Genomic DNA, 72,089 nt, shown 5'->3' on the forward strand with positions numbered 1-72,089 from the left:
AAAGCTTGCTTTCCTCAGAAACTAGTGCCATAGTATCGGTTTCTACACGCAGTGGGCAGTGAGCCCTTGCTCAGCATCACTTCCTCCCATTGTACTATGTTCCCAATAAACCACCTGCACTTCAGTCTCCACTTGGGTCCCCCTGAAAACAGAATCTGAAACAAAGACATGGGATCAGCTCCATCACCAACTTCAGCATCCACGGGTCTCCTCCACCAGGTTTCTGTCCAGCCTAACTGCCAGTGCCCGTGTCTACCTGAGTGACCCACCGCAATCTCAAGGCCCAAGAGAAACACTCAGTTCTTATCTTCCCTTTATTTTAGTAAGGGGCACCATCATTTGAGTTGATCACTCCTAGGGACCTCAACTTATTCTTGAGATCTCTGTTCTCACTCCTTTAACAAGTCACAATTCTAAATTCTGTATCTGTATTCCCTCAGAATACCTTATTTAGGATTAGTCAGGATTCTAACTAAAAACCCAATTGTTGTCTCATCTGATTTTGTTCACCCCCATTTTTTACCTGCTTTAGTCATTTAATTTTATGAATATTTATAGCATAGTTTAAAGATTAATTCAGTAAACATCTACATGTATAAACCATTCACCAAGAAACAGTTTTAGCACTACATTTGAAGCCTCCATTTTCTATTAGGATCCAAATTCAAGCCCATCCCATTTCTTTAACAGTCCCTTGAAATTGGAACCATTTACAAGGCAGATGATCTAGAACCTAGATTTGCAGATTTTATTCCCATGGTATCCTTTGTCATGTTCTTCTGTCCCTATCTTCTATAAATTGAAAGTTAGATCTAGACACTTGGGATTCAAGCCTGTATTTTGGCAAGAACAGTTAATAGGGGACTGTTTCAGGCCAGCTGTTCTGGGGTGCCGCAAATATTTTCTCCCACAGGTTCTGACTCTGTATTGTAATAAAGTAAAATACCAAGAAAATGGGGAAAGGGATGGAGGGATGGCAAACACAAGAGTGCACCTGAGCTGGCCATAGATCTCTGACCAGCTGATTTCTCTGGAGGTCTTTCAAGAGGACAAGGAAGGTATTTCCCCTCAAATCCCTCCGAGAAAGAATGGTTTGTCCACCAGCTCCTTCCCCCCACTGCCAGAGCTGCCCCAGGGACTACAGACTCCATCCCCGTACCCGAATCATCTGAGGTACATTCAGAGGGTCCTCAGTGCCCCCATGTTCCCAGAGGGAGTCACCATTAGGCAAGGCTGTGAGCAACCTGATGCCCCCCTACAGCCCTTGCAGATCCCTTGCTCTCAGGCAGTGGCTGAGGCAGCAGCAATTTATCTCCCCAGACTGCAGAAAAGTGCTACCCAGCGTTAGAAGCACTGGACTCCGGCCAAGTGAACGTTAGAATGGCACACATCAGAACCCAGAACGCCATGCCATAAACTTCGATCAGAAGGCACAAAATGTCTCACTTTTTGACAAGAGAATACATTGATCATTTTCTAAAATCATTATTTTCTGTGCTACAAGACTCAGGCAAATCCTTCACTGTAAGATTTATTCATGTTGTTGACTGTGCTTGTAATTCATTTTCAGGGCTTACTTCAGCCTCCCCCGACATCAGGGTGCCTGAGTTGATAGCTGCTCAACTTTTTGTATTCCTTGGATGAGGATGGGTACCCTTATTCCTACTATTAAAAGTCATCCAGGCTACCTACCAGCTCAATTTCCCCCAGTGAGCAGGATGGGCTAATGTAGTCAGCCTTTAAAATTCTACTAACACTGGGCTTGGGTGTATACCCATCCTGGAACAGGAATAGGATTAGCGGGGGAGGAGAAATCAGTAATCTTGACACAATCCAAGGTCATGCCAAAGAACAGGATGAGTTAGAGAAGATCAGAAATGATCAGACTGACTTTGTGGAGAGACAGATGGCAGCCTCATGCGTCCCAGGCCACAGAAAGACAACAATAAGGGGACTGCCTTGGTAGCCTCAGATCAGGCCATCTCTTCAGCAGAAAGGTAGGCAACGGGGCAAGAACACACACACGTCCAAGGCTGCTGATGTAGTCAGCATCCATCTCAGGCCTTTCACACGACGTCATCTCCCCTCTGCCTGAACGATGACCCAGCCTGGCTAACAGAACCATTTCCATGTATTACCCAGCCTGGAAGTGGAATCTGCAGTTCACCAGCTCCTTCAGGGTCTGCAGTTGTAGAGCCTCCCTGCTCAAAGTGAGCTCTACCTGAGGCAGCACTGGGCGATGGGAAACAAGGCCACAGCCATTAAAGGCACAAATCTGGAAACTGATGGATGACTCAGAGTCCCTCATTGGGTTGGTTGAGGCCTTCTCTAGCATGTCTCACAGCTTGACTATTCAATCTGCTTCTTCCTGTTCCTTTCACAGCTGCTCATTGCTGACCAACATCTTATACCCCAAACTTTCAGCATCTGTCTTAGGCAACCTGCAACAGCTCCCTGTCCATGTGCTTCTCCGCTACCACTCATTCTAGATTTCTCACCTTCAGATCTTGCCTGTATGGTCTAGGTTACTTGCAGAAAGGTTAACAGTTTTCATTCCTGAAAGTTTTAACCCCAGCCACCAACCAACCTCTTGGATACTGAAATTCATGGCTATTGACAGTCACAGAGGGACCAAAAGATGCCACCCCATGATTCCCAGACATGTTCCTGCCCACCCCACCGTCATCTAAGGGCAGACTTACCTCCATATCACAGCCAAAGTTATTTAGTAATTGCTTTCTTGTGTCTCCTTGGCAGGAAACTTCCCTCTGTCCTTCCAACCCATAAATCAAAAACTTGCAACAAAGCATAAACTTGTGGCAGAGGGAAGCACCCTCCCTGGGTGGGTCCTGGATAGGAAATGTAGGAGTGGCCATTCCTATCCTTGATGCTAAGTAGAAGATGAGGATATTCTATTGGCAGCATCATGGATGTAGTTAAGGGCTGGTGCCAGCCTCTGCTTTTTGGAATCCTACCATCCCCATGTACACCAGGGAGCCCAGCTGCCATCTACCTTGGCCTATGGAGTTTCTTCCCCACAAGTTTCTCAGGGATTGGTGGCTTCACTACTGTTTCCCCTCTGGATCCAGAGAAAGGAGTAACCTCCAGGGTGTCCAGGGAGACAGATAGCACATGACTTCTTTGGACAAATATTCAAGCCATCCAGACCACTTGTAAGAACTCCCGACTAGCGCTGATCAGGATTGCCTGATATAGTTGAGCCTAGATATTCTGCCAACACTGGGCACTGCAGTGGACCTGTGCTGGAATGGGAAGAGGGATGCTCCTCTGAGAGGATCAGTCATTGGAGATCACAGGTCATACCAAAGAATGGGATGAACTGGAGAGGTGAGTGAGATCACCCAGACTTCAAGTAGAGATAGTAGGTGAAATAGTTTATATTCAACAGGAAACAATTCTGGCAAGGGTCTGGTTTGAGACCAGAGCAAGGGAAATAGAGGTGGCCATCACTGGATAGCTAGGCAGTCTAGGAGAGAGGGGACCTCACCAGTCAAGCAGGAAAGGGGCCGTGGGAGCACGCTGCATGGTCTGTGTTGTCCTTCTTCCCCACACCTTACCCCATCTCTGCTCAGCCATCTGGCACAGCCAGCCCAGCAGACAGATTTGTTTCCACTAAGTCAGCAGTTAGAATATACCAGTTCACCAGCTTCTTCACCAGTTAGTCAGAGCCTTCCTGGTCAAGGTGAAGTTCTCTCTGGGGAAGAACTGTGATGGAGTGAAGTGCTGGCTCATGGCTGTTTCTGACCCAAGTTGGGGCACTGATGAGGAACTCTGGTGTGAGCATGCCCATTGAGTTGGCTGAAGCATTCTCTGGCCTGCTTTCCCAGTCTGACTTCATTTGCCCAGTGTTTCCTCCTAGATGTTGATCCCTGATAATTACCTTATACCCCCAATTATATATCAGCCCTTCTTTGGGAGGATCCAGCCTGCAAAGGGTCACTGCGGCTACTGTGTTCCTCTACTGCCCACTGTAGACTTCACTTGTGTGATCGAGATTTGCCCAGAGTGAGTAACTCAGACATTCACCTCTGAGCAGTCCTTAGTCTTCACCTGGCTTACCAATCTCATACCAGATCATTGAATCTGAAATTCCTGCTATCACCAGGCAGGAAGTAGCAAACAGGGCCTACTGAGGCCCACACATGCTTCCATTATGTAGCAGCAGCCCTCATTCTTCATAGTGGCTAGCGTCAATCATATCATTAAATGTTTTCACCTGTTAGTCGGTCCTATAGAGTCTGGTAGTATCCTATGTTTGGTGAAACTCTTGTGTCCTTTTATGGGAACATTATCCACTCTACCTTGCTCTGTTTAAAAACTAGACCATCTAACATTGTAGCAAGAGGGAGCACAAGTTCCAAAACAGATCCTGAGTTGGAGAGGAAGAAGTGGCCACGCCCACCTCCACTCTCACACTAAATATCCTCAGATGCTACCTGTCAGTGGCATTAAGCAGTGGCTATGCATGCATTTTAAGACAGTAAGATGTCAGGCATCAAAAACTGATACACCAGCTCTGGACAAGAGGCCATACGTCGGGTTTGTCAGGCCAGGACTGTGCAGCATACCACAGTAGACTGTGTTCCTGTGGGGCCTGTTGTCAGACTAGTGGCGGATGATCACTGAACTCATCTGATTACAGCAGGTCATACACACACACTGAATGGGGAGATGATTGACAGAAACCATGATTCCCCCATCCTTTAAGACTTTGGGGCAACAGTAGTATCTTCTATTCTGCATAGTATTAATTCTGAAAGTGAAAGTGAAGTCGCTCAGTCGTGTTCGACTCTTTGCGACCCCATGGACTGAGGAGCCTGGTAGGCTACAGTCCATGGGATTTTCCAGGCAAGAATACTGGAGTGGGGTGCCACGCTCTTCTCCAGGGGATCTTCCCGACCCAGGGATCAAACCTGGGTCTCCCGCGTTACAGGCAGACACTTTACCCTCTGAGCCACCACTTTTCCACTGATTTCACAGTCAGTCGCCTGAAAGACTTCTCCACCCTTATCACTTAGTCCACAAAGCAAGAAGTGTCAGGAGGGCACTACCAATTGCCAAGTAGGTCAGTCCTCTCAAGCCTTTAGTGTGATGGAAAATGACAGCAGAGTGGATCCAGAGACCCACTGGACCAATAATAAGGCCGACTTCGGGTGGGCTTAACCTTCCACATACCTTTACTCTAATAGCAAAGTTGTGAAGAGTGTTTTGGGTTATTCACCAGTAACATATCTGACCCTGTGCCCAATGACTCCTGATTGATCTGAGTAGTTTCCTTTCCATAGAGTGGAGTTACCCACTTTACATAACTGTCCATAGACGCTTTTGGAGAGGGACTTGGGGAATCACTCCGTGTACTGGTCATCATATTGTGGGGTCCTTCCTCAGAGGCTCTTGGCCTGTACTGACTCAGGTTTAATAAGTGAGCAAAGGACGCTGGCTTTTCACTGGGCAGCAAATGTCAACATCCCGCTCATCCACTCTTGATCCCCTTTGGTTGGGCAAGTCAGGTGACACTTTTGGTCGTCATCCTTTTCACCGCTCCATGGATCATGGTCTAGCAGCCCTGTGGTTTGGAGTTTCTGCTCGCCACTCTGGCTTTGGGGCTCTTTATGGGAACCCTCAGAGGCAATGGGGATGTAGTTAAGGACTGTAGCCAGCCTCTTGTTTTCTGAATCGTACCAACCCCATGGATACCAGGGAGCCCAGCTCTATACATCTACAGCTGTCCACTTTGGCCTGTGGAGGATCCCTCCCAAAGGGCTCACAGTGTCTGGTGTCCTCATAAACACTCTCCTTTGTGTCTAGAGAAAAAGATGATCTCTGTGGCATCCTGGAGAACAAACAGCACACGGCTCAATATCCGAACCATCCAGACCACTTGCTTACTACACCTTTCAGCTTCTTCCAAGGATAGAAAAACACCACAAGGGCCTTCCCAAGCATATGTTTATACTGAAGCACCAAGGACTAGGGAATAACCACTGAACAGTACCAGAGACTCATGTCAATCCTGGCCTATAGACGGCAGCCACCCCCATTTTCCAGTGACACTGGTCCCCTTCCATCATTAGTACCCTCCTTGTCTTAAGGAGCATCCTGGGGACCATCCTGGTTTCTCTGGTGATATAATAAAGGTCTTTTAAAAAGCCCACTTCTGATCCTTAAGACTTTCCCGAAGTCATTGCCATCTCGTCTCTTTGTTTGCAGTGTGTCAATGGCCCTCAAACTTGGCTGAAGTTAAAGTCGCTTGAGGAGTTCTAAACATCCTGATGTTTGGGCCTTGTCTCCTGAAGTTTACAGAAGATTATGGGAAGTTTAAAGGTCAAGATTTTTTAAAAAATACCTTTCAGTGATGTGAATACACAGCCGGTTTGAGGACTGATACTATATGCCACCTTTTCATAACCCCTCCCTTGCCAAAGCTTCTGATAACCATACCAACAGCATATTAAGACTGGTTCCTTACGTCTTTGTCAAGATATTAGTCCACCAAGAACACCCCAGAAACTCTCTATCATCCAGCCTCGTGTTCTGCACCCCTGCTCCAGCACCTTCAAGTCATTTCTAAGTCTTAAAGCTCCTACTGACAGAGTCACCAGGTCCTATGTATCCTTCAGGGATTAATCCTGTTCCTGTCACAAGAACAGACTGCCCTTCTTGGGCCATGCTGAACTTGACACCCATAATTGTCCTAGAAGCTGTGAGGGATGCTTTACACCTCTTACAAGAGCAAATATCAGCTTGAGATATGTCTCAGGTGAGAAAATGGAGGGGCTGAGAGGGTTCTTCGGGACTGGGTGGTTCGAGGACCTGAAATGCCTCTGTCCAGAGGTCCCTGGACCAGGATCCTGCTCTATCAGGGTCCACTGTTGGTATAAGAGGCTTGCCAGGGTGAGAACGCAACATCCCTCTAGCTGTTGTCCTGATATCCTACTGGGCCCAGGTCTCAGCTCCATGTGCACTTTGGCATCATTTAAAGGAGTTCTCATCCTCTACAACCAAAGTCTCTGTTTTGCTGAACTGAGCGCCCATTTCTCTTCAGTGCTACTCTGGCCATAAGCCAGTTTCTCAGTCCTGTTGGTCACTACTGCTTCTCTCTCTCAAATGTTGGAGAAACTGTCTGAGCAAGTACATCCCCTCTGACCTCTGTCATCCCCATTCATATCAGACAAGTCTTAGTAATCACGATGCTACAGTACAGAGGTCCCCAAATTCAGTGTTGGAATCCCCTGGAATGCCAGTTAAGCACAGAGGCCCCAGGCTCACTGAAGCAGGAAGGAGTCTGGATTTTGTATTTTCAAATTCCCCAGGTGATTCTGATCCCCCAAATGTGAGAATTATTGGTATATACCAATCCAGGCTATATAACTCGCAGCTCAGTCAGTAAAGAATCTGCCTGCAATGCAGGAGAATCAGAGTTCAATTCCTGGGTCAGGAAGATCCCCTGAAGGAGGAAATGGCAACCCACTCCAATATTCTTGCCTGGGAAATCCCATGAACAGAGGAGCCTGGTGGGATCAGTCCATGGGGTCACAAGAGTTGGACATGACTTAGCAATTAGACCACTACAGCACACCAGGAATTATTAAAATAGAGGTGGATAAAGAAAATCAGGGAAAACATTAGGGACTTCAAGGCCAAGCATGGGCTCAAGTTTGGAATATCTGGGGCCCCAAGACACAGAAGTTCACTTGCTCAGGCTCTTTACCTAGGATCCCCACCGGCTATTCACGAGAAAGACTGGGGCAGAGACCAGAGCCCTGCTTGGTGGGACAGGCTTGCGAGGTAATGCTGTTGGATGCAAGTACAAACACTTCTTTCCTGGACCTCCTCTCAGAAGGCACTAAAGCCTTACACCACGGGAAAAGGAGTGGGAAATACTCCCCGGCCGAGCCTGGCCAAGACCAAAGCTTCTGAAGGAAGAGAAGTCAAACCCATATGCTTTTGTAGGAGGGAAGGCATTTCTTCTCCCATTTCTAGGATGAAAAGTAAGGGTCACAGCTCCTAGAAGAGGGATACCTGGAGCCCCACCACAGCTCCTACACCTGTAGACGTATGCTGCTGCTGGAACAAGGCAAAAGGTACTTTCCTGCTAAGACCAGAGGGCACGTAGCTGCCATGGGGATGGGGCAGAGCTGCTCAGAAACCCCTATTCCAGAGGCTCAGGAACCCAGTGAGACTGAGACAAACACTGGACAAGAACTGAGGACACCTCTGCCCACACTGCAAGCCTAGCAAGGGCAATAAGCACAAAGGTCACTGCTGGGGCAGGACAAGGTCATGGAGAGAGATCCTTTCTGTGGCCCAGAACAGTTGAAAGCTGAGGATGAGTGAGAATACGGGAAAAGTCTCTGACACTGTAAGCCTCTGGCTTCCCGGGTTGGGCAGTGGGTAAACAACCTGCCTGCAATGCAGGAGAACTCCAGAGATATGAGTTTGATTCCTGGGCTGGGAAGATCCCCTGGAGGAGGGCACAAGAGCCCACTCCAGTATTCCTCCCTGGAGAATCCCCATGGTCAGAGGAGCCTGGTGGGCTATAGTCCATAGGGTCGCAAAGAGTCAGACGTAACTGTAGCTACTTTGGACTAGCACTGTAAACATAAGGCAGAAACAGACTCTACAGGAGATACTGGAAGCAGTGAAAGCTACAACAGCCCCAAGAAAACCCCACATCCGATGAGACTCGCTATCCTAGCTCTCCACACATACAGTCAACAGTCCAACAGCCCATTTCCAGGTGCAAGATTTATCTGTACTGTTCATAAAACTGGTACTCAGACATGTTGTGAATGGAAAGAAGGTAACTAATTGCAAAGGGATGATACAGTCAGAAAAGCCAGTTCAAGGATGCCTCAGATGCTAGAGCATCACACAGGCGCTTTAACTAGGGCCCTATGAGAGGACTTGGTGGAAGGGTTTAGACAACATGCGAGGACCCAGAACAGACTCAAGTACACAGGAGTTTAAAATGACAGTTGCCTTATAGCAGGTGTGGATGGGACAGAATGAATGCTTCAGTACACAAGTCTACAACAAGGTTATTCATATGGGAAAAATTGAGTATAGACTGTATAACAGGCAAAATATCTACCAACTGCTGATATAAAGATGTAGATATAAGAGCCAGCTTATTCTATGTTGTCTTTCTAAAGTTGTTTTGACTTGTGGATAAGATAGAAGGAATTCTGTGCCATGTAAAAAGCACACAAGAATGTTGAATAATTTACTATAAAGAATTAAGACCTAGAATTAAGACCTAGATGGGATGGTGGGTATAGGGAAATTCAAAGGGGAGGGGATATATGTATATAGTTGATCCACTTTGTTGTATGGCAGAAACTAACACAACATTGTGAACCAATTATACTCCAGTTAAAAATTAAGAGTGGGTAAGTATCCAAGAAAAAGACTATACACTCGAAGAAAATATTCACATCATACAAACTAAAAAAGACTCGTGTTTTGATTATATAATGAACACCCATAAGTCAGTAAGAAAGAAAATCCTCGATAGTAAGTCATAAACAGAGTTCACATAGAGTTAACCAGTAAAGGTGGTCAGTAACACTGAAAATCATGGACAGAAGTTATCAAGATTACAGAAGCACCAGGTGGGCAGCTGTTAAGGTAAAAACTACCTATCAGTGAGTCCCAACAGAAGACAAATGGCTCCCTCAGTTTAGACCACGAGGAGGGTTTCTTTGCCAAAGGGATTCCTTACAGGGTGTTGGCGGCGTGTAGGGGAAGCACAGTGGTTAGTGCAGGACCAATGGGAGAGGCTGTTACTCTCCCCAGGGGGCCGGGGGAGGAGTAGTCATGGTCTCTCAGCTCTCTCACCAGTGCTCCCTACTGGTGGGCCCTACCCGGAGACCAGAGGGCCTGCAAGATGAAGTCCATTCGGGTCAGCCTCCAGGAACAGAGGAGGTGGACGAAGGAGGTTAGAAGAGCCAATGAAGGATCCTCAAACTATGCATTGTTAGGAACCCTGAACAATGACTCACTGTAGCTCAATGGGCACATACAAAGGCTTTAGTCGTTTCCAGTAAAATCTAAGGTCTGCACACCCAGTGACTCCTGAACATACACCACAGAGAACCTTAAACCTGTGCCCTGGGAGACAGTCAGGAATGCTTACAGCAGCACTGCTTAGACAGCAAAGCCCTAGAATGAAGCCCGTGCCTGATGTTGGCTCCCAGTTTTGGTCTTTGCCCTTTTGTTCCACTCAGGGTACTACAGGGAGCTCACTCTTGAACTCACAGGCTATGTTTCCCTAGCTCCTCATTTTAGCTAGCTCTTAGCTGCTTTTTGGCCAGTGAAAGGTCTGGTGAGGGGCCGAAGGGTGGGAGAACCCAGGGTATTCTTTCTGCTTCCTCTTTGTTTCAGGAAGCTCCCCTGACTCAGGTAGGCCAGCCTCATTTCTGCCTCTCCAGGGGCCTCACCCTGGGCTTCCTAAGACGCTGTTCGCTACTCTGTCTCCTCAACCTAGCGGCAGTAATGTACCCCCGAAACTGTTCATTTCTTGGTTTCCCCACCATCTCAGTCCATTTCCTAGCAACTTGATCTTCAGAAATAACTCATAACTTGGCTTGAATTCTCTTTGTAGTAAATATTTGGAATGCTTCATTTCCAACTTTGTTGTTCCAGTCACTAAGTCATACCCAACTTTTTGCAACCCCATGGACTGCAGCATGCCAGGCTTCCCTGTCCTTCCCTGTCTCCTGGAGTTTGCCCAGTTTCATGTCCACTGAATCATTGATGCCATCCAACCATCTCATCCTCTGCTGCTCCATTATCTCGCCTTCTATCTTTCCCAGCATCAGGGTCTTTTACCATGAGTTGCCTCTTCATATCAGGTAGCCAGGGTATTGGAGCTTCAGCATCAGTCCTTCCAGTGAATACTCAGACTTGATTTCCTTTAGGATTGACTTTGTCGTGGTATGCAGGATCTTCAGTTGCTGCATGTGGGGTCTAGTGCTTTGTCCAGGCATCAAACCTGAGTTCCCTGCATTGTGAGCATGCTGTCTTAGCCACTGGACCACCAGGAAGTCTTTTCTAGATTTAGACCCTGATTAAGAGTTAGAAGATACAGTATACTGACACATATATGGAATTTAGAATGATGGTAATGATGACCCTATATGTGAGACAGCAAAAGAGACACAGAAGTATAGAACGGACTTTTGGACTGTGAGGGAGAGGGAGATAGTGGGATGATTTTGGAGAAAGGCATTGAAACATGTATACTATCATGTAAGAAATGAAGTGCCAGTCTATGTTCGATGCAGGATGCTTGGGGCTGGTGCACAGGGATGATTCAGAGAGATGGTATGGGGTGGGAGGTGGGAGGGGGATTCAGGATTGGGAGCTCGTATACACCCGTGGTGGATTCATTTTAGTGTATGGCAAAACCAATACAGTATTGTAAAGTAAAATAAAGTAAAAATAAAATAAAAAAATAAAAATTTAAAAAAAGAGAGAAGATACACTGCACTGAAAAAAAAAAAAGTCAAAGATGAAGATTGCCTAATTCATTGTATAAAGCTAGCATAGTTCTAATACCACAGAGAAAAAGTGAGGAATATGTCAACATCATTAACAGATGCAAGAAGTCTAAAAATACTGGAAAATCAAATACAGAAGTGTATTAAAATAGGGACCAAGGAGAGTGTCTCAGAAATGCAAGAATAGATCACTATTGGAGGATATTAATAATTTCATTACTATGTTAGAGAAAAAAACCACATTATCTCAAGTTTAAAAAAATCATTTGCAACCTTTATGAATGAGTGAATTTTGTCAACCTAGGAATGGAAAGAAACATCTCTAGCTTGATAGAGTATCTTCCACAGGCTTAGAGCAAACATCACATTTAATGAACCATTAGAAGCATTCAATTTACTGAGATGGTATTATTACTATTGTTATTAACGTTGTCCTGGGAAATTAAATACTGCTAACATTAAGTAGGGAGAAATATTTGTAGCTATGATCATACTTCAAGTTCGAGAAGGAAATTCAAGCTCAAACTGAGTACATGCTAGAATTATACTTATTATTCCTCCTCTCATATGTCAATGTTTCATAAAGCTCATGAAGGACTATATAGCCATATTAAAATGACCAAGGGGCTTCCCAGGTGACTCAGTGGTAAAGAAGCTACCTGCCAATGCAGGAGACATGGGTTCTATCCTGGGTCAGGAAGATCCCCTGGAGGAGGAAATGGCAACCCACTCTAGTATCCTTGCCCAGAAAACCCCATGGACAGAGGAGCCTGACAGGCTATAGTCCATGGTGTCACAGAGAATCAGACACGACTAAGCACATGTGTACACACAAAAAGGTCAGGTGACGTATTAGACCCAGGACAGGGCTCCATGCAGGAACCCAGGACGTCAACTCTAGTTGTGATGAGTGACTTTCTTCTGCTTAAGACAATATTTCCCAAGGACACTTACCCCCATCCCCTTGGGGAAGGTACAAAGATAACTTTCCATGGCCCATGCTCAAAAGTGGGGAGTGGAGAGGAACCCATACCAACTAAAATAAACCCAGTTACTCAGGCCTCTTGCCATCCATGGGCTCAGATACACTAGCTCATTCCTTTCAAAAGTCAAAATTGCTGCTAGTGGGGCCTCCCTGCTGGTCCGGTGGTTAACAATCCACCTATCGATGCAGGGGACACAGGTTCAGTCTGGTCCAGGAAGATCTCACGGGCCTCGGGGCAACGAAGCCCGTGCACCACAACGCCGAGGCTGTGCCCTCGGGCCTGTGCTCCACAACAAGAGAGGCCGCAGTGCTGAAAGACCTGATCACAGCTAGAGTGGCCCCAGCTGGAAAAAACCCTCATGCGGCAACAAAGACCCAGCACAGTCACAAAACTAAAAGGATGCACATTACAAAAACACATTATTATTCCCAGTGTTTACTGACGCTGTTGAGGTCTGATAGGGGCCATGACTAAAATAGGCTGGAGCAAGCATCCCAGAAACAGCTGGGACACTGCCCAGGTGGGATCAAAATTAATTACCCCTGACGGGAGGACTCAGCCTGTCAGCATGCTCCCCGTAGCCTGGTCTGTGCCAATCAGGACAGGGATAGAAATCTCCCAGGAAAGCCTGCGCGCGTGAAAATTTAGCCAATTAGTAGATGCAAAGAAACCCTTGTAACCAATCCAACCTTGCCAATTCCCTGTCTTTGTCCTAAACCTATAAATACTACTGTAATCCAGGGCTCGGGTCTCTGGCTCTATTCCACTGTGTTGGATGTGGCCAGGGCCCTGGCTCGAGCTAGCAATAAATTCCCTTTTTGCGTTTGCATTGCTGTGGATGTCTTGATTTCTCAGCTGTGGGGACTTGGACTGAGGGCATAACATTTGGGGGCTCGTCCGGGATCCCCTGACTGAGAAGAACACCACCTTCCAGGCATAAGGGAAGCCTCACCAAGGGGAAGTAGATCTGGACACTGCCATCAGTTCAGGGGGCGAAAGAGTCACCCGGCCAGCATAAGTCCGAGGCCCAGCATTCAAGCTGGAAGGCAGCTGGTTCTGTGAGCCGTTCTGTAAAAGACGGGGGAAAACCTTTCTCTCGATCCTGAGTCTGGTGGGCAGTGGACGCCCTTCAGTAAGGTAACTTTGGGAAATCGGACAACAGCAACCCGGGATAAACCTAGTTCAGTGTTTTCGGCCGATAGCTGTTCGTCTACTGTCTGTCGCTTGTCTTTGTGTGCCGGCACCGTGCTTGCTTTTTGTGTGCTTATTGTGGGTGTTGCCATCATCGGTCAGAGTTATTCTATACCACTATCCGTAATGACTGACCATTTTTCCGATTTTAAGTCCAAGGCTCAGAATCTATCGGTGCTAGTAAAGAAGAGCAAGCTAAGAACCCTATGCTCATCTGAGTGGCCGATATTTCAGGTCGGTTGGCCGCCGGAGGGAACTGTCGGCCTGCCGGTCACCCATGCTGTTAAAAAAAGAATAATGGCTCCTGACCCTCGGGGCCATCAGGACCAAGCTCCTTACATCCTGGTCTGGGAAAATCTAGTAGAAGACCCGCCCATCTGCCTGAAACCCTTTATTCACAACCCCCCCAGTGCTTCTGTTGCACAGGCCCTGGTCCTGGAGGCCTCTAAGGAAGAAGACCGAGAGGCACGGGAGAGCCGGAAGAAACCGATACTCTAGGAGTCTTCTCTATACCCTAGTCTGATTGATTTAGACACTGAAATCTCGCCTCGCCCATATAGCCCGCCACCCTTGCTCCCGCAGGTACCTCAGGTGTCATCTGGAGAACAAAGGGGAACTCAGAACCCTCGCTCTGCAGCAGGAGGGGTGACCAGCCCAGGGAACTTGGGGAAGGACCCGAGGGGGCTGAGACTCGTCTGACTACGGGAGCCGAGAGGCCCCTTCGTCCACCGTTTGGGCACTTCCTGTCCGGGTCGGGCCAGCAATTCCTGACAGGGAACGGAACTATCAATACTGGCCTTTCTCTACTAGCGACTTATATAACTGGAAAGCTCAAAACCCCTCTTTTTCTGAAAAACCCCAAGGCCTTATTATCTTTCAGACACTATCCTGTTTACTCACAATCCTACTGGGGATGATTGTCAGCAGCTGTTACAGGTGCTTTTCACCACGGAGGAACGGGAGCGAATTCTGTCGGAAGCACGGAAACATGTTCCTGGAGCGAATGGGAGACCGACCATGCAGCCCCACCTAGTGGAGGAAGGGTTCCCTTCCATGCAGCTGAACTGGGACTTTGAACGTGCTAAAGGTAGGGAGCATCTCCGAGTGTACCGTCAGACTCTCATGGCTGGCCTCTGGGCAGCCACCAGAAAACCCACGAATTTATCGAAAGTAAATCTGATAAGACAGGAGCCAAACGAGAGCCCGGCAGCCTTCTTCGAAAGGTTAATGGAAGCCTTTAGGCAGCATACACCCATGGACCCCCAGGTTGATGAGTCACACGCAGCAGTTCTGTTAGCTTTCGTGAACCAGGCAGCTCCAAATATCAGGAGAAAGATACAGAAGATAGAAGGGCTGGGAAAACTGTCAATACAGGATTTGGTGAGGGCAGCTGAGAAAATGTTTAATAACAGAGAGACCCCTGAGGAGAGGGAGGAACGGATTAGACGGGAGGAAAGGGAATATAGGGCTGAAAAAAACCGGAAAAATCGAAAAGAGCTGGCTCTGATCCTTCCTGTGGGGGCGAGACAGGGGCCCGAAGCCCTGAGAACTAAAGACAGACAGTTGGGAGAAAAGGAAAAACCAGCTAGACCAGCCCTAAAGAGAGACCAATGCGCTTACTGCAAAGAGCAGAGACACTGAAAAAATGAGTGCCCCAAAAGAGATCTGAAGAAAAAGACTGTAAGAAAGGAAGACTCTTCCTCGGGGACCCACGTCTTATGTGCAGGGGAAGATAGCGACTAGGGGGGTCAGGGCCCGGCACCTCTCCCCAAGTCCTGGGTAACTATTACTGTGGAGGGAAAACCGGTCGGCTTCATGGTGGATACGGGAGCCCAATACTCAGTTCTCAATCAAAAACTTGGGCCTATGTCCAAAAAGACTAGCTTGGTCCAGGGAGCCACCGGGACAGAGAGATATTACTGGGCTACTAAACGAAAAGTGGACTTGGGAGCCCAACGGGTGTCCCACTCATTTCTGGTGATCCCGGAATGTCCGGCCCCTTTATTAGGAAGAGACCTATTAGCCAAAGTCAATGCGCAAACTCACTTTGACTCTGGGGGGATATCAGTCACAGACGGGCTTGGACAACCAATTCATGTTTTATCCCTGGCACTGAGAGATGAATACAGACTATATTCACCAAAGCCCCCTGCAGCTGTGGATCCTGCTATGCAACAGTGGATTCAGAAATACCCTCTGGCCTGGGTAGAGAAAGCGGGAGTAGGGCTGGCTAAACAAAGACCTCCCATTGTTGTTGAATTAAAAGCAAGTGCTACTCCTGTGAGGGTGAAACAGTATCCCATAAGCCAGGAGGCCCGGCAAGGAATTATGCCACACATCCAGCGCCTCCTAAAGGCAGGAATTCTCAAAAAGTGCGGGTGCCCATGGAATACTCCCCTATAACCTGTGAAAAAGCCCAGAGGAACAGACTTTAGACCAGTCCAAGATCTTCGTGAAGTCAACAAACGGGTGAGTGACATTCATCCCACTGTCCCTAACCCATATACCCTCCTGAGCAGCTTATCACCAGACTATGTTTGGTATACAACTTAGACTTGAAAGATGCCTTTTTCAGTTAGCCTCTGGCTCCCCAGAGTCAGGATATCTTTGCATTCAAATGGACTGATGAGGACAGCCAAGTGTGGGGCAGCTGACCTGGATTCACCTTCCACAGGGATTCAAAAACTCACTGACGTTGTTCAGTGAGGCTCTGGGCGAAGATCTCTGTGAGTACCGAACCAGCCACCCCGATGTTGTTCTGTTACAGTATGTAGATGACCTCATGCTGGCCGCTCCTACTAAAGAGGTATGCCTAAAAGCTACAGGCGCTCTCCTCCAGACTTTGGGGACATTGGGGTACCGACAAGTGCAAAGAAGGCCCAAATTGCTAGACAGGAAGTCATTTATTTGGGATATAAAATAAAACAGAGGCAGACATGGTTGACTCAGGCTATGAAAGAGACTATTCTATGGATCCCCAGGCCAACGACTCCCCGGCAGGTGAGGGAGGTTTTAGGGATGGTTGGGTACTGCAGGTATGGATTATGGGGTTTGCTGAAAAGGCCCGACCTCTTTATGAAGGAAGCAGAGAAAATAGAGACTGGACTTGGACTGAGCCAATGAGGCGGGCATTTCAGGAACTTCGACAGGCGTTACTGGAAGCCCCAGCCCTTGCTCTTCCAGACCCGGCTAAGCCGTTTCAACTGTTTGTAGATAAAAAGCAGGGAGAAGGGAGTCCTGATGCAACGATGGGGACCTTGGAGGCAGCCTGTGGCATCTCTCTCTAAACGACTGGACCCAGTGGCTGCGGGATGGCTGCCCTGTCTCCATATCATTGCGGCTGCTGCTCTCCTTGTCCGTGATGTTGACAAGCTGACTTATGGACAGAGCCTCCTGGTCTACACTCCTCATGCGATAGAGGGGATCCTCAAACAGCCACCGGGTAAGTAGATTTCTAACATTCACTTAACCCACTACCAGGCCCTGCTGCTGGATGCTCCCTGAATATCCTTTCAGACACCTTGTTTTCTAAACCCTGCCACTCTGCTGCCCATCCCGGAGGAGGACGGGCCCCTCCATGACTGTTAAAGTGTTAGCTGAGATAACCGCCATACGAAAAGACCTCAGCGACTTGCCATTAAAAGACAGTGAGCTGATATGTTTCACGGATGGGAGCAGTTATATAAAGGATGGACAGAAAAAAGCGAGGGCAGCCATAGTAGATGACACTGGGAGGGTCATCTGGGCTGAGGCTTTACCCCCTGCAACATCCACCCAAAAAGCAGAACTGATAGCTGTGATACAAGCACTAGAGAGGGCAAGAGGAAGAAGAGTCACTATTTACACTGACAGCCAATATGCATTTGGCACTGTGTACATTCAAGGCCCCATATATAAAGAGTGGGGGCTCTTGACGGCAGAGGGAAAAGAGATTAAAAATTTGCCTGAGATTCGCAGACTCCTGGCAGCGGTCCACTTGCCCCAGGCGGTATCCATAGTACATGTCCCAGGCCACCAGAAAGGAGAGGATGCCAGGGCCCAAGGGAACCGTGCTGCCGATGCAGCAGCCCATGAGGCAGCTGCTGGAGACCACGAAGCCCATGTACTAACTGTGGGATTGCCACCGCCGGGGATGGGAACACTTCCCCCAAGCCCCATATACTCCCCCTGATTTATGCTGGGTGCTAGATAATACCACCGGTCCTGTTGGCAAAAACGGATGGTATTGGGACCAAGATGACAACCTGTTGCTCCCTGCCTACCTGGGCAAACATCTCTGTACCCATTTACATCAAAACACCCATTTGGGAGAGAAAAAGACTTTGACACTCCTACAAACGGCGCAGCTGTGGTTTTCCCAACAGAAGAAAACCATCCAGGATATAGTCCTCACCTGCAAGCCCTGTCATATGACAAGACCGGGAAAAGGACAGCATGCAGGTGTAAGATATCGGGGGGGGGGGGGGGGGGGAAGGCCAGGACATCACTGGGAGATAATTTCACTGAGGTAAGACCAGGCAAGTATGGGTATTGTCACCTGCTAGTTTTGGTTGATACGTTTTCCGGGTGGGTAGAAGCTTACCCCACTAAAAAGGAGACAGTGGTAGAGGTGGCTAAGAAACTCCTAGAAGAGATTATACCTATGTTTGGGCTGCCGGTATCTATCGGCTCTGACAATAGACCTGCATTTGTGATTAAAATTGAGCAGGGACTGGCCTTAGCCCTGGGGACCAAATGCAAGTTACGTTGCGAGTACAGTCCCCAGAGCTCAGGACAGGTAGAAAGAATGAATCGGACCCTAAAAGAAACTTTAACAAAACTGGCAGTTGAGACTGGCGGGGACTGGGTGACCCTCCTTCCCTTTGCGCTTTTTCGGGCGCGCAATACCCCCTATAAACTAGGTCTGACTCCCTTTGAAATTGTTTATAGAAGTCCACCCACTATTTGTCCAGTGTCTGAAGGAAAGACTAAACCACCTCTTTCGTTACATGCCTTCCAACAGGAGATGCTAGCTTTGAGTAAGTTGTATAAACATATCTGGTCACTGATACGGAAAATTTATGAGAGCCAAAATGAAGGGATGATCTCGTCCCATGATATAGGACCGGGGGATTGGGTTTGGGTCAAGAGACATCAGTCAAAGACCTTGAAACCAAGATGAAAGGGCCCTTATGTTGTTCTCCTTCCCACCCCTACTGCCCTCAAGGTGGAGGGAATTGGACCCTGGATACACTGCAGCCATGCACGGGGGGCCACCCCCGAAGAATAAGAGAGGGCCCAAAGAGAATGGAAGCCGATACTGCATTCCTCCAATCCCTTAAAATTGAAACTCGCCCGGCAGCAGGTCTCGGACGGATCAACCTGACTCTGATAATAGCCACCTTTGTGGACCACAGGACCGTCAGCACTAACCCTCATCAACCAATGAACCTGACCTGGATGATTCTGAGCACAACTACGGGAGAAGTAATTAACTCCACCTCGGCCATTCATCCCCAAAACACCTGGTGGCCGGACTTGGAGTTCTACCTCTGTCTTTTGGCCGTGGGATCATGGGACATTGGCGACTGGGAGGTAAAGACGCCCGGCAAGCCTGAATGTGGGGCTGGCATGAATAGGTGTAATACAGCTATTTCATCCAACAGGCAAGCTTGCGGAAAACACCCTTCTATGTGTGCCCTGGAAGAAGACAGGACCGGGTGACTGTCAATAATGGGGGGGGGGGGGCAGCTAATGAGTTTTATTGCACCAATTGGGGATGCGAGTCAATGGAGACAGTCCCTCGGGAGCCCCCTATTCGTGGGGACTTGATTACTTGGGTGACATTCTGGGGCCCACTGGGCTAACTGGGGGACATAGAAGGGGGTCCCTCATAACTGGGCCTTGTATGAATTTTCTTTGCAACCCGGTAAGGCTCAAATTCTCAACTGAAGGGAAAAAGTTCCCCGGTTGGGAAGCCGGACAATCCTGGGGCCTTCGGTTATATCAGTCAGGATATAACAGCGGGTTGCTGTTCACTGTCAGGTTAAAAGTAGAACCCATACAGATCGGTCCAACTCGGGGCATAGGGCCCAATTCAGTCCTAGTGCCATGAGAGCCTATCCATGCTCCCATTCGGCCTGCACACACCCCCGCCCGAGCACCCACCCAAACGCCTCCCGGGCCCTACATTACTAATACAAGCAACTCGCCCTCCAGTTAGCCGTGCGGGACCTAGCATTAAAGATGAGCAGGACCCATTATTTAATATGATAATCAACTCCTATCGGGTTCTAAATTCCACACGCCCGGATCTGACTAGCAGTTGCTGGTTATGTTATGACATCAAACCCCCTTATTATGAAGGTATAGCTGTCCCAGGAAGTTACAGTCCAACCCAAAACCTCGCAGCTTGCCAATGGCAGCGGAAAGGAAACGCCAGATTAACCCTCTAACAAGTAACCAGGCGGGGCCTTTGCATAGGAAATGTCCCTCAAACCAAACACCTCTGCAAGTCTATAAATTCTACAGTGACAAACAGGTACCTGGTGCCTCCCCAGGACAATTGGTGGGCCTGCTCCACAGGCTTAGCCCCTTGTGTTCATGGGCGGGTGTTAAATTATTCCAAAGATTTCTGTGTATTGGTACTATTAGTCCCCCGACTGTTCTATCACTCCAATAATGAAATCCTCCCGAAACTAGAAGCTTCACACCTGTTTAAGAGAGAGCCAGTCTCAGCCTTAACCCTCACAGTCCTACTGGGGTTAGGGGCAGCTGGGGCCGGAACTGGGAAATCCTCTTTAATAATGCAGAATCAACACTATTCTAGCCTAAGAGCAGCCATTGATCTTGATATCAAAAGATTAAAAAACTCAGCCACCTTGAAAAGTCCCTTACTTCACTGTCAGAAGTGGTTTTGCAGAACAGGAGGGGCCTAGATTTGATCTTCCTGCAACAAGGTGGATTATGTGCAGCCTTAGGAGAGGAATGTTGCTTCTATGCAGACCACACAGGGGTGGTAAGAGAGTCTATGGCAAAAGTGAGAAAAAAATTAGCACTGCACAAGAGAGAGCAAGAAGCCCAACAGGGATGGTTCGAGTCCTGGTTCCATCAATCTCCTTGGCTAACAACACTAATTTCTACCTTGCTCGGACTGCTCGTTATACTCCTACTCATTCTTCCCTTCTGCCCATGTATTTTAAACAGATTAATAACCTTTGTAAGAGAACGTGTCAGTGCAGTTCAGGTAATGGTATTAAGACAATACCAGGCAGTGAATGGAGAGGAGGATTCCTCTCCATGATCAAAGAACAAGGGGGGAATGTTGAGGCCTGATAGAGGCCACGACTAAAATAGGCTGGAGCAAGCATCCCGGAAACAGCTGAGACACTGCCCAGGTGGGATCAAAATTAATTACGCCTGACGGGAGGACTCAGCCTGTCAGCATGCTCCCCGTAGCCTGGTCTGTGCCAGTTGGGACGGGGATAGAATCTCCTAAGAAAGCCTGTGCGCGTGAAAATTTAGCCAATTAGTAGATGCAAAGAAACCCTTGTAACCAATCCAACCTTGCCAGTTCCCTGTCTTTGTCCTAAACCTATAAATACTACTGTAATCCAGGGCTTGGGGCTCTGGCTTTATTCCCCTGTGTTGGATGTGGCCGGGGCCCTGGCTCCAGCTAGCAATAAATTCCCTTTTTGCATTTGCATTGCTGCGGATGTCTTGTTTTCTCAGCTATGGGGACTTGGACTGCGGGCATAACAACGCTTTATGTAGTCAACTCTTCCCCTCTTTTTCCAATCTCATTTTAGCTTAGAGATAAGCATAAACTGAGGAGAGAAACAGTTTTTCCAAAGCTAAGTGACTAGTTAATGGCCAGATACCCCTCATCCCCATCGTTTATTACCTGATATGTCTACCCCATAACCAAAAAAAGAAAGCTATTCCCCATCCATTCCAGTACCTAGACAGGCCAGCTCTTGCATTTATCGGTGCTGTTTTAATACATTAATTTCTGCTTTTGTTACTTTCTTTAGTGATCCATTTAAACAGAAAACTTGTTTATGGGATTTGGCTAAAATTATAGTTACACTCGAAGCTTCTGTAATGTCTTAAAAAACACGTGTTTTTAAAAATTATTTAAGTTATGAGTTTACCTCTGGGCACTTGATTTATTCTTTGAACCAGCACTTATGAAGCAGAGCATTTTAAATTGGAAGAGCATGGGGTTTTTTTTTCTGTTGCATAAGTTATATTCTCTTGTGACTATGCAATTTCTGTCTTTTGAAATGTAAGATTCTCTGACCCAGTATAGAGTTGATTTTTTCAGTCTTTCATGGATGCTTATAAAATTCAAACTCTTAATAGGGTACAAAGTTCATTGTCTAATTATCAGCTTAGCACAGAGCTCCATTTTTTCCTAAAAAAATCAGATAGGAGATGAAGAAATGTAACCCAACAGTCACATTCTTGGATATATTCCAGAGTATTCTCAGATTCATAAATATTCTAGAATATTCATTTTGGTGTTAAGGAAAGTTGGCAAAGAACCTAGATGCTCATTACAGGAAATGAAAAATAGAATTACAGAAGTTAGAAGCCATGAACTGCATGTAGTGTAACAACCAATTTCGGTGTTAAATGAAACCGAAAGATCTATAGCACAATATCATTTATGTAAATGAAAAATACATGTAACATTTTGTATTAGCCAAGGATAAACGCATATTTTCAGACATTTAACACACTCTAGAGTGATTAGCTATAGGACAGGTTGAAATTGGAGCAAAAAATCAAGGATAAGAGGAAAGAGGTTACAATCATTCTGGTTTAGATTATTTGATATTTGGTACCTCTGAGCGCACACACACACACCCCTAAGACATAAGGCTCATGCAAGTTAGCTGATTTGTCCTCGGATCCTTTGCCTCCCAGCCCTGCAAACTACTATTTGCAGATTCCTCTGCTGTGATGGGCAACTTCTAAGACAGCACTCATGATCCCTGCTGCTTGGAATTCACATCATTCCCTAACACCCTCCCCTTCAGTGTGGGCAGGACCTGTCACTTGTTTCTAAACACTAGAATACAGCAAGGGTGTCACTTGCATGCTTGTGTTTTATGAGACAGCATCCACACAAGATGAAGGTCACGATTTCCCTTTTGGCTATAATGAAGCAGCCATCTGTGTTAGGGAAACACATGGCAAGGAAATGCACAAAACCTCTAGAAACTGAGGATTGCTTCTGGTCAGAAGCCAGCCAGAAACTGCAGTCCAAACGCTACCAAGGAGCTGAATTTTACTGCCCATCTGAGTTTGGAGGTAGATTCTTCCCCAGACAAGTATCAGTATGAAAATGTGCAGCCCAGCCAACACCAGGATTGCAATTTTGAGAGACTCTGAAGCAGAGGACCAGTGAGGCTATGCCTGGACTCTTGATACTTGAGAAATTGTGATAGCTGTATTGATTCCAGTTGCCAAGTTCAGTCCTATTCTTATGTAGCACCAGTTAAGAAATGAGTCCATCAGCAACTTCTGGCTAGGTTCAGAAAATGGCTTACTTACAGGATATTGGGTAGAGGACAGACAAGCTCATGTGTTTTCCTTCTCTTTCAGCTCGAGCATCATCTCAGTGACTCCAGGTTGCCCTCTCCTGCCAGATAGCCTGACATGACCCTGGCTCCTAGGCTCTGGGAACATCAGAGCTTCACTTTCACAAGCCTGCTGTTGCTCATCTCTGGGTTACTGCACTCATTCCATTTCACTTTATTTTTATGGTAGCAATGTAGTGAATTCTCTTGAAGTCATTCCAGTAAGGAAAACCGAGCCAATGTTGACAAAAGGCCCAGAGAATTTGTTCTTGATTTCTTAATGAAGTATCAAATACATGTAAAATATTGAGAAACAAAAGATCTGAATGATATCTATGGATTGGATAATTCCTATTGTTACAGAGCCCATTCTCCCCGACTGATCTATATAATCAAACAATACCAAATGAAGATAATTTTCTACGGTAATTGACACTGTTCAAAAATTCATCTGAGTAGAAGCAGAGTAGCCCAAGTCATTTTAATACAGAACAAAGCAATTTTATTACCTGATTTCAAGACTTTAATAGAGCTATAATAACCAAGGCAGTGTGGTATTGGCATAAGGTAGACACACTTCACTTGTCACACCAGGCTTCCTGGGAAGCAGATACTGAGAGGAATATAAACATTTTGAAAGAGAAATGCCTTTGAAAGGGAAGGAGGAGGAAAGGTGGATCAGGAGAATCCATCAGGTTGCAGTATAGCCTGACAAAACCCTCTGAAATGAGGGAAATTTGGTCCTGAGGGGAGGTTCATAATGGATAGACATAGCTAGTCTTTGATCAAGGTAGTGGTGGATGAGGGGAAGCTCTTCTCTGGGCAGCCTCAAGCCCATGACTGACCAAGGCAGAGGTACAGAAATTGGTCGGGGGAAATCCTGAAAAGCAGGAGACCTCATGTCAAAAGCTAAGGCAGACCTTGAACAGCTAACAGCTGGAAGATGTCAGATAACTGTGCTTCTTCTACCTGGGCAGTGAACCCTTTCCTGAATGCATCAACAGTATAGGGAATCCAGAAATAAGGGTCCTTTGAACCCTAGGAAACTAAACAAAGGCACCCACACAATTCAATGGAGAATATGTTTTACAATATAACTAAAACTAGATATATCATACGGAAGAGAGTTAACCACAAATCCTACCTCATATTTCAACCCACACATAAGTTAGGTCTGTGATCAATTTCAAATTAAATGCCAAAGCCATAGACGCTTCTGAATTTTACATAGAACTGCTACTGACCTGTTTATCCTCCCTTCTGGAGGACATAGATGCACTCATATGTTTGGGCTGGCCAAAAAGTTCATTTGAGTTTTTCCATTCGATGTTATGGAATGAAACTTTGGGCCAATCTAACACAGTGACAGAGTTGAATTTGCAACAGAGACAAGTAGTTTTGGCGCTCAAAGCCTAAACTATTTAGAACCTCAGCTTTTTCAGAAAATATTTGCTCAGCCATTCTAATTGAGTTTGCTAGGTTATCTGGTACCAGCCGCATAGGCTGAACCTTCCTGAATAGAAGAGCCTGGTCCTTCTCTGGACCTAAATGAGAGTTTGCAGGTTTTCTTTCCACTCAGTATTTGCAGGGCAGTGATCCCAAACGTATAGACAGCCACACCGGGGGCTGTGCTCTATTTACAGTGGATGGTGCAATAATTCGTCTTTTAATCTGCACGGAATATCCTAAAATACCCTTGACTGCTGATCTTGTAAAGGTTTGATGTGACAGACCCTTGAATCTTTGGTTTGTCTTCCACCCCAAGAGGTACACTCCTTACCAATACTTTTGACGTGTTAGCCCCTCACTGCTCATCCAGTCCAATCAGCATGCCATTAACAGAGGGGATCAATACGTCCTGCAGTACTTTCAGATGGTCCTGACCTCAAACTACAATAGAGTTTACAAAACTCTAGAGCAAAACCAAATTTATGATGTCTGTTCTTTGTAGATGTGAGCCACTTCTGATTCTCAGAATAGATATTTACCATATTAATGCCTACATGCCATGTATCTCAGATACGCAGATGACATCACCCCTATGGCAGAAAGTGAAGAACTAAAGAGCCTCTTGATCAAAGCGAAAGATGACACTGGAAAAAGTTGACTGAAAACTCAACATTGAGAAAACTAAGATCATGGCATCTGGTCCCATCACTTCATGGCAAATAGATGGGGAAACAAGGGAAACAGTGACAGACTTTATTTTGGGGGGCTCCAAATCACTGCAGATGGTGACAGCAGCCATGAAATTAAAAGACACTTGCTCCTTGGAAGAAAAGTTATGACCAAACTAGACAGCATATTAAAAAGCAGAGACATTACTTTGCCAACAAAGGTCCGTCTAGTCAAAGCTATGGTTTTTCCAGTAGTCATGTATGAATGTGAGAGCTGGACTATAAAGAAAATTGAGCACTGAAGAATTAATGCTTTTGAACTGTGGTGTTTGAGAAGACTCTTGAGAGTCCCTTGGACTGCAAGGAGATCCAACCAGTCCAACCTAAAGGAAATCAGTCCTGAATATTCATTGGAAGGACTGATGCTGAAGCTGAAGTTCTAGTACTCTGGCCACCTGATGTGAAGAACTGACTTATTGGAAAAGATCCTGATGCTGAGAAAGATTGAGGGAAGGAAGAGAAGGGGACGACAGCGGATGAGATGGTTGGATGGCATCACCGACGTGATGGCCATGAGTTTGAGCAAGCCTTGAGAGTTGGTGATGGACAGGGAAGCCTGATGTGCTGCAGTCCATGAGGTCGCAAAGAGTCGGACACGACTGAGCGACTGAACTGAACCTCAAAAAATATTTACCAAAATTAAAAATGTGCATATGCAAAGCCACTCCCTGTTATATACCCTAAGAAATATCATACCTCTATGGGTCACAATTTACCCACTGGAATAATCTGGTGATGAAAAATGAGTAAACTACAGCAACATATCTTACAGCAAGTGAATTACAGAAGGATTATAATAGTTTAGATAAAAGCTTACAAAACTACCATAAACGCATGGGTTTATAATATATTGTTCAAAGATAAAGTGAACTGATAAGCAGTTCAAGAGGTTGTCAGGGAGTAGGGTATTGGGGTTACAACAAAATGAATTGATGGGTACATTATGACTGGTTTTTGTTTTTATTTTATTCTTCAAATAAAGATGTTATTTTTAAGTATTCATTGAGATATAAGGTATACACAATGTGCATATGTTTTAGGTATATGAGTTTTATATCTACCTAATCACTTCCCCTGGAGGAAGAAATGACAATCTACTCCAGTATTCTTGCCTGGAAAACCCCACGGACAGAGGCACCTGGCAGGCTACAGTCCCTGGGGCTGCAAAGAGCTTGACACAACTGAGCATGCATGCAGACCTGCACCCACTTCCCCAGGCAAGATGTAGAATATTTATCACCTGGAAAATTTCCTCTTCCAGGAAACAACTGATCCAATTTCTCTCATAGATTAAGCTGACTGTTCTAGAACTCCATATAAACAGGGTCCCTAAGATATATACCCTTGTCAACCTGTGTTGCTTCATATCCTCTGTTAAGCTTTACTGCTCTTATCACCCAGTCAAAAATCAATTGTATTAGGAACCATTCTAAATATTTCAAGCAAAGGAACTTTTTCCTGATTGGACCTTGACTGCCAACTTAAAACAAACTTACATTCCCATAAAAGAAACATCGTCTTTTTATATCTGTATATATTGCTAGGTCAGCTTAGCTGGCCTTAAGACTATTGGGAATATGCAGCTTCAGAAATTTCTTGTGCTCTGATTTACATTCATAACCAAGGTTATTTGGGCTTTGAAACAAGCTAAGAAAAATGTCCCTTTTTCTTTTCTCTGGTAGTCACTGGTAACTCCAAAGACTGGAGTTAACTGAAAGAGCTTAGCTATGAGATACTCTGGGCCTGATTTTATTTTTCACTAAAATAGAGATATGAGTCATTTCTTCATTTCATTATGGTAAAATTCTGTTTTTCTAGGAAGTGTGTTCATATTATCCAAGTTTCAGATTGGCATAAAGTGGCTCATAGCATTCTGTGTAATTACACTCCATTTCCTAAATCCAAATATTATTTACTTGGAGCATCTTTTGACCAGTTATTTTAGTCTGAGTTTTCCCAAAAGCAGACCCAAAGATAAGTGCAAGCAGATTTGGGAAACAGCAGTATTTAGAGAGGAGAGTGATGAGATGAAAGAAAGCAGCCAATGTCTTGCATTATTAAGACTTAACACTGGAAATGATTGGAGCCTAGTCTCACTGGGGAACTAAAGGTATCCCATCAGAAGGGCAAAAGAATAGGGCATTTACAAGCTAATTCCGATAAATAGTTGGTTAAGCCTTGCTCCAAAGACAGGTTAATTTCCTAGCACTTGGGCCCTGTCCTGTGCAAAGAAACAGGGTCTCTTGTGGCTTTGGAAGAGCCCTCAGATGCAACATTGGCAGTTAGACACTAGCCAGTACCTGCTGATATGGTAAGACCTGAGGGGTGTGAGTGGACACGCGGCAGTCTTACCAGATCTGTCTACCTCCTCTTTGGCCTTTCCAGAGAGTCTTGCCCCTATTGCATCATGTATTTCATTAGGGTCTGCTATTGTGTAAATATTTCTTATGCAACATACCTATAGAATCCAAAGGTGGGAAAAAACAGTAAGTTTGAGGTTTAGCTGTCAGTATAAAATGTTAAGAATGGCTTAAGTTTCTCTTTAAATTTTACTTTCCATTGCTGTTGTTCAGTTGCTAAGTCATGTCCAACTCTTTGCAACCCCATGAATTACAGCACACCAGGCTTCCTGGTTCTTTACTATCTCCCAGAGTTTGCTCAAACTCTTGTCCATCGAGTCAGTGATACCATCCAACCATCTCATCCTGTTGCCCATTCCTCCTCCTGCCCTCAATCTTTCCCAACATCAGGGTCTTTTCTAATGGGTCAGCTCTTTGCATCAGGTGGTCAAAGTAGTGGAGCTTCAGCTTAACCCAAGTTATGATTTCTGGTACTTATTCATTTTTAGTAACTTATATCACTTGTTCTGAGACAAAGAATTTCAGTAATTGTTAAATTCTAAACAGGTGGGTAATTAGGCTGAAGTCAAAGATAACAAAGTTGTATTTTGGTCAGAGAAGGTGGTTTACAGGTAGCAGAGTTCTGGTGGCCCAGCTCTGCCCTCTTGGCACACCTGAGCACATCTGATTTCAGTGTGGCTGTGAAGGACGGTGTCCTGTCTCAAGAGCTCACCAACCTCTTCTTCCTTGCACTTTCTCTGAAACCCGGGAGCTTATTCAGCCTACAGGCAGAGCAGTTCAGAAGTGGAGAGCTGATATTCCTTGGGGGCAACACTCCATCAGCAGGGGATGAGCGGTGGGGGCATGTGCTCTGGTCTCCCAACCTGTAGACACACCCCTGCAGCACCTCCTCCAGGGCTCCTGAGGCCCCTACAGGGTGAAGCCCCTGCTGCCTACAGCAGGAACCAGCTAAATAATGCTCCCTTACTGCTTTCACTGTCTCATTCTTCCTCCCTGTTCCCTGGGATCACCTCCCAACCAAGTGACCCACACTCGTGTTCTCAGGCTCTAGTTTCTGGGAACACTAGGCCAAGACAGGATGTTCAGTGTCTTGAGGAGTGATGAAATTTGCTTTGTGGCCTAGCATCTGGTCAGTGTATAAGCATTTCATGTATACTTGAATATAGTCTAAGTTACTGAGCTCACTGATCTGTTTCCCTCAGGGCAGCAGTCCCCAATCTTTTTGGCAACCAGTTTCATGGGAGATAATTTTTCCACAGACTGGGGAGTGGAGGATGGTTTTGAGATGATTCAGTTGCATTATGTTTATTGTGCCCTTTTTTCTATCATTATACTAGCTCCACCTCAGATCATTAGGCATTAGATCCTGGAGGCTGGGGACCCCTGCCTGAGGTCATGTCTGCTAAGTGTATTTTTTGTTCTATCTTCCACATTCTTATCTTTGCCTACTTGGTATATCACATACACAGCACATACGAGACATGTTACATACATCACAATCCCTTCAGTCTGACCTGCCCCTCGTTCTGGCAGCTGATTTCACATTGACATAAATGCCACACTGACATCAACTCGTGCCCCTGGGTTTCCCTATCCAGATGGAGGCACAGAGTGCCCATGCCCCTGCTCAGTGTCCATATGTGTGCAAATGAAGATGTATAGAAAGGTAATGCGGCACAAGTCAGCCCCTGACACACAGACGGGACCCAGCAGGTCAGTTCTTCCTTCTCTCCCTGAATGAGCTGACAGACACAGACTATGTCAAGTTTCAGAGGAGGGTCTGATGGTCCTGAGAAGTCAGTTGCATTGTTGTGCTTTTTCTTGACTAACAGGAATTTTGGCTCTGAGTCACATCCACCTGGTTTACCTTCAATTTCAGCTGCAGATGCTTTGGGTCGTTCTAGACAAGCTTGAATTCATGCTGATGGTGTCCAGCCTCAAGTGACCTGCATGTCTGCATGCTTTCTGCCTCAGGGTCTTCACGAAGACACTGAAGACAGCCCCATTTTTGTGCAAGCACAGGCTTGAAGTAAACTCAAAATGAAGAGGTTTTGATACCTTTAGGGCGCGTCTCCAGTGGGAAGCAAGAGTTACAGCTAAATACCCTGGATGCCCATTCTTCAGAGATGGAGTCTGGAAGACATTCCTTTGTCTTCCTCAGAAACAAGACTCTGTGGCAGCACTGTTTAAGGCTCATCTCTCCTAGGCTGAGTTACAGGTGAGAAGGGGAGCACTGGGTGATGGAGCGGTTCCAGTACCTCAACGGTCCTGGGTAATGGAAACCCATGCATGTAGGACAGCATGACTTTAAAAGACTGATTTGGAAACCTTAATGAATGAGAGGCTCAGATCAGCCTCCTAGCAACTCAGGACATGCTGAGAAAACCAGGACACTTCAGTGACTTGCTTTAAAGAGATCTTCATCTCCTGCAGCTAGATGCCAGATGGTATTGAAAATTCATACTGAGCATCTGACTTTAAAGGAGGTAGAGATACAAAGGACACTGAATGAAAATTTGGCAGGTCTCCTTTGCTAGATTCAGAGCCTTGATGGGCAAAGAATGGGGCCTCAAGACTCAGGATGGGTATATTTGGGTTGATGTCCCTGAGAATTCTGAACTTTCAGATATCCCCTCAAACCTGCAGGCTTAGAGAAGTGTTCCCCATAACCTAGGCTAGAAAGAATCAGCTTCCTGTTGCTTAGAGATCATGAAAAGATCACACTTGATGTATAGACGGTACAAGATGTTACATGCCCTCCTAAAAATCCACCTCTTTATTATCTCAAAAATAACTTGGCTCACAGCCCCCTCCATCCCCAAGCCAGGAATTGTCTTTGTCCTGAGGGGAAGAAACTTCTTCACTGAAAATGTCACAAGGCCTGATAAGTACATACTGTAGCCCTTGTGAGAACAGGCATGGAAGGTCTGCCTTGAATGTCACACAGTGGGGTTAAGAAGGTTTGGCTGCACAAGGGAAAGTGTGACATGAGACCACTTCCCCAGGACCTAATATCCTGGCAGGGACATCTGGAGATGACCTAACCAGAGACTGCTGAGATGGCCATTTTGAAGCTTGGAGATGATGATGACCTCTAGTAAGTGACCTGGAGATGCTTGAACTGCTTTGGCAGAGTGTTGAGAAAGGGGTCAGAAGGTACAGGGAGGACATTACAATGAACTTTCTCCTAAGATCAGAAAATCCACTAGGGAAGTCGTGTCTTCTGGGCCCTTCTCAAAGACAAAGGCAATAAAGAACGCATTAGGGTGGCAACGACATCATTGAGAAGCTGTCTTTATAGCTAAGGTATAATAGCAGAGGATGCTGCTGTGGAATTAGGCTCCTTGCATCAATAGGGAAAGTAAGATTCTATACAGAGGTCAGGCAGTAGCATTTTGTCTCCTGATTAGCATTTTGTGTTTGATGGTAATATATACTAAATAATAAGCAAGGTCTGCATGCAGTGTATCTTAACCAGAGTCAGTTCTCTGCAGGTCAATACAGCTGGTGTTTTAGGGTGAGATAGATGGGCAATAATATTTTTTCACTTCTATTATGAGAAAGACTTTCAAGGGCCAGAAAGCAAGTTTTTCAGCTACCACAATTAAAGAAAATAGTTATAATCTCTATGAAGTTTCTAGTCTGAGCCAGTTGTCTCATTGGAGAATGGGCTTCCTTGAGGAAAGACCTACAGTATCACCAGAAGTATTTCCCTAGTCTTTCCTCAGAAAATCATTTGAGAATAACTATACTAGCTAAAGGGAGAAGGCAATGGCACCCCACTCCACTGCTCTTGCCTGAGCGACTTCATTTTCACTTTTCACTTTCATGCATTGGAGAAGGACATGGCAACCCACTCCAGCATTCCTGCCTGGAGAATCCCAGGGATGGGGGAGCCTGGTGGGCTGCCGTCTATGGGGTCACACAGAGTCGGACACGACTGAATTGACTTAGCAGCATACTAGGTAAAGAACATCCAGACTTAGGTGTACTAGAGTCTGAAGTATATGAGACCAGGTGATAAATTGAGTCCTTGTTCAAGTTCATGCCACAGTGCGGTCAATGGTTCACTGGATCTATCCCACGTTTCCCAGTCCTCAGTGAAGAAATTGATAAACTTAGCATCTTCTTAAGACTCACAAGTGGCTTGTCAACTGGTGGAATAAGATATCAACATAAGAGAAACCAAGTAGAATTCCCTGAAATGATGTCAAAATTCCTGATGCATCCCAACCTCTGACTATGTATCCTGGGGAGAATGCTCTTTCCATTTCACCGATCTAGGGACTTAAGACTTCCAGGCAGGAAATTGCTGGATTCTTGAATGCTGGTGGAGGGGGGCGGTGGTGCTGACAGAAATAGACTTTAAAATCAAATAACATTTAATCACATCAGGCTGTGAGCCTTTTTCACCCACTTGTTGGACCCAAAGTGAGAAGATGACAATATTCACTCAGGAGCTCCTGAATAATTAAAAACCTATGAAAAGAGTGTCAGTTCATTGTCTCATCTTTGGGTCTACATGTCAAAGACCAAGTTTCTAGGGATCTCTTCCTACAGCAGATCTAGGCAGTATTAGCCTTGAATGCTTAAGCCCACCCTCCAATGGAAAGTCATTCCCATAGCCGACCTCCCATCCTGAAGACCTCAGGCTCCTGGGGGGCAGGATATACCCCCACCATTTCAAGTCTAGGGAAAAGGGCTTTGGACTTTGGCCTGAGATGCAACTTTCTCTGAAGTGATGTCTGGGATATGAGTTCAGTAGTTACTAAATCTGTAGAATTGCAACTGTTTAGGGGCCTTATGGGGAGAAGGCAATGGCTCAACCCACTCCAGTACTCTTGCTTGGAAAATCCCATGGGTGGAAGAGCCTGGTAAGCTGCAGTCCATGGGGGTAAGAGTCGGACACAACTGAGCAACTTCACTTTCACGTGTTGGAGAAGGAAATGGCAACCCACTCCAGTGTTCTTGCCTGGAGAATCCCAGGGACAGGGGAGCCTGGTGGGCTACCATCTATGGGGTCTCAGAGTTGGACACGACTGAAGCAACTTAGCAGTAGCAGCAGGGACTTTAGGAAAGAAAGGTTGAAAAGAAGTCTCACGCAGGTGTCTATTGTATGCCAGTGAGCCAATTTTATAAATAGTTGCGTCCTCAAAGGACTATTTTAGCCATTGAAGTCAAGAAAGTTGATATTCATAGCCATCTTTAAAGATGGGTATACCAGAGTCTAGCTCCCCATAGGAGACCCTTTAACATGGGACAGCCTGTTCAAAGGCAAATGTGATGGACAATTTGCCCCCACTTGGACTCAGATGTGAACAAATGCATAGGAGTTCAAGCATATACCTCTCCAGTACATCTGCTTCAGGAATTCCAAAGACTTCGGCCATCTTGTTAATGCTATCTGTGATGGGACCTCTTGCTGCATGTCAGTCCTCACCTTATTTGCAGGACAAGCTGAAGATGCCGACTTCAAATGCTTATTAATCTCATTCAACCGATTTTGGTGGTACCTACTATACTGGAAGCACTTTTGCAAGGCCACCCAAACTGTCCAAAACATCACAGCATTTTAAGTTCACTGCCTGATCATTCTAAAACAAGCATGGCTTCCCCGAAGACATCTCAGGTCAGTGTAATCAGAGAACACACGCAAAAGCCAGGACCTTTTAATATTTCATATGCAACCATTTAGAGATAGGATTGTCAGCTTGATGGTAGCAAAATAAGTTGCTGTTTTAGTGATATACCATGAGTAAATTATGCTAAATCCCTGGTTCTATCACGTCTAAGTACTTTCATGAAAAATATAAAGAAGCCATACACTATGACTCTGTTATACAGTTAGAAGGAAATACAAATTCTGATTATAAATTCAATTATAATTGATGTATATATAGCTCTATATTATGGGTATCAATAAAGAATTTTTCTGATACTGAGAATGAACAATACTCTATCTAGTATCTGTACTATGGTTTATTCAATAAAGGCATGGTTAAATATTTAGTATCTCAGCTTTTTCTTGTATTTGGTCTTTTGTGAATCAACTGCTTTAGGTAAAATTATTGAAGTGAGAACAGACCTAATGGTTGATACTGCCTGCCTGTCTTTCAGAAGCATCCTATTGACTTGGGCCAATTGAGGAGGTCAATTACAGTATCCCACCAACATCAAGTGTTCAAGCAGATAAACATCCCTCACTTTAGATTTCATATCTACTCTTATGCTGTTAATTTCTGTATGTTTACTGGTTGTGTTTTGTGAGGTAAATTGTCCCCAGTCCATTATGTTGTTTTGAGACAGTTTAAAAGTATACACAACATTCACCCTAATTCAGCAGTTTTTAGTATATTTGTGAGAATTGTGCAACTATAACCCTCATCTAATTCTAGGACATTTTGATATTTAATTTAGTTGCTCTACAGGTTCACATTCTTCTGCCTGTTCAGAGGCAGTTAACAGCATATTTGAAATTATCTCAGTTATACTTTAAGAATTTCTATTTCAGTTATTTAAAAAACATTGGATATTCTCTAAATGGCAAGGCTTCATATTTTCCTTTAGTGTTCTTTAAAAAATTTAGAGACCATTTTCAGCACTATTAAGGTTCACAGCAGAAAGTACGGAGTCCTTGAATACCTCCCCACCTACTTTCAGTCTTCCCCATCTCAACATCTCCCACCAAAGTGGTATATATGTCACAATCAATGAACCTACACTGACACATTATTATCCAGAGTCCATAGTTAACCTTAGGGTTCATTCTTGGTGTTGTATATTCTACGGGTTTGGATAAATATTTAATGACTTGTATCCATCATTATAGTATCGCACAGACAGCTTCACAGCAATGAAGATTTTCCATGCTCTGCCTGTTCATTCCTCCCTCCCCCAGCCCCTTGCAACCTCTGATCTTTTTACTGTCTCCACAGTTTTGCCTTTTCCATAATGTCATATAGTTGGAAGTACACAATGTGTAACCTTTTCTGACTAATTGCTTTCACTTAGTAATGGGCATTGAAGTGTTCTGTGTCTTTTCATGGCTTGGTAGCTCATTTCTTTTTAGCACTGATTAATACTCCATTTTCTGGATAGACCACCAGTTATTTCTCCTATTTTTCCACCAGTTATTTCTCCTATTTATCCATTCACCTACTGAAGCACATCTTGGTTTCTTCCAAGTTTTGGCAATTAGTCTTTTGAGCATGGTTACATTTCTTAAATATTTAAAATAGCCAATTTAAAGTATTGAATAAGTCCAATATCTGCAGTTCCCAGGATAGTTTTTGACAGCTATTTTACTTGTGGATGGGCCATACTGTTTCAACTTTTTGTTGGAACAATGGACATTAATACGGTAGCTCTGGAGATTAGGTTCTCTCTAGGATTTGCCATCTGTCACTTGCTCGTTTAGTAACTAAATTTCATGAAGTTGGGATTCATCACTTGGCTATTGAGGTCTAATCTGTTAGCTACGTGATGTAAGGAAATCTGCCAATCAGTAGTTAATCACCTGGGACCAAAAGGCTCCCAGTATTTGCTGAGGGGGTTTGTGCATGTGTTAGCACATGCCTTTAGAACTCAGCCTGGGAATTGAAAACTGCCTCAGCCCTCATCTTCTGCTTGTTTAGAGCTTCAAGATCAGTGACAGGTAAGACTTAGAACCTTCCCGAGTGTCTTTTCTGGAATATGTGCAGCCCTACGTATGTGACTTTCTAGATTCCTAGGAAGGAATTGGAGCTTTTCAAAGATCTGGGTATATAATTTCCAGTTTTTCCTGTTAAGTTTTTTGGTTATCCCAAAGTTTCCCCCAATTGATATCCAACATCTTAGGCAACTTCTGCGTTAAACTATTGCCTCTATTTTTGACAAGGTCCCCCAGGGAAAAGTTCTGAATTAGGTGACCACCAAGTCAGGTCAAATAAAGACAGTGTTTTGGGTAGAGTCTTCCAGTGGACCAAACAGGTCAAAAAGTGACAATATATTCTCCAGATATAGGATTTAGAAAGAGTTTTGACTTCATTCTGCTCTGGTGATTCCCAAGTTTGCTGGTTTGCAAAGTTACCGCGGAGCTGGGGGTGACAGTGGGAGAGAATAGAAATAGAACATTTTAAAAATACCACAGAGCTTGCTGTTAAAGATTTCCCTGAATTGCTGCAAGGTTTTAGTTCAAGTTCTGAAATAGTTGATCTTGACAATTTTCCCATTGTTCTTTATGGAGGATCTTTGGGCTTCCCTGGTGGCTCAGATCTGCCTGCAGTTCAGGAGACTTGGGTTCAGTTCTGTGTTGGGAAGATCCCCTGGATAAGGGAATGACTACCCACTCTAGTATTTTTGCCTGGGAAATCCAAGGTGCCTTGTGGGCTACAGTCCATGGGGTTGCAAAGAGTTGGACCTGACCGAGCAACTAACACTTTTATTCTTCTGTTGTCACTGATGTCATTCATCTGTTGGTTTTATAAACCTAGCTAGAATATCAGCCCTTTGTGCCCTTCCTTGTATCCACACGGGAAGACCAAACATGATTTGGGAGCACACAGCACTGACAACCGTTTCCTACCTTCTCAGAGTAAAGTAGGGACATGACTGGGTTCTTGTCCCACTGTGGGAAAAGAGATATACACCTGTGCTCCTAAGCCCAATCCACACACCAGTGCCAGTTTACAAACTTATCAGTCCAAGAGTTAATGTGCTTGCATTGGACTATAACATGCATTTCCTGCCACTGAGAAGACTTGCTGTCAGAATACCCCCAGCTGAACTGAAGTGTGATTATTGATGCAGTTGATCTACATTCTGGTACAAACTTTCACTATGTACTACCTCTAGGTCTGGTCATATGCCCTCCAGATATCATTCATTCTTCCATACCCTTGGACACTTTGGAAGACAGTCCAGATAGAGTAACTGAGATGGAAGGAGCAGGAATTCTTAAGTCACTGCTTGGAGATGAACCACTCAACCCTCCCTGCTCCAATGAGTGAGTAAAATACTTGTATTAATATTTATATATATTCATTTGTAATTAATTTGCTGGGATTTAGGGGTATTTTAATTGAATCATAGACAGCATATTAAAAAGCAGAGACATTACTTTGCCAACAAAGGTCCATCTAGTCAAGGCTATGGTTTTTCCAGTAGTCATATATAGATGTGAGTTGGACCGTAAAAAAGTTGAGCTCCAAAGAATTGATGCTTTTGAATTGTGGTATTGGAGAAGGCTCCTGAGAGTCCCTTGGACTTTAGGGAGATAAAACCAGTCAATCCTCAAGGAAATCAGTCCTGAATACTCATTGGAAGGACTGATGCTGAAACTGAAGCTCCAAGTACTTTGGTCATCTGATGCAAAGAACTGACTCACTAGAAAAGACCCTGATGCTAGGAAGGGTTGAGGGAAGGAGGAGAAGGGGATGACAGGATGAGATAGTTGGGTGGCATCACCAACTCGATGGACACGAGTTTGAGCAAGCTCCAGGAGTTGGTGATGGGCAGGGAAGCCTGATGTGCTGCAGTCCATGGGTCCAAACAGTCGAACCCAACTGAATTGACTGAACTGAATCATGTACTGCCCTATAACACCACGGTGTATATACTGTATACGTTTCCTAGTATCTTCAGTATATTGTCAGTTTTCTATATCTTACGCTGTCTCTGTTAAAAGTTCAGGAAATAAACTGTTTTACCTCTCAAGGTTGATCAGCATCCCTGTTTAGTTTATCTCACCTACTTTTTATACATTCTACTCTAGTTTTAGAATGTGGCCCAAGAGCTGCTCAACCCATTTTCCAAGTTCCAGTTAGCTGATACTCAATTTTGACTGCATCAACTTATTGAATAATCCTGGCATTGCCTATTGATTTGTGATGCCTCTGGCAACAGGAATTTAGATCACAAGGGTGGTTTTTGGCTCACTCTGTCTTATTGTTTTTTTCACTGTGAGGCTGAAACCATTATAGTAGTGGTTACTAGGATAGGGCTTGTCCTTTTGAATTCATTTTCAATATAGTTGGTTACTTTTTAAGGTAGTTCATGAAATTTCAATAGAATTTTTATATTCACCACCAGTCCTTCCCGGGATTTTAGATTTTTAATACCTTTTGAGGATAAAGTTTCCATTCAGAATGAATGAATTATTACAGAGCTGCTAGAGATAAAGAAGCTCAGGGATTTAGAGCTTAAAGGTCACAGAGTAAGACACTAAGATGGGAGTTAAATGTGGATCCAATTTCAGAACCTTCACTTATTCTAACAAAGCATGTTACTTGCCAGTCTAAAAACTTCCTTTTGAGAAAAAAGTAAAAAGGCCTCAGCTGAACTGACTCAATGAGTCAGTGGATCCTCTTGTGGATTCTCTTGTGGATCCTACCAGGCTTATAGCATTTCCCAAGATGGAACAGGATTCCAGACTGATGCTCATCTCTCAAAAACACTTTAACAAGGAATTCCTCTTATTATCCTACAGAGAGAACAGGCTTCCTCCCAACTAGTGAATAGGGTTTTAGCAACCAAGGCCTGTATTTGAGCTGCCTCTTATTCGAAACCTAAAGCCCACTATTTCAGTAACCTGTAAGAAATTGTACGAGATTACATAGTTTAGATTTTGGGGATTCCTCATCTATTTAATACCATTAAAAGTAAGCCTATCATTTCAGTGTGGATGGGGTGTTCTTATGAGAACACTAAGCCAGTTCAAGGGTATTGAATTCTGAAATACCATCCATCTCTCAATATCAAAAGGAAACTGCCTTGGAAGAAGCCTGGATGTCAGTTAGGGGCCCTGCCAACCAGAGGACAGTCCTGCAGCGGGACTGACTTATCAAGGCTCCAGATATGCAAATAAGCATATGATGTGGATCAGGTTAAAGACACCATGTTAGCTGAAACCATTATGCTTCAGACCTTCAGACCATTTTCTAATTATCATGCAATAGCATCATGGCATCACAGGTGTTGACAGGGCGGGCAGGAGACCAGCTGCAGCGTCTACTTGTGAGCTGTAAGTTCCGCTGGAAACTCCAGTGGGAGTATTGTTGAATACCATGGCTTGAAATCAGATTGTTTTTTTGTTTGCTAGAATTCCAGGATCATCCAGAAGGCAAGCAAAGTGGGAAGATGCTGTCTACTACATTCTTTCAGTGTAATAATTGTGTCTGTGTAGCTCAAACCAGTTTTCCATTAAGAATTCTTTTTATGGATATGGATAGTCGCTGTAAAGCTCCAAGAGGCATCATTTGCTGGAGGCTAATGAAACATGTCTTCAAGCCACCAGCATGCCTTCTCCAGCATCTTGGCACAGGTTCTAACCTTCTTCTCCATTGACTGTTAGGACTGGTGTCCCTGCCTAGCAAACACAGCCAGAGAGACTGTTTTGAACACTGGGAATTATTCTGAAGGGCCCTGTTCCCCTACCTTGTACTTTTATTACGTTTGGCCTCAGACACATTTTATCGAGGTAGATGTCACTTTGGAGAAGGAAATGGCAACCCACTCCAGTGTTCTTGCCTGGAGAATCCCAGGGACAGGGGAGCCTGGTGGGCTGCCGTCTACGGGGTCACACAGAGTCGGACACGACTGAAGTGACTTAGCAGCAGCAGATGTCACTTCCATACACTTATTCCTATCTTATTCGTATTAGAAGGAAAGCTATGACAAACCTAGGCCCTGTATTAAACAGCAAAGACACCAGTTTGCTGACAAAAATCCATATAGTCAAGGCTATAGTCTTTCCAGTATTCACATACAGATGTGAGAGTTGGACCATAAAGGAGGCAGGGTGCTAAAGAATTGATGCTTTTGAACTATGGTGCTAGAAAAGACTCCTGAGAGTCCCCTGGACAGCAAGGAGATCAAACCAGTCAATCTTGAATACTCATTAGAAGGACTGATGCTAAAGCTGAAGCTCCAATATTTGACCATCTGATGTGAACAGCTGACTCAGGGGAAAAGGCCCTGAAGCTGGGAAAAACTGAAGGCAGAAGAGGCTGACAGGATGAGATGGTTGGATGGCATCATTGATTCAGTGGACATGAACTTGGGCAGACTCTGGGAGATGGTGAGGGACAGGGAGGCCTGGCTTGTTGCAGTCCATGCAGTTGCAAACAACTGGACACGACCTGGTGACTGAACAACAATCTTTGAACAGCAGGAAGTTACCAGGTATCTTGGGCACAATGGTTGAATTTACTTAAATCGGGTGACAGTATCTTGAAGAGGCTCTGGCTCCCTGAAAAGCCCTTTGCAGTGAGTCATTTTCCCTTTTGCTTACTTTCTGTGCAGCCAGTCATGGCTTAGGAGGCAGCTCTGCTGATCCTGGCTGGGCTCATGTTGGGAGGTCAACTCACCTAAGACGAGTCTAGGATGGCCTGGGATGAGACAGAAGAACTTCCATCCACAGGGTCTGGTCTCCAGGAGGCTCCTCCTATCTCAGACTCATTCTCATGGCAGTGGCAGTGGACAAGGGGTAAACATGCAAGGCCTGTTGAAGCCTAGGTTTGGATGGGCCATTTTTGCCATGTTCTATCTTCCAAATCAAGTCACAAGGTCAACTCAGATTTCAAGGGTAAGAAAATAAGCTCACTTGGAAGAGTGGTGAAATCACCTTGTGAAGGGTATAGACAAAGGATGGAGGACATGATTTGGGTTCTATATTTTTGGTCAACCACATGGGCTACAATCCTTAAGTGAAACCTTGATGAGAAACTAACAGTGAATTCAGATGTCAGCTCATCCATCCACTAAATTGAACACTACTATAAATGTAACAGAGAGGCATTGCACTTCTGAGTGTGAGAATACAGGAAGTACAGTCACCTATGGAGTCTTCTTTCCAAAAAGTGTCTGATAAAACCCACAGCATCAACTATAGATTTGCAGTAACTATGGAGGAAAGAACAAGTTAAACACTGAAAAAGTTTGCCAAGTTGAGAACATAGGACATTGTCCAGGACAAATGAACTCATTTCTCCAATATATCAATGACATGGGAGATGAGGAATAAATTTAAGTAGTCTAAATGCTAGGAGACATGCCATAGGCAAGCCCCTCAGATTCTGTTTAGAATCACCCATCTCCTAGACCCTCAGCCAGACACTGGTTGATGTCATGTTGACCTGTCCCTTAGGCTGCTTCATACCTGGAACTTCTGGCTCCTTCCAGTGATGGGGAGCTCACAGGAAGTATCACACTGCATGGATGAAATTTCTATTTTTCTCTGGTTGTCACCATTCAGAAGAGTAGGAGAGTTTATTCCTTAGGAGAAATTTTGACCAATGACTGCTAAGAGATAGAAATTAATTCTTTCTCCCCCTAGCCATACTGTCTATGACTCATGAGACCCAGCAATCAGCTGTGATCTTTGTGAAGCAGTAGCCAGCTTGGCCTTCACCCATGAGTTTATATGTATTTCTCATTCTTCCCTTTCTTACATTCCTTTTCCTCTCATTGTTGCTACTTCAGTTGCATCTCTTAAGCTTTAGCAATGAATGTTTGCCTCGGTTCTATTTTCTGGGGAACTTGGATTTGGGTTAAGGCATATGACCCAAATTCATTAGTGAGCTTGTTTGGAGCTCAATTTGAATAAACCAGCTCTAGGACATTTGAGGCAAGCAGTGAAGCTTGACTGTTAGATATTAAAAGGACTGTTGACTTTGTTAGATATCTTATAGTGATCACAAGGAGAGACCTTATCAGTATTTGTGGGTAAAGGATATGCCTAGTATTTACTTTGAAAGAATTCCAGTGAAATACAATAAAGCAAATCACCTAGGGGGATAATAAAACAAGACTGAAAAAATGTTGAGTTGCTGAAGCTGAATAGTGGGAACATGGTTCATTATACCATCTCCATGCGTGCATTTAAAAAGTTTTCTATAAAAATCAACTTTTAACTGTTTTCTACTTTATCCAATATTTGAGTCCTGTGAAATTCTACTTCTTGTTCTGTAGATTCACTGAAAGCTGTCAGTTGACTGACTTAACGTTTGTTACACTATCTAGTTGTGGGATTTTGCTTTATTCTATTGAGTGCTTTCAAAATGAGCTTGTCAATCATTCAGGGGAATCTATTATTTCAGCTTTTTATTTTTAGATTTTTACAATATGTTTTTCTACCCTCCATTATCTTCCTATATTTTCAATGTATCTTTCCTGCTTTCCTTCTGGAAGAGTTCCTCAGCTGGATCTTCCAACTCATGAGTTTGTTCTTCAGCTGTATCTAGACTCCCACGTCTATTACATTCTGTTAACTCATACTTTTCATTCTTACATCTAAAAATTTTTGCTATTTTTAAATGGAAATATCTATATTTGCTATACTTTATGCTCTTATTCTAAGTGTTCTACTATTACTGCTTCCAGTGGTACATAATGTTCTGTTTTCCTTTTTTAGGTCACTGTACTCCTCTAGTATCTTGTTTTGGCCTGTGAAGGTATCCAGCTCCTTCTGAGGAAAATGACTTATCTAGTAATGTCATATTAGGCAGAGATCAAAGGCAAGATTCTCACTTGTTTCAGCATTGGTTAAGTTCACTGACAGGAGAAAAGGGTCAAGGACTTTCTGTGTGTGAGTGCATGCTCAGTCATGTCTGACTCCTTGCAACCCCATGGACTGTAACCCACCAAGGCTCCTCTGTCCATGAGGATTTCCCAGGAAAGAATACCGGAGGGGGTTGCCATTTCCTCCTCAGGGGATCTTCCCAACCGAGGGGTCAAACCTGTGTCTCCTGCATTGGCAGGTGGATTCTTTACCACTGAGCCACCTGGGAAACCTGTAAGGCCATCCTGTAGTTCCCAGGAAAAGAACAGGTCAGGGTTTCCTTCCCCAGGAGAAGCAGCACTGGGAGGAAGCAGACTCTCTGGACTGGAATCCAGCTCCACAATGGGACAAGATGAAACACTGAGTGCCTAAAATTGACCAGCTGCCATCTGCGTTCATTGACCCCTCACCTGATAGGGCTCTCCTGCTTGCCTGATTTTACCAAGTGAATGTCTGCATTAACCTTTGTTCTTTTGCCACTGATTCTTCTGCCAGACAACAATCAGTGATGATCTCAGACCAGTCATATGGAAGAGGCAAGTGCAGAACTGAAGCCACTTTTCTCTAATACTCACAGCTCTGAAATTGCCTTTTGTCTCAGATCACAGCTTCTATCCATGGGGGCCATATGAACGAACTCATCCAGGCAGTTCTCATTTATGCTTGTTCCCTAAGTATGCCTGTTGCCTTAGTAAAATTATCAGTGTCCTTTTGACTCTCAGGCATCCTGACTGGACAATTACATGGACATTGTGGCAAGCATGGAGATCTCACTCAGATCTCCTTTGGAGGCATAGTCAGCTTTGAGAGTGCAGTTAGCTCACAGCCTCCAGTTAGAGCTTCTTTGGAATCTGCTACAGCATCAGACTCAAGGACACTCTTCACCCAGGGAGTTCCCAACCAATGAGTGAGCTGGGCAGGACAGGGCACTAGTGCCTGTCTAGTTCTGCCAGATGAGGACTCTTATGGGCAGCCTTTGTGCCAGAGGACCCTGGGCTGCTGGCTGAGGCTTTCTTAGAGCTGCGCTGACTTCTGGGTGTCTTCCTGCCAGACATGAATTGACCCAGTTATCTCCATCTATGACCCCTACAGAAGGTCAAGCCTCACCACCTTTCAGTCTGCCCAGGGCCTCTCACAGTAGTTATTCCATATGTTTGCTTCTATCCAGTTCCTCCAGGGTTGATGGCTGAGGGAGGCAGAAGCCACTTCTGGTTTATAGTCTTAGCAAGAAATCTCAGGCTGGGGGCGGAGAGGGGGCAGGGGTATTTTCAGTGCTCACAGTCTCAGCCTCATTCAGGTAGGAGCTGTGCAAACTAAAATTAGATTTGTATTTCACCTTATTCCTCCAGTGGTTGCTAGAACCACTCTTGAGGGTATTACCCTGATGTTGTCATAGGTTACTAGGTCATGTAAGAGTGATCACTCCTAGAGCTCTGGTTTCAAGTCAGCTGAGTTCCTCAGCCTCCCCACACAGCTGGAACCAGTTAGGTCACAGTGATGCTTTTGAACTGTGGTGTTGGAGAAGACTCTTGAGAGTCCCTTGGACTGCAAGGAGATCCAACCAGTCCATTCTGAATGAGATCAGTCCTGGGATTTCTTTGGAAGGAATGATGCTAAGGCTGAAACTCCAGTACTTTGGACACCTCATGCAAAGAGCTGACTCATTGGAAAAGACTCTGATGCTGGGAGGGATTGGGGGCAGCAGGAGAAGGGGACAACCGAGGATGAGATGGCTGGATGGCATCACTGACTCGATGGACGTGAGTCTGAGTGAACTCCGGGAGTTGGTGATGGACAGGGAGGCCGGCGTGCTGCGATTCATGGGGTCGCAAAGAGTCGGACACGACTGAGCCACTGAACTGAACTGATGATGTTATTGGATCTAACATAAGTTGAGTAGAGGAATCCAGAATTCCCAGTTACATGATTCTGATCATTTACACTAGAAGAAACACGACAAAATGATAGAGGAACAGATCAGTGAGCTGCGGGCAGAGTAGTAGAAGTCATTGACACTGAAAAGAAATTAGGACAGTTTAAGAAAACTCAGGCATCAAGTGCACTAGTATTTGCATTATAGGAATCCCAGAAGGAGAAGAAAGGGGCTGAGAACATATGAAGACATAATAGCTGAAAACTTCCCTAACCTGGGAAAGGAAAGAAGTCGGGTGTAGCCCTAAGAAAGCCTCAGAGAAGTCCAGGAGCATGGAGTCCCATACATGATTAAACCAAAGAGGAACATGCCAAGACATTGTAACTACAAAGTCAGAATATTAAAAGCAGCTAGGGAAAAGTAACAAGTAACATTAAGGGAAGTCCCATAAGGCTATGGGCTGATTTATCCTATTTTAAAAATAGCTGTTTCTTAATACCAGCTTTATCCATCATAATGTGTGTGGGGGGCTCATTTGCTGAGTCGTGTCCGATTCTTTGCAACCTTGTAGACTGTAGCCCGCCAGGCTCCTCTATCTATGGGATTCTCCAGGCAAGAATACTAGAGTGGATTGATATTTTTTTCCCTTCAGGGAATCTTCCCAACCAAGGGATCAAACCTGCATCTCCTACATTGCAGGCAGATTCTTTACCACTGAACCATCTGGGAAGTCCCATCCATCTGTTTCTCATGATAAGATCTTAGATAACTTGATTTTGAATATATGTCAAGTACATTATTCATGAATGAGGCAATCGGGGGAACCAGAAGGTCGAGAATGCTCATCTGGTAAACACTGGGGAACTTATCCCAGATCTAAGCAGCAGAGACAAAACTTAGCACAACAGACCATAGTAAGGGAGGGACGTTTCAGTACCCTCAGAGAAAACTCAGGTTTTCTAGACTCTCATCTGGATTTGGCCAATGGGAACTGAGAGATTGAAAGGCAGGTGGACAGAAGACACTGGGGTATTTTTCTCTCTTCTGAGTCTCCAGCATTTCGAGTCCGGCACTCTTTCCTCCCAGTTTCCTCCTAGCATCCCCAGCATGACTCAAGCCTCTGTGCAGTCTCTGCCGCTGTAGTCATTGACACTGCTTCTTCCCCAACCCTCCACCCTTCAGCCCTGAGGCTAGAAGTGGCTACCTGCTGTTAGTCTGGATTTTGTCACTGTTTCTCATTTGGCTTCCAGCTTTTAATACCTTTGTAGCTTGCTGCCCACATTGAATTCCTGCTATTGAACCACTTGACTCCGGTTTCCTGAGTGGACTCAGATGATTAACAGCTGATTTATTTCAAGAATAAGCCATTACATTGCCATCTCTTTCAGCTGGCACAGGTTAATGTTGAGGGCATGGGATTATTTAGAGGTATCTTAATACCTGAGCCATTAATCATAAGTAGCAAGTAATAGATCCAGAAGACAATAGCTACAAATCAATTTGCTCATAAATTAGGTGTGCCAGCAAACAAGAGTTTCTCTTACAAGGTGCTCCTCAGCACAGAGGTTTCAAACAGACCAAAGTCAACTTGCGTAAGCACGAGATCCTTACTTATCAAGCAGATAATGGTAACTTTCTCAAGTCTTCAAAAATGCTAGTTTTTTTAAAAAAAATCTAGTTTCATATCAACACTAGTTTCATATCCATTTTGGAGATAAAACTTTGTCAAGCTGTAAATATTGATTGATCCCCAGACTACCCCCAGGAGTTCAGACTCTAATACAATTGGCTAGCCATCCTCCAAGCCTGGGAAGCTGCGCTTCAGAAGGCTGTGACATTTACTCTAGACACTTTGTCTATTCTGACCACCCTTTCAAGGAGCCTCAAATATCTGCCATTTCTCTATTATAAATGCCCTTAACTTTCAATCTTAACTCAAGTTGATCCATTTCTTCCACCTGTCTACCTGTTAACTCTTCTGTACCCCACCCCACCCCACGGTACACAACAGTGGACAGGTCATCAATTCTGGCATGAGCATTTCTAGAATGCTCTGGTGGTTGTCTTTGCTGTAGACTAGATCTGAAAGTGTTTGAGACACTGATGCTTACTTTGAAGGGCATGAGCCTTAGTTCTTGAGCCCTAGTTCCAAGTCATGCCATCTGCTTAAATAGAACAAAGGGTATCACTGGGGAGGGGGTCTTTAACATGGTCATTTTCATAAGAAGCACAAGAGGCAAATTTTATTAGTTTTCCCCAACAAATCATGGCGACTTCTAATATGACCTTGCAGGCCATTTCTTGAATCTGTTTTTCTACCACACAAGCTCAGGATAGTTTTTCTTTGAAAGAATATTCCTAGGAACACACATGTTTGGGTACCTTTGCCTACTCATTTTTACCAGTAAGAGACTTTACACTGGGTTAGTCAAGCTCTGAAGTCTCTCTCTGAAATTATCGAGGAAACAGCTCACCCAGCTTTTTTTCTCTCCTCTTAGTTTACTGGAGAGTAAGTCCCTTGGTTCTGTCAGCTCAAGCCAAACACCAAGTTTAGAGGGTCCCATGGAAACTGGTTTTTATTCCAATCCCAAAGACAGGCAGTGCCAAAGAATGTTCAAACTACCACACAATCACACTCATTTCACATGCTAGCAAGGTAATGCTCAAAATTCTTTAAGTTAGGTTTCAGCAGTACATGAACTGAGAACTTCCAGATGTACAAGCTGGATTTAGGAAAGGCAGAGGAACCAGAGATCAAATTGCTAACATTCATTTGATCACAGAGAAAATTTTTCAGAACATCTACTTCTGCTTCACTGACTATGATTAAGTCTTTGACTTTGACTTGTGTGGATCACAACAAACTGTGGAAAATTTTTAAAGAGACAGACCACCTTACCTGTCTCCTGAGAAAACTGTATGCAGGTCAAGAAGCAACAGTTAGAACCAGACATGAGGCTGACTGGTTCAAAATTGGGGAAGGAGTATGTCAAGGCTCTATATCGTCACCCTGCTTATTTAACTAATATACAGAGTACAACATGCGAAATGCTGGATTAGATGAAGCACAAGCTGGAATCAAGATTGCTGGGAGAAATATCAACAACCTCAGATATGCAGATGACACCACTCTAATGGCAGAAAGTGATGAGGAACTAAAGAGCCTCTTGATGAGGGTGAAAGAGGAAAGTGAAAAGGCTGGCTTAAAACACTCAAAAAACAAAGACCATGGTATTTGGGCCCATCACTTCATGGCAAATAGAAGGGAAAAAGTGGAAACAATGACAGATTTTATTTCCTTGGGCTCAAAAGTCACTGCAGACAGTGACTACAACCTTGAAATTAAAAGACGCTTGCTCCTTGGAAGGAAAGCTGTGACAAACCTAGACAGTGTATTAAAAAGCAGAGACGTCATTTTGCCACCAAATGTCCATATAGTCAAAGCTATAGTTTTTCCAGTAGTCGTGTATGAATGTGAGAGCTGGACCATAAAGAAGGCTGAGCACTGAAGAGTTGATGCTTTTGCATTGTGGTGCTGGAGAAGACTCTTGAAAGTCCCTTGGACTGTAAGGAGATCAAACCAGTCAATCCTAAAGGAATTCAACCCTGAATATTCATCAGAAGGACTGATGCTGAAGCTCCAATACTTTGGCCACCTGATGCAAAGAGTCGACTCATTGGAAAAGACCTTGATGCTGGGAAAGATTGAAGGCAGGAGGAGAAGGGGGGTGACAGGGGTTGAGATGGTTAGATAGCATCGCCAATTCAATGGACACGAATCTAAGCAAGCTCCAGGAGATAGTGAAGGACAAGGAAGCCTGGTGTGCTGCAATCCATGAAGTCAAAGAGTAGTGTCTGAACACCTGATGCTCTCTGGGGGTCCGTGTGCCCCTTCAACCCAGGGCATTCCCTCTTGCTTCTCTTGGAGACCTTCACTGCCTCAAATTCATAAAGCAATACTAGATCTTTGGCTAGCAACCAACGGTGAGACTTGTTTCCCAAAGTGAATTGATTGGAACCATGATTGCCACCTGTTATTAAGAACTACAAGTAGGCCAATAACCTACAAATTGAGTCAGTCTACATCTCCAAGACAAGTTCCCTGGATAACCATGGGGAACAATGAACAGAACTCCCAAGTTTATCCCTTGCTTTGAATACGTCCCTGAGCTCCTAGCTCGTATCCAAGTATCTACATGACATGTCGATATGGGTGCCATGACAGGCATCTCAGGTTTAACATGCAAACCACTTGGATTTGCCCCAAAACTTTATTCTAAGCTTTCACATATTACTATCAGCTCAAAAACTACGTGTCAAGACCAGAAGGCAGGGATCATTCTAAATTCTTCCCTACCCATCATTCTCTACACAGAAATGACATGAGCAGATCTTGATAATGGATCCTAAGTGATATTCTGAAATTCACCCAACTCTTCCATTTCTACTGCCTCATTTTAGTCCCAGCAACACTTCATCTGCTTCTCTATGAGCAGATGGCAGGGGCCAATAGTGTAGGCAAAGTGATTCAAAAAGAGAATCATTCATGTTGTTCCACCGTGAGGAATTTTCCTAGAGGCTTTCCTAGGATGAAGCCCACCTTCCTTTCAGGATTCTTCACAGTAGCTCCTGCTTCTGTTTCTCCCCTCAGTCTTTAAGTTTTAGCCACACTGCTTCCTTTCAATCCTTCAAGCATGCCAAAGTGCTTCTGCCTCAGGGTTTTTATTTCCCATGTTCTCTATCTCATGTGACTTTATGCTAGAGCACCTATGTGCCTAAGATCCAGGAATTTAAGATGGAATGAATGGAAGGGTCAACTTGCAAGAATTCCTGACCACTTTACCACTGCCCTCCACAGTTCCTGCCAAATGTTATCTTTCCCTCTGTTTCTGCCTGTCATTCTCAGGATAATTCTTCCTTGAAGGAATAGCCCTAGGGTACCCATGCTTGGGTAACTGTGCTTTCCTGTTCATTTTAACTAGTAAGAAATGTATCACTAACCAAAGGCAGCTTGTTTGACTTTTGCTCGTCTCTCCCGTGAAAGCACAAGATCCTGTTCCCGTGGACCTCATTTGATTAGGTTAGTAAGAGTTAGGCAAAGAAGTAGGCTTGAAGATCTTCAAGAAAGAACTTGCTGTTGAGTTGTAGAGAGTATTAATACAGCCAACAGCCTCCATCTGCAGCTCCTGGGATCCACCCCAGCATGAGGTAAGGCTACAGTCTTGAGTATGGAGCACAGCCAGGGACTAGGATAGTAGAGAGACTCCTGCCCGCGGGTGTTCTTCGCACCAGAACTTCAGGGGTTGCCAAGGCTCTCTCGGGGCTGCAGTGTGGTCTGAGTTGTTCCTGCTCAGTTTTCCATCCTTCCCTTCTCCTTTCACAGGTGCCAGATCAGCGTTACCTGAAGGCTGAAGCTGGTCTATGCCTGCCCCCTTTCCCCTTTGCTGTTTATAGGTATTGCTCAACTGTAAGTTTTATACTTCCAACTCTGCTTGGCAACAATTTCCCAAAGGACCCAGCATAGTTGATAAGAACAGCTTGAGATACTAAGCGGTTGAGGACTGAAACACCTTACTGACCCAATAGCCAAGAAGACCAAATGCCAGCAACTCGTGTGGCATGACTAGCTCCTCGCACAAAGTGACAAGCCAATGGATGGAAATGTCAACAGTGACTTGACAGAAGGCTCCTATGGAGAGGGAGTTCTCTGGCCAAGGCAGTGATTCAGGCCTTAAAGTACAGGGAAAATGAAACTGGCTCCTTACTTCATTGTGTGTAAGTGATGCACTACTGCAGAAGGATGAGGTAACAGGCATTTCCATGATCAGGACCAAGGAAAACCAGAGGGTCTTTTTGGTAAAAGACTCTTATCTTGTAAGAAACCCTGATCTCCTTTGGGAGAGCAGATAGAGCTGAGAAGCAAGTTTAGAATCTGAAATTCATCAAGCTTAAAAGATGGTTGAGTGCTGTCAAGGCAGGGTCTGCTACAGTATCAGAGCCCTGGGTGGAAAAACTTAGGGACTGTGAAACACGGGCCAGGTTACATCCGGGTCTATGCTCCCAAGGATTGTGATTCTCCAATAGCCCTGAACCAACACTCTCAGAGCCTTTGGAGGTGACTCAGCTCTATTAGGAGGTAGCCTTCCCACGGGTAGGAAGACACTGCAAAGGCTTCCACTCCACAGTAATTCCCCCACCAGGAGACATCCTTTCTTGGATGCCAGGCTTAAAACTAGGTTTAAATCTCAGCATACCCAAGCTTCAATCAATCTCAGGATGTACTGGGCCTGGAGGAAAGCATTTATACCCCCAGAACTAGAAAACAAGCACCAGCAGGAGGTTTGAGGAACTTTTCTCTGGCTGGATTTTGAGAATGCTTTTTCAAAGGGCCAGAATGTAAAACTTAGAAGCAATGTCAGGATACTATATTTAAACCCTGGCAAGGACCCCACAGAATGGGGCAAACTCGTGCTTAGAATCGGCCATCTTGAGTCATCTAAGCCAATCTGAGGTGCATTTTTCTGCCCTTCTAAATTGGCGCAAAGGAGGAGGCACTAAACAGCTTGGGGAGGTGAGTATACTGGAATGGCCGAACTATGCAAGGCCAGCAGATACTCTGTTCCATGAAAGGACACACTGATCATCACTAATCAAGGCCATCAACAATGGAGTGATAAGGACTCCCTCCATATCACTAAGTTCACTGGCATGTCTCCTACAGACTAAGGCTGTTGATAGGACAGGCAGTCCCAAAGCCGGGTTCATTAACAGTTTTAAACATGGTGGACTCTATATATGGAATTTTAGAAAGATGGTAATGATAACCCTGTATGTGAGACAGCAAAAGAGACACAGATGTACAGAACGGACTTTTGGACTCTGTGGGAGAGGGAGAGGGTGGGATGATTTGGGAGAATGGCATTGTAACATGTATAATATCATGTAAGAAACGAATCGCCAGTCTATGTTCGATACAGGATACAGGAGGCTTGGGGCTGGTGCACGGGAATGATCCAGAGAGATGATATGGGGTGGGAGGTGGGAGAGGGGTTCAGGATTGGGAACTCATGTACACCCGTGGCGGATTCATGTCAATGTATGGCAAAACCAATACAGTATTGTAAAGCAAAATAAAGTAAAAATAATTTAAAAAAATCCTGTGATAAACCATAATGGAAAAGAATATGAAAAGAATATATGTATATAAATACAAATAAAAAATATATATGTATAAAAAATTTTTTTTTAATCCACAGTTAAACATGGTAGACTCTGAAAAACAAATGCATATTTAACCAGAAGTCACTATCAGCTAGAAAGGTCGAAGGGTGGCCAAAAGGGTAGCTTGTCCCACAGAAAGGTCAGGGATGATTAAGTCTCTGGAGCAAAAGAGAATGGCAGCTCCCAACAGATGCTGCTGAATTTACACATAAGCGAGCATGAAAAGGAGGCTGAGGGAAGTTGCCTCAAAGTTACAGTGTCTTAGCCACTTCCCAGATATGAACAGCTTTTAAACCTGTAAGCTGTTGACTTAAAAAGTAGCCAGGTTCCTGGCAGACTGCATCCAGCATATCTCCGGTTCTTCTCCAAAGACACCAACTGGGCAGTCGGTTACTAATGTCCAGACATTAAATTTTATGTGGATACAAGGTCCAAGCTGACATCAAGACCTCAGAACCAAAAGTCTTATAAGAACTTTGAGTATGAGCCTAAGGGGTCCAGATAATAAATGGAGCTATGGTCAGAGTATGAGGTTCAGTGGTCTGCTGGGTCCATACACTCACTCAGAGCTCATGCTTTGCCTCTTGAGTGTATACTTGGCAGGGACAGAACAGTTGAAATAACGCACACATGGGCTTCATGGACTAAAGAGTAACTTGCTATCAGAGCAGGAAATGCCAAGTGGAAATTTCTGAAGCTAGCCAACCCCTGGCCAAGAGTGAATAAAACCACATATTGGAGTAGCAGGTTGGCACTTGTTAGTACCAACCTTAAAGATGAAGGCTTCAGGGCTGGTGCTCTCTGTTACAGCATCATTTAACTCAGTCTGGACTGTGTAGAACTCAGATGGGTTCCATGACTATAAACTCAGCCTAGTAGTTAGTCCTACTTGCTATCATTCCAGAGGAGAGGTCTTTGGTAGGGCAGATTAATTAGACCTCTGACATACGGTATGTGGTCAGTTTTAAGATGAAGTTCTTTTCCATCTCCATCACAAGAGAGGGTCAGAGCCAGTTTGAATTCATGTGGAATTGTTAATATACAATAGTTGGTGTGCTACCAGCCTCTGGTGTAGAGGAAACCATACCCACATGATACCAAGTAGGCATCTACCTGGGGTCAATTAGCACAACTAGACCACATTCATCCAGGCTCAGGAGCTATCCATTAAAGACAAAAATGGTATGTCCAGAATTGAATCCAAACATCAGAGGGCACAAGGTGCCAAAGGCAGGTGGCCCAGATTCTCCTTGTCACCCATACCAATTGTCTGAGGACCCCTCAAGCTCACACCTATAATGTACTGAGGTCTACTATGGCCAGTTGAAGGAAGAAAGAATTTAAGTCTGATAGTGGATGGGTTGGTCCAGTGTGTCTTCAAGCTGAAGAGGATAGACACACTCAGTGGTGGCTTTGAAATACAGGGGTTCACAGAAGACCCAGGAAAATACAAAGTGATCCTGAGAAAGAGCAAAGCAGGAGGCACCTGATTTCAGGCCATAGGATAGAGCTGTAGTAGTCGAAACAATATGGTACTGACATGAAAGGCATAGGCTGGTTTAAACAATTGAGGGCCAAGAAATAAAGGCATGCACTTAGGCTCAAGAATACTCAGTGGAGAAAAGGCAGTCTCTTTAATAAGTGTGCTGGAAAAGTTAGTCTTTTTATACACACTATCTCGCACCATTCACAAACACTCAAAGGTTTACCTGTAAAAGCAGAAGCCAAAACACTCGTCAGAAAACAAGAGCAAATCTCCTTGCCATAGATTTTGGGGATAAGATACCTAAGGTATAAGAAACAAAGGAGTGAGTGGGACTAGCAACTAGAAGCCTCAGCACAGCAAAAGAAGTGATGGAAGTGAAAAGAACCTACATAATGGGGAGAAAACATTTGCAAGGGGTTAGTATCCCAAATATAAAACTCATACAAAATAAATTCAGTTTCTCAATGGGCAAAGACACAAATAGACAGTCTTCCCAATAAAATGTGTGAATCCCCAGCAGGTACTAAAGAAGTTACTCAATATCATTAGTCACTAGGGAAATGTCAGTCAAAATCACTGGGAGATGATAGCATCTCATGTCTGTCAGAATGGTTATCAATGAGATAACAAGTGCCAGCAAGGATGTGGAGATTGTGCGCACTGTTGGTGGGATTATAAACTAGTACAGCCACTGTGGAAGATCAGAAGGAGGTTCCCTCAAAAAATTAGGGCTAGAAATGCAGTGGTGAGGGAAAAACCTCCCTGGTTGGTGTGTCTTTGAGGAGCACACCATGGAAAGAAAAGCAACCTGAAGTAGGGATATACACAGACTTTCAGGGAACAGCAGGCAACCTGGTCAGGGGTCTGAAGAAAGACTGGAGGATCAGAGGCAAGGTGGTCTGGCGTAGATGGAAGCAGAAGACGATTTGGGAGCAGGCACAAAGTGTGAAGTCATGGCCCACGCTAACGCCTATCAGAACGCATTCAACGTGGGATTAGCATTTAACTGAGTTGACAAAATAATTTGAATCGTTGGTGTCAGCCAGCTTCATTGGTCATCTAAATGCCATCACAGTCAAATAAACAGACTGGGCAGCAGAGATAGCTATGCAAGAACCCAAACCCAGGCACCAAGGTCAATGCAGGCACCACCACCTATGAATGTCTGACCTGCCATCAGTGGAGGCCAAGCAAGCCCGATTTAGCCTATTCATGGAGGCCTAACACCACTTGGTAGAAAGTTAACTCCTTTACACCCCCTTTCATCCCAGAGGGGCCAACAGTGAATTCTTAGAAGTTGACACCAACTTTGGATATGAGTTTACCCATTTTGTTCAGAGCCTCAGCTAACATTCTTCCTCCAGGAACATACACAATGTCTGATCCCCAGTCATGGAATCCCATAAGACATGACATCTGACCAGAGGCACTTCTATACAGCGAAGGTGTGGGAGACAGCCCATGATAATGTAGCCCACTGGTGTCACAAAACACCATCTGGAGGCTGCCAACTGAAGGCACAGCCAATAAGTTGGGTCAGAGGCATTACTTTGCCATGATGGTAAGCCATCACTAAGGATGCATCTTTGTGCCCCAATAGAAGGGCCTGGGAACCAAGGGTGCCAAGCAGAAATGGTCCCCCTTACTTTCACGATCCGTGACCCGCCAGAGGACTTTGTGGGTCCACAGGCCTGTCTCGGAAGTGTTAAAGGCCCTAGTCCCAAGGGATTTCATTTTTGCAAGGATTCCAGTGAAGCACAAGCTACAGATGTTTCTAGGACACTTTGGACTCCCTGTGTCTAGAGACCAGCAGTGAAAAGAGAAGACACTCAATTCACAGGGAGGTGGCATGGTCCTCATTATGTAGTGGGAGCAGGCAGAAAAGTATGGAACTCATGTGGTCCATTTGGGCACCTTTTGGCTCTGCCTTGACCAACAGTGACTAATAGCTACTCAAGCCCAAGTAGTATACGATCAAGGGCTCAGACTCCTTAGGAATTCAGGTTTGGGTCATATCCCTAAGTAAGCCATGAAGACCAACAGGGGTGACCTCTGAGGGCAGAGAGAATGAGTATAACAGCGAGGGAGTGAATACTAGCTGTGACTCAGAAGTCCACTTGGTTTTCAGTCAACCTGCTAGTATCTCGATGTCTTCGTCCAGTAGGATGGGCACATTGGGGTGCTGGAGGACCCTGACCATGCATGTTCCTTGAACGCGCGTGGAGAGCTACATTCATGCAGCACAGGGGTGGACTGCAACAGCCACAGGGGCATGCCATCCAAATTCCCCCTTAAGAAGGACTTCATACCTGGGAGGAGTGAAGTTAACTGACCGTTTCCAGCTCCAACACCTTAGGGATCTGCCGCAGCATTTGAGCTGAAGCCACCCTCTGAGTACTCCATCAGAATGGCAGAGGTCCAGGGTTTGGCCGTCTCTGCTCATTGGAGGATCTGGTCCTCCAGATGTCCTCAGATGTCCCATGGGACATTTGAACTGCTGCTTCTTAGACTGAGTTGTGGTCTGAGCTTCCTGTGTATTTAAGCATCAGACTTAAATTTGTAGTCTGAAGGCTTTTTTCCTGCATGCTTCTGGCTCCCTTTAACATTAGCCCAGCAAATCTCTTGTACTTTCAATTCCAGAGGATTCAACCAACATATCTCATGTACACCCCAGTACCCTTGGACAGTGCCTGGCACATTGTAGGTATTCAGATAATTAAGTGGTACTTGGTGCTAAAATAGAAAGGCAGGTCTTCTCCAGCTCTCACTTTGTAAGATGTTTTAGAAAGGGCGAGTAGAAGGCTACTCAAGTTGTCAAAGCTAGATGCAAATATTGAGTAAGAGTTTGTGCTGAGTACTGCAGAAACTGGAAGGTGAGTCAGACCTGCAGGAGTATTACTGGAAACTCTTTTTGCCTCAATAAATGAAAAGGGGGAAAAATAAGGAACAAGGAACCATTCCAATCCCTGAAATTTTAGGGGGACAATGGCCAAGAAAACTATCTTGAGAGTCGTGCCTAACTCAAGGATGCCCATTTTTGTCACCATCTGAATGTAGGGAAACCCTAGTTATAGACACATCATTGACCCCTTCTCATCAAGACTTATTCCACTGGCACAGGACAGCACCTTGACATGAACTGCTGCTGTGGACATAAGTGTGCCTCTCGAGTTCTACTCCTAATCCCTCTGGACATGGATTTCCTAGTCAGTCAGCTGTAGGAGTAGAGTTTTACTTCATCTTATGGTTCCTACTTATTTCTATGGCTCCAATATACTTCCTCTGGGGGTCCCTTCTGCCCTTGGTTCCCCTGAACCAAGTCATCATCATTTAAACTAGCACCTGACTAAGCCAGTTCTGGCCCCTGAGAGGGAAATGGAGGTATCATTTTAGGGGGCCCTTGAGAAGCAGGAGACAGTTGTTGACACGTTAAAATACTGAAGAATCACTGTATAAATACAGTCTCAATAGTGCCTCAGCTTTGTTTTAGAAAGTTCTCTGGAACCTGGACACTGTCACATTAGTTCAAGTTCATGCCAAGTAGGGAATTTCAGCAAAACCAAGATGTACTGACTTAAGAAGTTTTAGCTCTTGCTAACAAGAGCTAAAACTTAAGAGAGCTGGAGCATTTCATCTCGTAGGACCAACCCTGCACTTCTGACCATAACTTGGTGCCATCACTACTACGCTTGCCCTTCTTTGGCACTGCCAGGTAGGACAAACACCCAGCCCCAGGTTTTGGGGACCACACTGCCTACTAGACCCTCAAAGATCTGGCCTACCAGGGCTGTGGGGTCAATGACAAGTTGATGCCAGAGAACAGACTGATTCTATCGCACATCTCAAGCATCTGCTTCAGCTCCAGGGTTGGGGTTGGAAGAGATGGTCCAGAGCAGCAGGTCTGCCCTTTGACTCCAAAGCTGGCTGTGAGAGAGACAGGTATGACACAGGCAGCAGGGTTCCACGACAGCCCTAGAATGCATCTTGGATCTAACGTGGGGCAGGGGCAGTTAGTCAAGGTCCCTTACTGTAAGATCTTCCACTGCCTTTACCAAGGCCACACTGCTCATGATTACTGCCAACCAATGATGGATTATCACACAAACACTAAAGGAGGTCTCTTCCTGGGAGATGTGGGGCCACTGACAGGCAGCTTTGGTTTGACTCTCAAGCTGTATTGCAGGCTGACATAGTTCAACCTTCATTCTGCCTCTCATTGCTTTACTATTGCACTCTGGCAGCTCTCCAGCCTCTTCGGACCTCGCCCCCATTTTCTCACAGGTGTTTCTTGCATGCTTAACCTGTCCTTGGCATCTGTCTTGCAGAACCTAGACCACTTTTCTTCAGTGACAGGATTCACCTTCACCATATATCAGACACCTGAAGTGATCCTACAAAAACTCACTTTCCAACTTGCTGAGGCCAGAAGAACCTTCGTGTTAACTAAAAAGACGATTACCAGGAAATGAAACTATAGGCCAATTCCCCATAAGTATTGCAAAGATCCTTAAACTTATCAAATCAGGTTAATATTTTTAAAAATCATGACCATGGGAACTGATCCTGAGAATGCCAGGTTAAAGTAATTCCCCACACTAATAGAGAAATCATCTTTGGGAAATGAAGACCAAGTCAATTTAATACCCATTTATTATAATAGCTCAACAAATGGAGTAAGGAGCAACTTTCTCACCCTGAAAGGATGTTATTGAGAGACCTACAACTTTCACAATCCTTAATTCTGAAATACTGTTGCTTCCAATCTTGGGGGAAAACATTCAATAACTAATTCTATTCAATACCACGTTAGGGGTCATAGCCAGTGCAATAAGGCAGGGAGCGGGTTTACCATACTTCTGTCTACATCTGTTAGTGTTTATTTACCCTACGGAAGTAGGCAAGCAGGTAGACAACAGGCAGTGGGTTAGACTCGAATTCTAGCACCAGCAGCCTCAGCTCCAGTGGACTAAGGAAGGAAGGAAGTTAGAGGTTCAAGGTGCTTCCCTCCACCTCCCATCCCAGAGCCTGGACACTAGGGTGCTTCAGTTGTAATCCCTTTCCATAAGCTCCCAAGGAATACCTCAAGTCTATGACAGTCAGCAGCAAGGGGGAAGGGAAGGAGTATGACTCAGATAAGACCTTGGCCAGTTAATTAGGGTTTATTCTAGAACAGTGCTTCCACCAAGATCCTAGCCACCCTGCTTGTGAGTGAGCAAGGCTCAAGACATAGACAGCTTAGAGCAAAGATCTGCACCAGGTGAGGACCAGTGGATCTGCTTCCCAGGTCCAGCCTCTCAGCCTCTTACCCTGCTGCTCCCCTTCCTCATCTGAGGCCAGTGCCACCTAGCTTGGGGGGCCAGGGAAGTCCTGGCTTCTACCTCCAGGGCCTTTTTCACACCTATCTCCCCAACCATCTTCCCAAGGTGCCAAGAAGGGATTCTAGAAAGGGCCCATTAGGACCCAAGGGGCCTTGGCTATTTCTCCTTCGGCTCTAAGTTGTAAGACACCTTTCTACTGCAACCCTCTATCAGACAAGTCATTTAGACATGGCCAGAAGGGCATACGGGAAATCTTGAGGCTCATAGCCTCTCCTCCTCTGCTCAGCCTGTGAGGTCAAATCACCAACCCCCCCATAGGTAATACACCCACCCCTAAAGGGGCTCCTCCACCGTAGGGAATGGAAGGCCAGTATCTCAGTGGTCTAGTAGGTTTCTTCTACTCCTGGTATTGACAGGGTAAGCTATGTATCTACAACATCTTTGTGTATACACTTTGGTTAAATATAAAACTAGAAGTTGGACACATACTACAGGTACTGACTTCATCATTTCCTTTAGTAAGGCTTCCCGGCCTCTAGATCAGTTTTGGTGAAGTCTCTTTTATGACTCCATTTAACACAAACAGAAGGTGTTGGCTTTAAGTACTTCCTGTTATGATGTTTACTGCATAACAAACTCATTGATTTCTGTGACTGGCTTACATTATAGATGGCCAAGAGAACATTCTTATTTCAAGCAACCATAACAGATGCAGCAACAGTAACAAGGGTACAACTTGCAAGTGTTACCGTTTATTCAATTGTGTATTAAGATACTTTAAGGTGTCATTGGTACTTCCAATGTCTGTTAGCACATATCCTCCGCCCACCACTGATTTAGCTATAGTTCCATGGAAGCTGAGGTTGATAAGCAAGGAACAAGGTGGAAATTAAGCTCTATACTGCTTGCCCTAGATCTGCTTCTAGTGAGAGCAGCCCAGCATCTACCAGTAGAATGCAAAAATTCATTCAACAGATGTCCCTGCATCCCAAGTTTTGGGCTGACAATGCTGCAAGGCATCCTTAAGGTTTCAGAAAGAATCAAGTTCCTCTTGCCACTAACAACCTCAATACTTTCCTTCTCACTCCTCTGGTTCCCTCAACTCTGGCTCTATGGGAATCACTCCCAAGTATTCCACTTGCCTGGAAGCCCACTTGTCTCGGGCTCTGTTTTGAAGGAAGCTAGAATAGTAGAAAGCCTTAGAAAGCAAACTGGAGATAAAGTCTGGAACTAGAACAGCCTGAGAGCAGCAAGTATTGTGGTGGTGCTGCTAAGCGGGGTGGTGATAATGCCCAGCTCGGTACAGCATCACAGTTACTAAGACTTACCTTTCAGAGCCAGACATTCTGGAGTGTGAAGTCAAGTGGGCCTTAGGAAACACAGCTGGCAATAAAGCTAGTGGAGGTGATGAATTCTAGCAGAGCTATTTGAAGTCCTAAAAGATGATGCTATTAAGGTGCTGCACTCAATATGCCAGCAAACCTGGAAAACCCAGCAGTGGCCGCAGGACTGGAAAAGGTCAACCCTCATCACCATTCCCAAGAAGGGAAGTACTAAAGAATGTTCAAACCGCCGGACAATTGTACTCATTCACCATGCAAGTAAGGGTATGCTCAAAATCCTTCAAGCTAGGCTTCAGCCATTACATGAACCAGGGATTTCCAGGTGTTCAAACGCTGGGTTTAAAAAAAGGCAGGAGGAACCAGAAATCAAGTTGTCAACATGCACTGGATCAGAGAGAAAGCAAGGGAATTCCAGAAAAACATCTACCTCTGTTTCATTGACTATGCTAAAGCCTTTGACTGTGTGGATCATAAACTGTGGGAAACTCTTAAAGATATGGAAATACCAAACCATCTTTGTTTCCTGATAAACCTGTATTGCTCAAACTACCGCACAATTGCACTCATCTCACAAGCTAGTAAAGTAATGCTTAAAATACTCCAAGCCAGGCTTCAGCAATATGTGAAAACCGTGAACTTCCAGATGTTCAGGCTGGTTTTAGAAAAGGCAGAGGAACAAGAGATCAAATTGCCAACATCTGCTGGATCAGAAAAACAAGAGAGTTCCAGAAAAGCATCTATTTCTGCTTTATTGACTATGCCAAAGCCTTTGAATGTGTGGATCACAATAAACTGGAGAATTCAAGAGATGGGAATACCAGACCACCTGACCTGCCTCTTGAGAAATCTGTATGCAGTTCAGGAAGCAACAGTTAGAACTGGACATGAACAACAGACTGGTTCCGAATAGGAAAAGGAGTACGTCAAGGCTGTATATTGTCACCCTGCTTATTTAATTTATATACAGAGTACATCATGAGAAACACTGGGCTGGAGGAAGCACAAGCTGGAATCAAGATTTCCAGGAGAAATATCAATAACCTCAGATATGCAGATGGCACCACCCTTATGGCAGAAAATGAACTAAAGAACCTGTTGATGAAAGTGAAAGAGGAGAGTGAAAACGTTGGCTTAAAGCTCAACATTCAGAAAACTAAGTTCATGGCATCTGGTCCCATCACTTCATGGGAAATAGATGCGGAAACAGTGGCTGACTTTTTGAACTGTGGTGTTGGAGAAGACTCTTGAGAGTCCCTTGGATTTCAAGGAGATCTTATCAGTCCATCCTAAAGGAGATCAGTCCTGGATGTTCATTGGAAGGACTGATGTTGAAGCTGAAATTCCAATACCTTGGCCAACTGATACAAAGAACTGACTCATTGGAAAAGACCCTGATGCTGGGAAAGATTGAGGGCAGGAGAAGGGAATGACAGGATGAGATGGTTGGATGGATCCGACTCGGTGGACATGAGTTTGAGTGGACTCTGGGAGTTGGTGATGGACAGGGAGGCCTGGCGTGCTGCAGTTCATGGGGTCACAAAGATTTGGACTCGACTGAGCGACTGAACTGAAACTTGTATTCAGGTCATGAAGCAACAGCTAGAACCTTGTATGGAACAAATGACTGGTTCAGGATTTGAGAAAGGAATATGACCAGGCTGTTTATTGTCACCCTGTTCAACTTTTATGCAGAGCACACCATGCAAAATACCAGGCTGGATGAGCTACAAGCTGGAACCAAGATTGTTGGGAGAAATAAACAGCCTCAGATATGAGCATGATACCACCCTAATGGCAGAAGCAAAGAGGAACTAAAGAGCCTCTTGATGAGGGTGAAAGAACAGTGAAAAAGCCAACTTAAATCTCAAAATAAAAAAAAACTAAGATCATAACATCTGGCTCCATCACTGCATGGAAAATGGAGGGGGGAAAGGGTTGAAGCAGTGACAGATTGCCTCTTCTTGGGCTCTAAATCACTGCGGATGGTGACTGCAGCCATGAAATTAGATTAATTACTCCTTGGCAGGAAAGCTATGACGAATCTAGACTGTATTAAAAAGGAAGGACATTGTCTGTTGACAAAGGTCTAATCAACGTTATTTCCAGGAGTCATGTACAGATGTTACGGCGGGACCCATAAAGGCAGAACACCAAATAATTGATGTTTTCAAATTGCGGTGTTAGAGAAGACTCTTGAGAGTCCTAGGAAAGCAAGGAGATCAAATCAGTCAATCCTAAAGGAAATCAACCCTGAATCTCATTGGAAGGACTGATGCTAAAGTTCTAATACTTTGCCCACCTGATGCGATCAGCTGACTCACTGGAAAAGACCCTGATGCTGGGAAGGATTGAAGGTAGAAGAGAGCAACAGAGGATGAGATGGTTGGGTGGCACCACCGACTCAATGGACATGAAGCTGAGCAAACTCCAGGAGATAGTGAAGAACAGAAACCTGGTGTGCTTCAGTCCACGGGGTTGCAAAGAGCCGGACACAAATGAGTGAACAATCTCTGTTGCATTTGGATGAGGCACAGAGTGAAGGAGAAACCTTTGGCTTATCCAACAGTTACAGCACTTGAACAATGTGGGCACAATGGTAATTATAAGTTGCAGAGTTGGCTGGTGCGGAAAGGATGGTAGCCTCAGAAACCCACTTAAAAAAAGTCAGCTAGCTCAGGGCATGTGGCCATAGCTAGTAGGCCTTCATGACAACCTTGGAAGACCATCATATCCTACAGATAAAGGGCCATAATAACTAGGTTGTGGTTTGGAGAGTGGCAAGAATTTGGTAAGTTGCAAAAAGAGACTTACATGTATAATTTTAGCACATTTTCCATACTGAAGTCAAAACCCAATAAGGAAGAAGCAGGACTCAGACCTGGGTCAAGGTTATGCTAACTAGCCACATCCAAGAATGTTCAGGCAGATTCTTTTGAAACCTCCAAGGCGGCCCCTACCACCTACAAATGGCAAGCCACTGCCCATTGTGTAAAGATCAGACAGCTTTACTTGAGGTAGATACAAGATAACATGTATCAAGATTATCCCTGGCTTTTTTTTAAATGGTACCAGAGCAAGTAACTAGGGTCAGTGCTCAGCATACCCTGAAGACAGATATACACCATTTGCTTCAGGAGGGAATAAACATTTATTGAAACATCTGCATTACTTAATGGGCTGAATAGAAGGCTGGATAGGAGAGTTCCCTCCCATGATTCAGGGTTTAACATCTTAGATAAGACATTGAAACTGCTACTACACTGCTGAGATTTTGCCTTGAAGCTTGGACATAATGATCGTTAAGTTAGCCAGTGACATAGACATTCCAAAATGGTTCGGAATATACTGGGAAGGCTCAGCTGCTCAGGGCAGTGAGAATAACCTTATGGAAGGGACACATCCTGGACTTCCCTGGTGGCTCAAGTGGTAAAGATTCTGCTGCCAATGCAGGAGTTGCAGGTTTGATCCCTGGGTGGAGAAGATCCCCTGGAGGTTGAAATGGCAACCCACTCCAGTATCCTTGCCCGGGAAATCCCATGGACAGAGGAGCCTGGTGGGCTACAGTCCATGGGGTCATAAGAGTTGGACACAACCGAGCGACAGGCACACCTTACAGAGAACCCACCAGCTGACTATGCTCCCTCTAGTGGGGAGAGAGATAGACCCTTCACTAGGGCACAGAATGCAACAGGGGATGGTCATTTGTAAGCTTAGTGTGGACTATTTGTCCTCTGTAGGCTAGGAGATGCTACCCTGAAACAGGTTCCCTGGGATACAGGTAAATGATAGTGATTAGAATTGGTAGTCGGCCTTAGAGGCAGCATGAACTTGATTATAAATGAGCAGCAAGCCTGGTATTGCCAGTGTTATCTTGACCTGCAGGGGTCTTTGCCACGGCTAACACACAATCATATTCTTAGTTGGTGAGGTAAGTGGGCAGCTAACCAGTGTATGACATGTAGACTAATTTTAAAAAGATCTGTGCTGGTAAGAATGGTGTCAACCACAACAACGTGAAATCATTTCTTTACATCTAGTTTCCAGATTTAAGCAGTTCTCAGACCCAGATTCCATTGCTTGAAATCAGAATTCTATTGAAGGATGACTCTGGAATGCTACAAGCATTTACTATATAACTATTCTGGTCCTCTGTCAAGGCCACTTACCAGAGTTGTACGTAGCAGAGTCACAAGAGGCCGACTTCAGGTCTGAGCTGAAAACTCAAAACAGGAGACAAAATTGCCGGGGTCCTGCCCCGGTGGATCCAGGGATTTCGAAGGGTGGACGGTGTTGGCGAGGAAAAACTTATTTGTTTACTTAAGATTAGATTAAGAAACAATAGTATAGTAGGAAAATTAAGTAGAGAAAGAGGGCTGAATAACTTGGATTATGTGGAAGACCAATAAAGTTCCAGACAAGGAGCTTGCACCATCCACGTTAGGCCATCGGCGTCCGTTTGAATATCGGAGAGCGCCCCACCTTGGGCTCTCTCTCTTACGGATCTTAGAAGCCGGGACAAATAAGTAGACATGATGAGCCTCCCTGCTCCAGATGGGAATTCAGCCGGAAAAGAAGAACAACATGGGGAAGCCCAGCATCAGTGCAAGACTCCAAAAAGTATTTTTCAAGATCAGCTTATATACCCCAAGTTGTACATAAAGAAATAGTTATGCAGGGGCAGCAGTCCTGATCCTCATTGAGACAAGGCTTTCTTTTTTGCATACCCTCCTGTATACAAAAGGTCTCAGGTGGTTTACATTATCTTCTGGCAAAGAGGCTTGTTAACATTTTTATGGCTCTCTTCCTGGATAATTGTCCAGAAAACTCCTTTTCCCTAGAAGTGTTTTTTCTTTACTCTGCATCACCCTCAAAGTACAAAAAAGTTACATTCCTATAGAACAGAGGTGCAGTGGGTTATAACAAAGAAAGTACTTAACTCAAAGATCTAGTGTTGCTAATACCAGGTCTACTACCTGTTTTTCTATATACCAACTATACCTAAAAATAAAAGATATGAAAATTTGGCAGCAAGTATTGGCTCAACAAATGAAACCTTTAATCAGTCCTATTCTAATGATTTTGACTGGAAGCCTCGACATTGCTAGGATGTTTTAAGCTTCCTGTGCCTCCTGCAGTCAGGAGGCTTCAAACAATCACATGCGCAGCTGTACGAGCCCTGCAGGCAGGCTAAAAGGCCATCAGAGGGGTTTTTGGATTGAAACACTCGTATGATGCCCAGGAGATTTATTATCTAAAAGCTCTAATTTTTTTTCCAGAAAAAGGTGGTGGGAGGACAGTCCCCTGTAAACAACAGAAGAGTAGGTGGAAAGCATAACATAATAAAGCAGGCAGATTCTGGTCTTGGGGGGTGGATGCTCAGGAATTTCCAGGGGGAATCCCTGAAGCCAAACTCGTCCTTGCGTTTTGTCAGGCTTCCTTCTGCATGGCCTTGTCACGGGTGGGATTCCTCACGCTGGCTCCTGACAAAAAATGCCAACCTGGTCCATCGGAGCAGGTGCCAGTAACAGTTATAGCTCAAGGCCTTTTAAGTCTAATGGATCCAGGGGCATATCTTCAACTCTAGAAAGTATCATTTCCTAAGTCTGAGTGCAGACTTAAGATGGATGGACTTGAATCTGGAAGAGCTCTTAATTCATTCCTTGGCCTGGGGTGTAGGGCAAAGGAGGAACAATTTCCTATGAAGGGTGGGACTTAAGTCTCTTCTGGAATACTGGTTCTAAGTAATATCGAAGCTGGAAAGCAGTAGTAGCAGACGCTTTGTTTGAGGACCACGAGCACAGCATCCTTCACTGCTTTTATGGTCTTTGGGTAAGTATAAAAGGTCATGGCAAATGTCAAGAGAGTGTTCTCCATGTGAACCCCACCTGAGCTGCTTTGTTAGATGTTGTATCTTTAATACCAGCACGACACGCACTTGATATGCTTCATGCACTTAATATGCTCTGCAAGCACGGCCAAGATGTTTTCTTTAAGCCCCATTGAGAGGATTTGAGGCAGTTCTCGCTTATGCAGGAAAGTCAACAATACAAGCGCACAGTCTGGCAAGGCTGTTACCTCTCCTGCTCTTTGCTATATAGACCAGAGTCTCTCCGGCTCTTTGCTATATAGACCAGAGTCTCTCCGGCTCTTTGCTATATAGACCAGAGTCTCTCCGGCTCTTTGCTATATAGACCAGAGTCTCTCCGGCTCTTTGCTATATAGACCAGAGTCTCTCCGGCTCTTTGCTATATAGACCAGAGTCTCTCCGGCTCTTTGCTATATAGACCAGAGTCTCTCCGGCTCTTTGCTATATAGACCAGAGTCTCTCCGGCTCTTTGCTATATAGACCAGAGTCTCTCCGGCTCTTTGCTATATAGACCAGAGTCTCTCCTGCTCTTTGCTATATAGACCACAAGGTCTTGGTCACCTTGACACGCCACAAAAATACATCAATCCTTTATGTTGATATCATGCTACTTAGATCTGACAGAGTGGAACAAATTCTCTGGCTACCCAAGACACACACAGGGCATGTGGGGAGAGAAAAATACTCAAATATGGGAGTATTACCTCCCTAGGGTTTAAGCATCTAGTCATGTTACGTATGCCTGGGCACTGAAGGAAAGGGCACATTATCATGCTTTGTACTGATATCAAAAGAACAAATGGCAGTAGTCCTACTACCAAAAGAGAAACATGAAGTATGGTGGGCCTTTTGGATAGGGGCAGCATGTAAATATATTTTGGAACGTCATTCCAGCATATTTGTCAAGTTATGCTAAAGGTTTCTGGTTTCAAACGGGGCCCAAAGATAAGATTCAGGCTATTCTGAACAGTGCCAGCTGTCCTGCTAATTGGTCTGTATCATGCAGCCCATTCCAAGGCTAGAGACATTTTTGGTACAAAAGGTGGAAATAAGGGATGTACAGTAAGCTGCAATTCAAGAGCATTTGAGAGCCCTTAAGTTTCTGGAACAAAGTCATGTTAACTATAGCACAGAACTACAATAAGGCAGCTCCTGATACAGTGCTAGGCCCTTGGAGACTGGGAGTCTATCTTTGAGACATCAAGTGACTGACAGGAGCTGGTACAGAAACCCAATCATAAAGTTGGGTGGGCACAACAGAAAGCAATTTAAAAATAAACAGTACATTCAGGTAGAGTAGGAGGTCTTGAGGGTATGTGTTATATAAGCAGGTGGTCCAGACCCAATGCCACCCTAAATTTACTCCCCATGAGGCAATGGGTGCATTTATCCTACAAAATACAGGTTAAAAGACCCAGCTCTAGTTCAAGGCACAGTGAAGGTGCTCGTAGAATGTCCCCTGCTGTGGCATTACACTCTACTAGGGCAGAGTCCCAGAGACCAGAGAGGGAAAGCCTGTTAGTGGCTAGAGCTTCAGAGAATAGTCAGTCACGCATTGGGAGACACTGACCTGAAGGAAGGCTATGCAGGAGTTGTACACAAATGCCTTTACTATTTGGTCAATGCCTGGAAGGAATGAGAATGGGAGGATGGATATGAAGGTCTAGGGAAGGAGTGTGTCATTGGGTCTCTAACAGGGGTAATGGAGAAGGGTCTGGGTGCCTCCTTCTAAAGCCTTAATGACATCCAAAGAAACTGACCAAGATGAACGGATGGACTGGTTCACTTGAAGTCAGCCAGCCTGTGTCCTTGGGCCCCATAGGGCTTCCTCAAGAGATTCATGAATGAAGAATCACAATAGCAGGAATGGGGGCTCTTTCATTGACCCAATAGCACGTATCCCCTCAACAAAGCTTGCCTAACTGCTGCCACCACTGAACACCTAACTTGTGAGCAGCATAGGTTTATCTTGATGCTGGCCTTCTCTGTAGAGACACTCCAATGCACTTAACAGACGGTGCATTTTCTCAGATTAGTTTGTGGCAACTCTACCACATGGTCAAGCAAGTCCACGGATACGTTTCCCAACAGCATTTGCTTATTTTGTGTGTCATATTTTGGTAATTCTCCATGCTTCAAACTTCCACTTTTGTATTTGGTATGGTCATCTGTGATCAGTAACCTTTGTTTGGGGGACACCATGAACTTCCCAAAATACAGCAAACACAAGCATGTGTGTGTTCTCACTGCTCCACTGACCAGCCGCACTGTATCTCTCTCCCTCTTAGGCCAGTCAATAACCCTATATGGCCTCTAACTTCAATATTGTGTTTCAGGAATTAGGGAGGCCCAATCAATCCTGGGATTTCTTTGGAAGGAATGATGCTAAAGCTGAAGCTCCAGTACTTTGGACACCTCATGTGAAGAGTTAACTCATTGGAAAAGACTGATGCTGGGAGGGATTGGGGGCAGGAGGAGAAGGGGACGACCCAGGATGAGATGGCTGGATGGCATCACAGACTTGATGGACGTGAGTGTGAGTGAACTCTGGGAGTTGGTGATGGACAGGGAGGCCTAGCGTGCTGTGATTCATGGGGTCGCAAAGAGTCGGACACGACTGAGTGACTGAACTGAACCGAAGCATCTATTTCTGCTTTATTGACTATGCCAAAGCCTTTGACTGTGTGGATCACAGTCAACTGTGGAAAATTCTGAGAGATGGAAATACCAGACCACCTGACCTGCCTCTTGAGAAATCTGTATGCAGGTCAGGAAGCAACAGTTAGAACTGGACATGGAACAACAGACTGGTTCCAAATAGGAAAAGGAGTACGTCAAGGCTGTATATTGTCACCCTGCTTATTTAACTTCTATGCAGAGTACATCATGAGAAACGCTGGACTGGAAGAAACAAGCTGGAATCAAGATTGCCAGGAGAAATATCAATAACCTCAGATATGCAGATGATACCACCCTTATGGCAGAACGTGAAGAGAACTCAAAAGCCTCTTGAGGAAAGTGAAAGTGGAGAGTGAAAAAGTTGGCTTAAAGCTCAATATTCAGAAAACGAAGATCACGGCATCCGGTCCCATCACTTCATGGGAAATAGATGGGGAAACAGTGGAAACAGTGTCAGACTTTATATTTTTGGGCTCCAAAATCACTGCAGATGGTGACTGCAGCCATGAAATTAGAAGATGCTTACTCCTTGGAAGAAAAGTTATGACCAACCTAGATGGCATATTCAAAAGCAGAGACATTAATTTGCCGACTAAGGTCCATCTAGTCAAGGCTATGGTTTTTCCAGTAGTCATGTGTGGATGTGAGAGTTGAGCTGTGAAGAAGGCTGAGCGCCGAAGAATTGATGTGTTTGAACTGTGGTGTTGGAGAAGACTCTTGAGAGTCCCTTGGACTACAAGGAGATCCACCCAGTCCATTCTGAAGGAGATCAGCCCTGGGATTTCTTTGGAAGTGATGATGCTAAAGCTGAAATTCCAGTACTTTGGACACCTCATGTGAAGAGTTGACTCATTGGAAAAGACTCTGATGCTGGGAGGGATTGGGGGAAAGAGGAGAAGGGGACGACCCAGGATGAGATGGCTGGATGGCATCACGGACTCGATGGACATGAGTCTGAGTGAACTCCGGGAGTTGGTGATGGACAGGGAGGCCTGGCGTGCTGTGGTTCATGAGGTCGCAGAGTCGGACACGACTGAGCGGCTGAACTGAACTGAAGCATTTAAGGAAAAGTCTTGTGTGTCTCACTTTAAATCAAGAGCTGGAAATGATTAAGCTTAGTGAAGAAGGCATCTCAAAAGCCGAAATAGGATGAAAACTAGATCTCTTGCAGACAGCCAAGCTGTGAATGCAAATTAAAATTTCTTGAAGGAAATTAAAGGTTCTGCTCCAGTGAACACATAAGCAAAGCAGTCATATTGCAGACCTGGACACAGTAGTCTGAATAAGATCATACCAGCTGCACTATGCACTTAGGGCCTTGCTCTGGATTAGGCTTTGGCTTAATGCTCAAGTCTATGAAGGCTGAGAGAGGGAAGGATGCTTCAGAAGAAAAGATTGAAGCTGACAGAGGTTGGTAAGTGAGGTTTAAGGGAAGAGGCCATCTCTGTAACAAAAGTGCAAGGGAAGCTGGAAGTGCTGATGTAGAAGCTGTAGCACGTTATCCGGAAGATTTACTAATCAAAGTGGCCCCACTAAACAGTTTCAATGTAGAAAAAGACTCATATGGGAAGATGATGCCATCTTGGACTTTAATAGCTAGATAAATCAAGTCCTGGCTTCAAAGGACAGGCTCTTAGGAGCTAGCTTATGTAGCTGGTGAGAGTTAAAGCCAATACTGTTTTACTATTCCCCAAATCCTAGGGCCCTGCACTCTACAAAGCCCAGGTGACAATACACCTGTTTATAACATTTATAACACGGTTGGCTGAATATTTTAAGCCCACTGTCGAAACCTACTGCTCAGGAAAAGATTCCTTTCAAAAAAAATTACTGCTTACTGACAATGTACCTGATCACCCAAGATTGGATGGACATGTACAATGAGATTCATGCCCTTCTCCTTCCTGCTAACATCTATTCTGTAGCCCATGGATCAAAGAATCAACTCTAAGGTCTTACGACAGACCTGTTCTTATGGTAGGAATTCAAGATGAAGGCCACACAAGACTAGTTCAGAGATACGAACGTCTGCTAAGTATTCCTCATTGCCTTTGGGCATAAGGCTTTGTAGACAGTCAGCCGATAGGACTATATAAAACACCAATACAGTATACTAACACATATATATGGAATTTAGGAAGATGGCAATGACGACCCTGTATGCAAGACAGGGAAAGAGACACAGATGTGTATAACGGACTTTTGGACTCAGAGGGAGAGGGAGAGGGTGGGATGATTTGGGAGAATGACATTCTAACATGTATAATGTCATGTGAATTGAATCGCCAGTCTGTCTGACGCAGGATGCAGCATGCTTGGGGCTGGTGCATGGGGATGACCCAGACCGATGTTATGGGGAGGGAGGTGGGAGGGGGGTTCATGTTTGGGAATGCATGTAAGAATTAAAGATTTTAAAATTTAAAAAATAAAAAACTAAAAGGTAAAAAAAGAAATCTTTAGAGTCCCTGATGTTCATCTTAAATGAAGTGAGCCCAATTTGAATGGGATACCCACTGTTCTATTCTATCCTACAATCCTGGACATGTTTCTACAAACTGGACTATGGAGTCTATTACAGTCCACAGTTTTGCCAACAAACCAGCCCACTGTGATTATAGTATCCACAATATTATTTACAGTATTTAGAGTTGGATAGCAATGAGCACCTTCCAGTAGCTCAAGGGCTCACATGAGCAGTCATAATGGTAATTAGAGCTTCTATGTTTGAGACTGGGACCAACTACACTTCCAAGTAGTTGGACACCTCTTGTACCATTTCCATCACTTAAAATATGGCTGGCCTCGACTCTGAGTTGTGGGGCCCTCAGTTTGCCTTTTTAGTCCATCTGTATCCACAGGGCTCCCAGCAATAGGAGTAGGTGTGAAGGAGGGGAGGGCGGAGGCGGGGGTGGTGGTGATCTGTAATATTCACATTAGGAAAGGTTCACAAACTCTTGCCTGCCTTGAAGCCTGGGGCAGATGACCTCAGTGCTCTGCTCATGTCCTCTCAATCCCTTTGTCACTTTGCTGTCCTTGTTTGGACAGTAGAAGCTTGTTTACATGTGAAGAGCCTCCAAGTGCCTGGGGAACTTGCATTCTCCTGTGACATTCTGAGACCAGCACAGATTTCCATTCCTACCACCTTGAGCCTTCATCCTACATAGAACCAACTGGACAACCCAAACTCCTAGTTAGCCTGTGGAAGCTAAATCAGCTGCAGTTAGACACCTACTTAGTAACTCAACTTTAGCATCTAAATTCTCAGAGCTCTGCAGTCCAAGTTATCGGTGGCCCTTCTAGCATTTGGTTTCTTAACCTAGTTTATAAGCATTGATTCTTTAAAACTTTTGACTTTGACCTTTCAATTGTGCTTAGCAAAGACCTCCTTGTCCTCTGGACTCAGTCCCAGCCCTGGAGACAGATGTTCTATTTGCCACTTCCCCCAGTATAAAGGCCACTTTTGTTCACAAGACTTCTCCCAGTCCACTGGGAGCCAACACCAGCCCCAAGTATGAATCAGCATATGAGAGGGGCTCAATATCTGTTACGAAGAATCAGTCCAAAGCACTTGCTAGTTGGCCATGGATGTCAAGGGACCATCCTAGCTGGCATGCCAACATGTACTACTTTGTACCATGTGTCTTTGAATGCTCATAGCTCACTCGTGGAAGTCAAGTCATGGAGACATTCACAAAAGTGACTTCCTGCCTTCAGGAGACATACCTCACCCAATCTGTCCCTTATGCTGAGCACCCTGCTAGTCCTGGCTTCCTCATGATGTTCACTCAGCATGTGAAAACTCCTGATTCCCAGGCCAGCTGAGGCACCTGGTCATAACTCTCATGACAAGCTCATGAAGTCACTCCTTCTGTCCCCACTGCATTTGTTTCTCCACCTGGGCTCAACCCAGAACTACCAGTTACCAGAGTACATATTAGCAACAGGAACATAGGGATATCCTG

Source organism: Ovis canadensis, chromosome 20, assembly GCF_042477335.2.
Source record: "Ovis canadensis isolate MfBH-ARS-UI-01 breed Bighorn chromosome 20, ARS-UI_OviCan_v2, whole genome shotgun sequence".
NCBI classification, from domain to species: domain Eukaryota; kingdom Metazoa; phylum Chordata; class Mammalia; order Artiodactyla; family Bovidae; genus Ovis; species Ovis canadensis.